Source organism: Mytilus edulis, chromosome 7 (genome assembly GCF_963676685.1).
Source record: "Mytilus edulis chromosome 7, xbMytEdul2.2, whole genome shotgun sequence".
Classification (NCBI taxonomy): Eukaryota; Metazoa; Mollusca; class Bivalvia; order Mytilida; family Mytilidae; genus Mytilus; species Mytilus edulis.
Window position 1 is genome coordinate 37671049 of NC_092350.1, and position 52447 is coordinate 37723495.

At 32.4% G+C, this 52447-nt stretch overlaps 1 protein-coding gene and 2 long non-coding RNA genes across 4 annotated transcripts in view; 1 reads left to right on the forward strand and 2 right to left on the reverse strand.

Annotated features, from left to right (window-relative positions):
* Window positions 1-7576, reverse strand: part of LOC139482651 (uncharacterized) — a 10720-nt gene extending 3144 nt beyond the window's left edge. The window contains exon 1 of the long non-coding RNA XR_011654902.1: window positions 7395-7576. This is a non-coding gene — a long non-coding RNA (uncharacterized lncRNA). The remainder of the gene's footprint in view (window positions 1-7394) is intronic.
* Window positions 7577-9012: 1436 nt separating this feature from the next.
* On the forward strand, window positions 9013-22135 carry LOC139482652 (uncharacterized). Of its 2 annotated transcripts, XM_071266638.1 has the most exons (11): window positions 9013-9245; window positions 11730-11808; window positions 12114-12377; window positions 12868-13023; window positions 13654-13852; window positions 14370-15660; window positions 16101-16319; window positions 16823-16918; window positions 17426-19469; window positions 19828-19877; window positions 20500-22135. In XM_071266638.1, exons 1-9 carry the CDS (start codon window positions 9228-9230, stop codon window positions 19034-19036), a joined length of 3933 nt encoding a protein of 1310 aa, XP_071122739.1. In that variant the 5' UTR covers window positions 9013-9227; the 3' UTR covers window positions 19037-19469; window positions 19828-19877; window positions 20500-22135. The 2 variants fall into 2 exon arrangements, with proteins under 2 accessions (XP_071122739.1, XP_071122738.1); XM_071266637.1 differs by having other exon boundaries at window positions 17426-19877.
* An 8314-nt stretch (window positions 22136-30449) lies between these two features.
* Window positions 30450-41382, reverse strand: LOC139482653 (uncharacterized). The gene is made up of 5 exons (XR_011654903.1): window positions 41274-41382; window positions 35780-35911; window positions 35054-35163; window positions 32910-33028; window positions 30450-31651 (listed from the first exon to the last, which is right to left on the reverse strand). It is a non-coding gene; the product is annotated as an uncharacterized lncRNA (long non-coding RNA).
* Window positions 41383-52447: the final 11065 nt, after the last annotated feature.

A 52447-nucleotide genomic window follows, 5' to 3' on the forward strand; every position in this document is an offset into this window, starting at 1 on the left:
TCCACAAAAAGACCTAAATGACACAAACATTAACAACTATAGGTAACCGTACGGTTATGCGTGTACTTTGTCACAGAAAAAACTGAAATAAATTTCTTTCAAATCGAAGCAAAAAATACAAATGTACTCTTTAACATTTGAAATTTGAAATGTTAAAGACAAAATTGCTCTTTATCTTAAGTTATTGACGAATATTTGAAATTTAAACCTCTATAAGATGTGATGTACGGCATTTCATTTTATCATTGGTAATGATCCATATCTGACAGAGAAGAAATATTCATAATTCTCAGAAAGTTTTCGTAAATATTGTTAGATACCACTAATCGTTCCAACAATCAAGACATCAGAGACAAACAGGAAAAAAAAATATGAAAATGAAAAGATATGACTTAAGTGTTAGCATGTTCAGGGAGACGGCACCCAATTTACAAAAAATGATTGATGTTTTAAGAAACTGTAGAGAACTCCACAGGTTTTCAACAAGGGTAGAATTCAAAACCTTGAATATGAAAGCCTCGAAATCCATGATACTTTTTCTGTGCGGTAGTTATATCTACAAAATCCAATCATGTACACGACATATAATACATGTATATTCATACATGTATATGTATATATTGGGAATTTATTTTTGTTTCCAAACAGAATTATAAGGTTATGTATAAGTGCCTACGTTCACTGCACAATTGTAAATTGTCTTCCTAACGACCAGCAAAAATAAATGGCACAAGTTCACGTAGTCATAAAAAAAAAGTCGTAAAATTTACGTTATCGAACAAAAAATCAGAAATACGGAATAGTATAAATTCAAATTCAAATATTTTATTGGACAAAGCACATATGATACAATGCGTATTCCAAGATATAAACACATTAAACATGACAATTTATGCAAATACAACATAAAGAAAACATTTGAAGTACCAATTATATATATATATATAATATCACAGTATTACATAGTATTATACTTATGGTAGACCAACTGACATTAGATTATTATTACGAGCTTCAAAAGCTTGACTTAAATAAGTGAATGGTTAGGAAATCCCGTTTCCCCTGCGTGTTTTAAAAGTCAAAGACAAATGTTTTCCCTGATACAAATGTTTTAAGAACTAGCTTTGTGTAACCTATAGACAAATTCGACTGTATATAAGGAAGTGAATAGGTTTTCTCTGATTTGAAACTATCTTATAGAACTTGTTTTAGTAATTGAGAACCTATGTTGTTTATGGGTAATACGTGAAATGTTGCATGACCCATCAAAATGATAGCAAACGCAGTTTTCCGGATGATTTTTATTTGTACACTGTTAAAAACTGACAATCATGTGAAACGGACGAAGACATATTCTAACAGAAGTACAAATACCAGTCCTCCCTTTTGTGTATACATATGAGAAAACATTTCAAAGTTATTAATTGAATTCAAATCCATCACACATACGGTACACATTGTATTCCGAAACAAGAATGTGTCCAAAGTACACGGATGCCCCACTTGCACTATCATTGCACTGGCATTAAAATTAGAAAGATCATACTATAGGGAACATATTTACTAAGTTTCAAGTTGATTGGACTTCAGCTTCATCAAAAACTACCTTGAACAAAAACTTTAACCTGAAACTCCCACTTTCATTTTCTATGTTCAGTGGACCATGAAAGTGGAGTCAAAAGTCTAATTTGGCTTTGAAATTAGAAAGATCATATCATAAGCAACAAGTGTACTAAGTTTCAAGTTGATTGGACTTCAGTTTCATAAAAAACTACCTTGACCAAAAACTTTAACCTGAACGGACGGACGGACGCACAGACGGACGGACGGACGAACGAACGGAGCCACAGACCAGAAAACATAATGCCCCTCTACTATCGTAGGTGGGGCATAAAAATAAAGGACTTCATTCCTATCAAACACCTTTTTAATTGTTTAAACCAGTATATTTCTTTTAGTTTTGGGTAAAATTGTAAAGGAAATAATACTACCAAGACATCCTTCCATAAACCTTCTTTTTCTGTTCTGACTTTGAAGAAATGACTTCTTTTCACCCAATCGAAATGGTGCATGGACATATTTTGTTTCATATTATTAGAATTATTTTCAATATTATCGGTATTAAACTTGATTATCGACACATGAAAGTCTGTCAGCATTGTCAATCTTTTTAACGTTAAAGTTCCAATAGTTCGGTCACTACTCAATTAAGTTTGTCGATAGCGTAGCTAATTTTGACGGTAAAGAAACACCAATTCGATCACTTCTCTGTTACGGGCTGTATCAAGAGTCAGAAAATGAAATAAAAACTTTAACCAAATAAACTAGAGTCTCTAAAGAGCCTGTGTCGCTTACCTTAATTTACTGATCCTTTGGAAATCATGTAAAATAAGGTTAAAATCATAATTTATAGTATAAGATATCATTTATATTTAGATACTATAATAATATCTAAGATAATAGCAAAGAACTCAGGGACAGCAACCCCTTCTGAAAATTTCAGGGCAGATATATCTAAATCTGATGAACTTTTTTGCCACCGTCAGATTTGCTCTAAATGCTTCAGTTTCAAAGATATAAACCAATAAAGGGCTGCGCTTTAGCGCATGATACGCCCGTTGCTCTTTTAACTTGTCTTTTATGCTTTAAATGAATTTATATGATCAACTAGAAATATATATACAAATCAAAAGGATGTTACATTAATATATTGACCAAAGTTTCATAAAATCCCACTTTTTTAAGTATAAAAATTCATTACTTAAGAAAATGTAAAATCTAAAATTTATAAAAATGGAAAGGGAGCTTATGTCAATAGATATAAACAATTTATCAAAGTTGCATAAAATTTTGTGAAAGTGTTAGTTATTGTCCCAAAATTGGAAAATCCCCCCTTTTTTAAGCATAAAAATTCATAACACGGAAATGTAAAATCTGAAATTTATAAAAATTGAAAGGGAGCTTACATCAATAGATATAAACAATTCACCAAAGTTTCATGGACATTGGTGAAAGCCTTTTTGAGTTATTGTCTGAAGTGTTGAAAATCCCCCTTTTTTTTATGAATAAAGCCCGATAAATCCAAAACTTAAAATCTGAAATTTATAAAAATTGAAAGGGAGCTTACATCAATAGATATAAACAATTCACCATAGTTTCATGGACATTGGTGAAAGCCTTTTTGAGTTATTGTCCGAAGTGTTGAAAATCCCCCTTTTTTTTATGAATAAAGCCCCATAAATCCAAAACTTAAAATCTGAAATTTATAAAAATTGAAAGGGAGCTTACATCAATAGATATAAACAATTCACCAAAGTTTCATGGACATTGGTGAAAGCCTTTTTGAGTTATTGTCCGAAGTGTTGAAAATCCCCCTTTTATTATGAATAAAGCCCCATAAATCCAAAAGGTAAAATCTGAAATTTATAAAAATTGAAAGGGAGCTTACATCAATAGATATAAACAATTCACCAAAGTTTCATGGACATTGGTGAAAGCCTTTTTGAGTTATTGTCCGAAGTGTTGAAAATCCCCCTTTTTTTTTATGAATAAAGCCCCATAAATCCAAAACTTAAAATCTGAAATTTATAAAAATTGAAAGGGAGCTTACATCAATAGATATAAACAATTCACCAAAGTTTCATGGACATTGGTGAAAGCCTTTTTGAGTTATTGTCCGAAGTGTTGAAAATCCCCCTTTTTTTATGAATAAAGCCCCATAAATCCAAAAGGTAAAATCTGAAATTTATAAAAATTGAAAGGGAGCTTACATCAATAGATATAAACAATTCACCAAAGTTTCATGGACATTGGTGAAAGCCTTTTTGAGTTATTGTCTGAAGTGTTGAAAATCCCCCTTTTTTTTATGAATAAAGCCCCATAAATCCAAAACTTAAAATCTGAAATTTATAAAAATTGAAAGGGAGCTTACATCAATAGATATAAACAATTCACCAAAGTTTCATGGACATTGGTGAAAGCCTTTTTGAGTTATTGTCTGAAGTGTTGAAAATCCCCCCTTTTTTATGAATAAAGCCCCATAAATCCAAAACTTAAAATCTGAAATTAAAAAAAAACGAAAGGGAGCTTACGTCAATAGATATAAACAATTCACTTAAGTTTCATGGAAATTGGTGAAAGTGTTTTTGAGTTATTGTCCGAAGTGTGGACGACGGACGGACGGACGGACAACGGTATACCATAATACGTCCCGTCTAAAAGACGACGGGCGTATAAAAACTGATTTTACCCTATGTACTTTTTTTAGCCATGTCTGCCATCTTCGTTTGCGGGCAGGGTCATCGGACACATTTTTTAAACTATATACTCTTATGATGATTGTGGATAAGTTTAGTTACACTTTGTTTAAGTAATTTCAGAGAAGATTTTTGTAAAAGTTAACGACGACGACGACGACGCCAGACGACGCCGAACGCAAAGTGATGAGAAAAGCTCACTTGGCCCTTCGGGCCAGGTGAGCTAAAAAGTGACGCTACATTTTTTAGTATGAAATTAAGTTCAAATGCTCAAATTGCAATTGAAGTTATGGAAGTACATACATGTATATTTTGGAAGATAAGTTTTTAGAACATTTAGGAACGTTGTACTTCAAAAACCGATAAGCCAGTGAAGTAAAATGGTCAGAAGTATTTGTCACCTATAATTAGTTGTTATATATATCATGAAATCTACGGATATTTTTCATAACAAATATTTAGGAACTATTTCATGTAAGATTTTAATCAAAATTAGTACCAATAGAAGCAGACCTCTCATAGGTTTATTTGTTTATTTGGTAATTTATCTATTTTGAAGCGTTTATTCTCAATTTCTGATGATATAACACAAAGTTTATATCTTATCCAAAAATTTGATTTACACCAAAAATGAAAAACAAAACTAACCGAAGAAAAGTATGACCAAATAAATAAAAACTTGCCGACGTATTTGTGGGTTGAGAAATACAGAACTAATAAAAATAAGTGTCTATGAGCATTGGAGGGTGTGGATATAGGATAAAGACAGGATGTGGATATAGAATAAAGGCGATAGGAACGTTCATCTTGCATTGAGCCCGAACACCAACAATTGTTGAACTATCCTACAGTCATATTGATTGATAAAATGTGAGTCACATCAAAGTTCACGGTATCGCTTTCAGAGTTAATTTCGTTTCTTTATTCTCTTTTAAAGATACTTTTTTTAGTATTTTGAAAAGGCTAAATGGAAGACTAGTATGAAGTTTTAAGCTGAATCTTTTACGAATTATATAATATCAAAGAATGTTTCTGTTCTTTTCAATACAATTTTATTGGTTTAATACTACAGTATAACAGATTTAGCGTTTTGTGAGTTTATAGAAATTAATCTTGTGAGTAATTTTACATGTGATTAAAACACTTTACCAAGATAAACAACTAGTCATGCTAGTGTATGTATATTTTCTTAAGCCCCATTTATGGGCATTGGTTTTTCTTTTGAATGGTTTTACACTTGTAATTGTAAGGGACTTTTATAGCTGGCTGTTCCGTGTGAGCCAAGGTTCCGTGTTGAAGGCCGTACCTTGACCTATAATGGTCTTTTATAAATTTTAACTTGGATAGAGAGTTGTCTTATTGGCACTGTGACTCATACCACATCTTCCTATATCGATCAAACCAGGTTTTGTTGCGAGCATAGCATAAAGCATGTTAAAGCATAGAATATTTTCTTTTTTATTTGGAATTTATCATACTGGCTTCATTTTTCCGTTCTGAAAATCATAACAGAAATTAATAACGTTAAACGTTGGTTAAAAGTTTTGCGACAGGAGACCTTTCAGAATTCATAAACTTAGTATTTTTTTTGTTTAATGATATAATCAAGATTGTTGCATGCCGTTCAAATGTTATAGATTAGGAGCCACCTTTGCTTTGTACATTAATTCAGTCTGCACCAAAAACTTTTTCAACTACTGGTCCGAAGACCAATATTCTGACATTTTTCTTATTGGGCCAAACAAAATTTTGCAAAAACTTACTAGTCCGAATGAAATTTTACTAGTCTGGGGCATCGGACTAGTGGCTAACAGTGCAGACTGTTAATTATGTCAAAAAGTGATTATATGCAAAGAATAAGAGAAAAAAATAATTGTTGAATGCAGTAATAATAAATAACGAATTTACAAACTTTTTAGAAATGATGTTCAAATTGGCCATCAAGATCAAAATTGATAAAACAAAATCATATATCGATACTGTACTTTTTTCATGTTTCAAACTGATATAAAAAAAAAATACTACCGAGAAGAAAGGCCAATGCTTTGTATTGTACTAACGGGATAAAAATAACGAATAATATGTTTTTAACAATAAAAAAATTGGTGTGGACTTTAACGGTGCTTTTTTGTGGACTTTAGCGGAACTTGTTATTGTGGACTTCAACGGCGTTTTCTTGTGGACTTTAGCGGAGGTAATTTTGTGGACTTTGGCGGAAAGTTTGTGGACTTTAGCGGCGTTGTGGACTTAACCGGAAATTTGTTGTGGACTTTAGCGGTGTTGTGGACTTTAGAGGAATTGTGGACTTTAACGGTGCCACAACGGTGGTTTAAACTTTTTTTTAAATATTCTGTTTCAATCAAAAGAAAGGGAAAATATCTTTGCCCCAAGGGGATACTAATTGAAATGAATATTATTTTTCTGTTTTAATTAAACTGTTCTTAAAAAAAAATATGTGCCGCTTTTGCATTTCGGTTCTATACGTAGCAAGTCGAGCAAACCACTCATATAAATTATGCTGTATGATTGAGCTGCACGAAATGAAAAAAGTACGACTTTATTTATACAATGCATGAAAAATAACGTCAAACTAACGTTACTAAAACTAACACCAACACTGTATGCGACATCATTACATTTTCAAAGCTTTAGAGCATTAGAATAGGTAAACGTTAAGAGAAAAATTCTAATTGACCAATCCAATTCAAGTATTTATAGATATGCAAATGATAAAAGAATTATTCAATAATAGTCAAATTATACTATAAAATATTAAATTCAGTTCAACTTACCTGTAGTATTATTAATTTTTTTATCTTTACTTTTGGATTGTTTGTCATAATTTATAAAATGGGACATTTTTCATATAAGTACATTTCTTTGTGATTCATATTGTACAGTGCAAGATAAAATGTTTTTCATCTTCTATGATATTATTATGACATAATTTGCACAAACTTTCTTCTCAAAGTATGACATTTAAACAGCATTGGTATAAATATTGGTTTTATCTTATTTGAAACAATGAAACAATTTAATTAACAATACTGGACCAAAATAAAATAATTCCAATGAAGATTTTTATATCTGTATTTCTTTTTTAAGTTGCAGAATAAAAAGTGTGACTTAAATACATACTGTCATTTTGTGCTGCTCGATCAGTAATGATTTCTTGACGGTCATAAATTGACCTTTTGGTCCCTCCCATTACAACACGGCAGATGACTGTTGAGTTTTGCTGTACATAAATATATAAAAAGGAATAATGAATGATGGTTTATTAACATTTGTAGACTGTCAACAAAAATATCTACATCTTTAACACGAAGACCATAATTAAGAAGCAGCTGACCATAGTCCATACTTAACTATAATATAATTAATATTGTAACAGCTCTATATGATTTCCTATATATCTCGAGTGCCTTGGAGTTGAATGAGGACTTGGATAAATTGTTACTGTGAGCACGCACTTTTTTTTTCATTTTTGTCTATTAACATGATTAATTAGAAAACTACAGGATGATTATTATGATGATGGGTGGTAAATTGCTCAAATATTCTAGCAATTCTAACTCTTGTATAGAGTAACTTAGACTGCAACTTTTGTTGTGTTTATTTCCCAAATTTAGTCACATATTCAAATCTACTATAAAATATTAAATTCAGTTCAACTTACCTGTAGTATTATCATTTCAAAAACTTTCTATCAAATGAAATGTCGCACGGATGCTAGGTTTAAATATCAAAGTCTGTAGCACGAGGAAAACGATCCGCGCGAAATATCAAGGACAAGGTCAGTTAGGTTAAATGAATAAACTAAAAATAGAATATTAATATCATGGATTTTGAAAAAAATTCATACTGACCAAAATAATCTGGTTGACATTAAGATTTGAAATTTATATATTAAAAATGCCGGAATCAATAATTAAAAATTAATACTTCTTTCAAATTATTTTGCGGCAAAGCCGTCACGAAAAAATAAGGAAACTATCATTAAAAGTTCAAAAGGGAGCGTGGAAGGTTATCATGTTTTCCCTATTAACAGTAGTATTCTTTATTCCCAAAATGATGAAAACAAATTAACTGGTCGAGCAAAGGACAAAAAAAATGCCCTCACCTTTTTTTTTATAAATGTTAAATGATTGTTCCCAAGCATTTAAAGTAATAAATGAAAACGAAATTGAAGAAAATTAAAAGAAAATTAAAACAATCCGAAAATCCCATGGGGTTTATTAAAAGGGGGTCAAACCCAGGCTAAAATAGGAGGATCAAACCATATGACACGATTTAAAAGCATCAGAGGCGAATTAAGAGGGCCCGAGTGTTAATCTTTTCCCGGCCTTTTGTGGGAAAATTGGTTTACTTGGAGGGAATCAATGAAGCATGACTGGTCAGGGTTACAATGAGTGGCCGTTCATGTCATTTGTGGGATATTCTATCGCGTTAGAAAAAAATTACGCGTTATTTTGTAAAACTATCGCGTTATTGTCTAAAACTAACGCGTTATTACAAAAAACTATCGCGATATGTGATTTTTGCTATTTATTTGAAACATTATCAAACTAACGCGTTAATTTTCATAAATAACGCGATATTTATCATTGACGCTATATTAAAGAAATAACGCGTTATTTTGTTAAAATATCGCGTTACTTTGTTAAACAAACGCGTTACTTTGTAAAACTATCGCGTTCTACTTTTTATCGCGTTAATGTCTAAAACTGTCGCGTTAGTTCTACAAATGCAATCTAACAGTGCATTCATCTACCAAAACGTGCGCACCAATCAGAAAATATATTATAAAAAATTTCGGGTGCCTGCGGTGCGATTGGTCCATGGTTTCATGTGACTACAGGATGCTAGATGCTGACCCACAACATCCGCCATCTTGCTGAATTCATTTAGACCCAAACCACAATTTTTGTTCGCCTCAATTTTCATTGTTTTCAGTCGAAACAAAAAGACATGAGTTCCGATGCAAGAGTAAGTGGTTCAAATTGAAGATTCCATCCTGTTTTTAAATATCTATAGCACGTGCATCTCATTTTCAGTTTGGTCGCCGAACTGTAAAAATTATATCGGATAATTTGTGTCAAAATATTCTGCAGAACTAAACAGAAATAATATGTGGAGTTTAAATATCATTGATTGATTAATAGAGCTTTGAAAGATCTATTTTTTCATTCATCAATTATTTATACACCGATGTCGGTGACTTATATTTCAAAGGTCATTGGTGGGAAAAAAGGGGGGGATTTGTCTTTTCGAATCAATTTGCTATAAAATTTCCGATTTCCATTGAATAAATAGCAGGTTAGATTTTTCTTTCTTACCAAATCTGCCTGTACTCTATTAGGGAATGACCGTGTGGGGTTATGTTGTTGTTTTTTATATATTGTGAGTCCCAATCTGATGAAAAAGAATTCTAATCAGGCAGATGAGTACAAAAAATAATCTAATTGATTGCGTTGAACAACTCACAATGCACATTGACAACATGAGGAGCTGCACCATTTGTAATTTGTCAATAAATGAACTTGGTTTTGACACATTTTGCTGCATATCTGTTCAGTGTTTTAATGAAATATTTTGTTCACTTTTTAGTCGTTCATATGATTAAGTTATTGTGTACATGTATCTTTACTTGTAACGATTCAGTGCCCTGGTATGAAAGAATGTTGACTAATATCATGAATATTTAGATGTTTTATATATTAATATTGAATTTATATATATGCGAAAGCAAATTTACAGATCTAACATTGTTGGGTTGATGTTTAGACGAGTTGTATATACATAATGTACACAGCCATGTAGCACCATCGTTGCTGGTGATCCGATGGATAAATCTGTTGTACAGTTGTCACTGACTCAGACGTACTTATAAATATAATTATTTTCTGTGACTGTATCTTGCATTAATGTGTAGGATCCTTTACTATAGATAATTGAGCTGATCTGTAACAATAACATCTCCATGCCTTGTATATAATGTACTGTAGTATGACGCTAGATTAAAACTGATGTGGAACGGTGACACACGGCCACTGAAAGCTTTATTATTTGTGAAGCCACTGTGGTCTAGTGGACGGCTATAAGCTACAGTGCAGGCGATTTGGTGTCATGATATCTCAGTAGCATGGGTTCAAATCCCGGCGAGGGAAGAACGAAAAATTTGTGAAAGCAAATTAAAAGATCTAACATTGTTGGGTTGATGTAAAACTAATTATCAGTTATTGCGTAACACTGACCGACCTCTCAGCGGTGATGAGCAACTTGACAATTTTAACCAACATTTATAATGAAAATGTGAAAATAAACACGCTGCGGGATCAAGTATTAAGGGACAGCGGACAATTAAGACGCTGCGGGATCTTCGAAAATATTATGAAGGCGCTGCGTATCGGCCTGGGGAGAACACTGAAGTTTAGACGAGTTGTATATTTATATTTTAATATCATATGTTTAGTAGTAAATACAGTAGTTTTCATATTTGATAAATAGCCTGCTGTTTAATCCATATTGTGCAACTTTGATGCGCACCCTTTATCCCATACCCTTTATCACACATTCACACCCTACTTTTTTATTTATTTATTTTTTTATTTTTTAAGAAATATTTTTCATCAAAATAGGTACGGTCATTTGGGCGTGACGCAATTTATTGAATGACGTCATTATTATGTACATGTGACGTCAAGAACGTCAAGTTTTCATATTTTTTGGCACACTAAATGGCTTTATGCAACTATAAAAAATGCAAAACACACAAAAAAATACAGTGATAAACAAAATATTTTTAAAACAACAGCACGCAAATTGTAAGGTTACCCAGTTGCTTCGGATAAGTAATTGAGTAGTTCTTTGAAGGCCTTTGAAACAAGACAAAAGTAGAACTGAAGGTAACCCGGTGCTATGGATCAGAAAACAGTTCATATAATATAATACTCTCCTGTTGAAATATATGATAAAGCGTATAAAACATGGTAAAATCCGTATCGCATGCCGTATCACCCTCAACCAATATCAACCCTCGGGCCTAAAGCCCTTGGGCTGATATTGGTGTATACATGTATATATACAGAATAATTAATACATGGCAAAATCCGTATCATTTGTCGTATCATATATATATGTACCATGTGTATACCGGTTATATACAAGTATAAATTTAAATAACCTTTAAACCTATGATTGCGCTTTATAAAAACCACAATTTTTATATGTGTGCATGTAAAACAAATTTCTTGGTAAAGTGGTCTAAATACAAACAACATTTTCAAAAGACCAAAAACAGTGAGAAAGTATTTATTTTAACAAAATGCATTTGACTAACAGGTCGAACAACGGTTGTCCGTAAGTTCTGCTAATATATATAAAATATGCATATTATAAAATGAAAAACATTGTTTGTAAATTGTTTTAAATGGAACAATTATATAGAATTTTTTTTTTTATATATTTAAGACTGTTTTTGGAGCAACATCATCCAGACCAGAACTTCAGTGTCCAGCCGCAGCAACTGTACAACAGTTTGATGATAGGGGTAAGACTAATTATGCTTTGGTACATGTACATGTACCATACTGTGAATGAATGAACAAAGAAGTTAATATTTTATTCTTGAGCACTTGAAGTATTACGTAAACAAAATTAACTTTTGATAATAAAATCACTGCATCTTTTATGCACCATAGTAGTCATTCCAAAAGTTAATTATTTGCCATCATTCCAATGGGTAGTTGCAGTTCATGCACACATGTTATTTTATTGTTTATTGGAATAACCTGTCTTTTTATTTTACCAGCTATACATGTAAAATGCCATATACAACACTCTTATTTTTTTCAGAATGGAAATCCAATCTATTCAAAAATTTAAGTCAGTGTACTGATGTCATTCACCAAGAGGAACATTGTTCATCTGCCCTGAAGGAAGCTGGCTTTGCTTCACCAGAAACTCCATTTTTATTACAACTAGAGAAGTCACTTCTTGATATAGCTTTGCCAGCCTTATCTGATGGGACATTTTACTGTTCATTGTTCAAAATTGAGAACAACTGCTACTGTAGATTTTTTGAAAGTGGTGTTTTGGAAGGTTATTTTTTAGCTGAAGGTAAGTTTTCTAATGAATAAGCTTCACTGTTTTATAACTAATCAATAGTTGTTGGTTACTGAAACTATAGTGGTCTTATATTATTCAAGTTCTGTTTGCATGTTTCTAAATTGTAAGGTACATTCTTACTAATATCAGTAATCATATATACAGTATATCCAATTATTTGAATCAATATTTTCCCCCAATAACAGAGTAGTTCCTTAATGTTGTACAATATATATGTCAAGTAGTAATTAGAATGCAATACATGTCTAAGCAGTTTTTGTGTTGTAAATTTTTTTCAAAGTTATCACATAAGTAATATACAGAGTAAACAGTCATGCAATCATCTGTAATAGTTATTAATTAAAATTGTGTAAAAGGATCTGTATAAAGCATTAACATTGTTTTTTTTAAGCAGTTCATTACAATCTCCATTCTTTTCACATAAAACAAAGAGATCATTTTAGATTTGAAATTAGTTTTTATTGTTATTGATATATTACAGGTATAAGATATGTAAAATCTTACATGGAAGATAATTTTGACAATATTTCAATGGGGAAGTTTATTTGGTGCCAAGTCTCAACTCCAGAAGATATAACACAGTACCATCAAAGATATGCCAAAAGATTGGACAGAAAAAGAAGTCATAAGGCTATGAGTAAGTTTAAAAGCACTTGGAAAAAATATCCAGTGAGATTGTTTGTTGTTTTCTAAGCATCCCTTTTTGGCGTTTTATTGAAATATTTCTTTGTTTTTAATTTTATTGACATTGACATTTTATTTTAACTATCATTAAATATGCAACAAAAATATCCTTAGATTAAAAATTAAACTATCAAAAAACCTTCTATTTGTATCTGATAGGTTAGATGTATTAATGCAAGTCAATTTTCTCATTGAATTTGATCAAATTCTATCCCTTAGGGTTTCCTCATTTTCCCCTATAAAAAAATATTTTTGTTTATTTCAATATACATTTATACAAAAAAAACAAGATCCATGATCCTGAAGTTTTCTATTAAGTTTGAAAGAACATTGGCATAGAAGTCTTTGACAGAAGTTTCATGAAAAACATCATTGAATATTTAGAATTCCAGAAACCTTAGGAATACTCTTTTGTGGTATACAATGTGAATACATCTTATTTACATTCAATTCATCAAATATTGAATATTAAAAAAGAGTTGCCAGTTCTCATTTCATGTTAATTGCAATGTCTTTCATATCCTATACATGTGACCTACAAGATAAGATAATAGATTATTGATTTCCTCATTATATATTTCAGGTCAACCCTCTGCAGATATTGGGCGAAGATTCAATTATTTGATGACAAAAAATAAAGGAAGTGTTGTGAATGCACACAGAAATCTTTTGGCGAAGGCACAAACAATTAGTCCAACTTCAGAAAACCTCCAGTTTCTTGGCACTGTTTTGCATGTTATCAAAAAGAATTCTCACAAAGAAACAAATCAGTTATTAGCAAGGTTAGAAAAAAAATATTGTATAAGACCAATACACGTTTTTAGAAAGTAAAAATACATATATATATATATCTTACTAAAACTGAGTGTGAGTTCTACTGAAAAGTTTTCAGCTCACAATTATTTTTTTTCAGTAAGATTAATGTATTAAAAGTTTGTAGTAAAAGATATTAAGCAAAATGGTCTGCTTGATTATTTGTAGAGTTAAATGTCAATGAGAAAGTAAAACAACAATTTACCCAATGTATTATCATACTCATTTTATGATTACCACTAGAGACATTTGGATTCATATAAAGATAAGTGCTGTATTTGGCAAGCATCTTTTGTTCTAATTTGAACTAGTATTCTTTCAAACGTGACGATTTGTTCTTGTATTTTCAGTCATATAAATATGCATGATACATTTGATTAAACAAAACATATGAGATTGTATATCACAGTATGTGCAGTGCTGTAAGACATTAAAGAATGTTAATAATGACAGAAAGAATATTAAAATAATGGATTATCTTTTTAGGTACCATGAGGCTACAGGTGCATTTAGATCGACCTCACATACTTGGGAAAACTCCTTTCAGCAGTATAGAGTGAATGGTGTACCCCAACATCCACCTGAATTTTCCTCTCTTTTAGATGCTCCAAGAAGTTCCCATTTCACTTGGCATGAGAAGTGCATGATAATATCTGCTATCCCCAACAACCATTACTGGGATGAAGTAGATCAGGCCCATGTGGGATATGCTAGGATGCTGTCTGTTAGAGATGAAGTAGGGAAGAAAAAACCAGCATCTTTAAGAAATTTAATACTACTTCACTGCAGAGACAAAGATTTTGGTACCATCTATCAGCTAGTTAAAAGGTACAAGAACCCAGCAACAGAAACATCCGCAATCCAGAGTTCAGTAAACCAAACATCAAATCATACTGAAGTTAGTCAACCTGAAGAACAAAGATCTGTTAGAACAAGACGCAAAGCTCTCACAGAGGAAGACATTCTAAGAAATTTGACCATCTTAAATCCAGATTTTATTGAAGAAAACAGATCCACAGAAAATTCATTGTACCAACAGTATAAAACTGCACAAATAGAAACAGGAACCCTTCAATGGAGACTTCACAAACCCCACATTGACATATTATGCATGAATGATATCAACATGAATACTGGAACTATATATGATTTTTCTTATGTTCATATGACTAGAACTTTGGAAGGAAATGAACTACATTATAGTTGTACTTGTAAACTTTATGCCACCCTTCTTCAACTTGCAACTTTAAATGACAATCTTGATGCTGAGATTTATGATGTTAATATTCGATGCTGCCATATTCGTCTTTTTAAGGAAGTGATTGAACCAATTTTTATTAATGTTTTTACTCCAGAATCCATTCCACAACCAACTAAAAGTCAAGAAATTGTTATCAGATCTTTAGAACTTCTGGACAGACCTGTTTGTATTTTGCCATCAACATTGAAAACCAAGAAATTTACTGTAAGAGACGAAAATGATACTGAATCTTGTAATTTTGTTCACCTATCCAAAAACCGTTTAATATGTCAATCTGGGGAATGCCAAACAATATACGGATGCTCTCAAAGAAAAGTAATATATCTAGAAGAGACTACCAACATATGTCCTCATCTTGATGCCATGAAGAAGAACAGAGATTTATGGTTAGTTAATCTGGATAACATGGAGGATGACAATGATGATGAAGACGATGATCAGTTTAACAACCAACCCAACTTGGATGATGATGATGCAGAACTCAATGAACCTGTGCAAACTGATACAATTTCACAGGTATATTTAAAGAAAGCCTATTAGATACATAGGTATATGGAGATGTGGTATGAGTTCCAATGAGACAACTCTCCATCGAAATAACAATTTATAAAAGTAAACAATTCTAGGTCTAGGTATGACCTTCAATACGGAGCCTTGGCTTACAACAGTTTCATCTTTGTTAAAAACTAATCAATTACAAGGTCTTATTTTTCTTATACATATAACAAAATTTAATGTGAATTGAAGTCCAAAATTTTTAAAGATACATTTTACCCTCCACAATAAGATAAACATTTAAAGTCGGTTTTAGGTCATCCCAATTCTGTAGCTTATAACTGAAAAATATCAGTGTTTCAGCATCATTTATACAAATAATATATGTTTAAAATTTTGGTATCATTGTAAAAAATGTTTAGGAGTATTCATAATTTTAAATGTATGATGGTATTTTTTAGGATGGTGTTTTCAAAGAAAATACAGGGTTATGGGATTTTCCAAGTTTAAGTCAACACCCACCAAAACAGGACAATGATCCTAGCTTTAGAGAGGCCATACAGTTGAGACATGCTATATTTGATGGAGCTAAAGATTTTCACAGAGATATAACAGGATGTTTTGCTGGGCAAACACTGGTTTTGTGTCCTCCATTACCAATAGGTAATTGTCCATGTGGGGTATGTATACAAGTCAATTTCCTATCTTGTAAACTCGAAATATTTGAAAACAACTACTGTAAACCAACTTATTTTCGTGAATACTTTATTTCGCGTTTATACCCAGCTAGTCAACTTCGCGGCAATTTAATTTCGTATTTTCTTATTTACTTAATGTAGTTTGAATAGGGAAAGATTCAAGTTATTCCTTTTCGCAACGATTTAATTTTCCGTTATTTTTCTACTAGCGATAGTAGTGAAAATAAATCGCTCCCGAAATTTAGTTGGTTTACAGTTTACTTGTCTTTGATGTGACTGTATTAAAATGAGACATATCTCTTGATCTGTTTTGTGTTTATTTCATAAATAGATACAATGAAATGTTATGGTTTACTGTAAGCTTTATATCTTTTTTTTATTTGGAAATATACTATGTTTTATATCAGAATATTGTATTTTTATATCAGAATATTGTATTTTTATATCAGAATATTGTATTTCACTAAAACATACATTTATTACAGACTGGTTATTACAGTGAGATGTTCCCAGAAGGAAAATTGTCAGAAGTAAGGTATAGACCAACAGTGTACCTGACAAATGGACCTGCAAGATATGTTGTAAGTGGAACTTTTTGAACTATTGTAGAAACTCAGTTTAGTGTTGAAATGTTTCAGAACTACTATGTATATGTTCACAGTATAAAAATAAGGAGATGTGATATGATTGACAAAGTTAAGATAAAGTGTAAGGTTTATTTCAAGTCATAATTTTACATATCTATGTTTCAATTGCTGTATTAATAAAAGTACACATTACTCAATTTGTCTGACGTTATACATGTTATAGGTTGAAAAAAAGTTAACTTTGAGATGCTCTTAAATCTTACTTGTTTAAATATTCTCCTTATTGGCTTTCTGCTCTGAACAATGGCAGTGTAATCAAATCCATCAGTAGACTGTCAAATGTCTTTACAGACAAACAATTTATAAGTAAACAAAATGTATTTTTTACACTCATAGAACTTGCAGAATATGTGCAAAATTAGGTAAATGTGTATTGTCCAAGAATTAAGATCAAAATGATTAAATTAAAACATAACTATGAATACTTTTTACTTGTTAAAGGTCAGAGATCGTGAATGCCTTGCTGGATGTCCAGGATGTTTGGTGAAGTATAGTGGTGCAATAAACAGCCTCCATTTTTTGTCAAAAGAAACTGCTGCTGGAGATGAAATTGGATGGGATTTTATTGATCATGCTCTTAACACACATGTCACATTTAGTGCTTTTTGTAAAATTATGTCTAACAAATATTCCAGAATTTATTCTTCTGCTAAATTTATGTCTGTTCAAACTTTTATTTCTTGGTGGTTTTCATGGAGTAGCAAATTTAAAATTGACTTCCGAAAGCAGTGTTACATATGTAAAAGTAATCCGAAATTCCTGGCTTGTGATGGTACAAAAATTGGTATTAGTTTTCGTCAATCAAATGTTAAACCGATTGAAACACCTGAACCAACTGCTGAATTGATTGATCCTTGTCACAGGAGAAATGATAGAGCATTTCTGCGTTTCCGTGCTGATTTACCAAATGAAAATGAAAACATACGAAAATGTAGAGATCATCTAGCATACCTTGCACGAAAACGATTAGGATTAACAGGAGCAAATGACATCATGAATTTTCAGACAGAAACTGATCGTACAGAGATTTTGATAAACACTGTAGATGAAAAGTGCAAAGATATTATCCGACGGTTTTATTGCAATGAGTACCCTGATGTTCTGATGAAAAAATTATCCATTATATTTAAAGGTTTATCATCAAATCATTCTCTTTCTGCTTTTATTCCTTTCAGATACACTGAATTATTCATTTCCATTCTTGATGAAATTAAGAATGGTGACTGCAGCAGACTGAACTTGGTTTCTGAATTTTCACCAGAAATCAGAGATGTTCTGAATGCTGCTCAATCTAACAGAAATAATCTAACAGATGTTATTAGTTTTTTTCAGTATCTGGTATCAAGAGTTGATGAAATTAAACAGCTAAATAAGCCAGCAGCTCCAGCAAATCCACAGCATGGTTCTTATAATCCAACAAAAAATGGGGTGGCATACTATTTTACACCATCTGGAGAGAAACAACGAGACTTGCCAAAGTATACAATGAATGAAAAAGCCCATTCGAAAAATTATGACGATCTTCCTGCAAGAACCAATGAACAGTGCAATAAGATTTATCCTGAGGTTTCCCGGAAAGGCACAACATATTTGTTTTTATGGTTTGACCCGAAACATTATGGTCATTGCTATGGATTTCACATTATTCCTGGTTCCGAGGGAAGAAAAGATCCCTTCACATCTGCCTACTGTTATCTGGAAGAGGCACCAGAAGAAGTTTTTTATGATTTTTCTTGTCAGTTAGAAGAGTATTGTTTGAATAGAGAACCTGGATTCTGGGAAAATACGCGATTCTGGCATGATCTGTTTCATGGATATTCTCACAAGTGTCCTTATTGTTACAAATCACAGAGACTTGCTCCTTTACAAGGACTTAATACTGAAATATGTGAACAGTTCAATTCTTTTATACAGAAAATTAAATATTCTGCTAGATCCATGACACTAGAGAAATTCTGTTTTTATTTACAGTTTATGATTTACCACTGGTGTGAAAGGAAACGGGAAGCTTTTGAAAAAAGATGTGGTATTGCAGCTGCATATCTTGCCTAGAAAAATATTTGGTTGCGTCTTCTTTATTATTACCATTCATTGACAGAAAAAGTTTGTATAGTTATTTTTCGAATAAAAGGAAAAGACTTCTGCAATTGCAGTGTAATAGCGCTGTACAAGTCTGTAAATTATCTTTAAGAAAGATTTATTTCAATTTTTTTTTTGGTTCATTTAACTTTTTAACTAAAACATAAATTAGTTATTGTTTTTTGTGTACTCATATTCTTTATTTCTTCAGTCATTTGTTTTAACCCTGTTTTTTTCATCAATATTGTCACTTAGATAATCAAAATAACTGTACAAACTAATTTGCTTTGAACTCTGATTAGCTGGTAATAAAGGTGCTTTGTCTATAGTGTTATTTCAAGAGACTTATAATGGATACTTTCATTGTATAATTTGGCAAGTCCAGAACAGTTCAAAGATGCTAGCGGTAAGTATTCTCTACATTTATATTTTTCAAAGCCAAAGTCTTTATGTTAAGTCAATGAGGTTATTTATATAATACCAGTCTCAGGCATAACAAAAGGATTGGTATTTGCTTCACACATTTGTTAGGGCTAGTAAGGAAAACAATGCAATGTCTAGTTCGTTCTCAAGGATGATTTTTAATGATCAGGTTGTCATTAAAAAAGAGGTGACAATAAAACAGAGTCAAGACAACTTATCTTCAAGCTTATTGAAGCCAAATTATATTTTTGAGATTCATTATTGCTTTCAATCGTAGAGGTAGCTTCAGAGAAAATATTTTTATTTTATATGTTTTTCTGCTCCTTTGTTCTATATTCCAGGGACACCTAATATGGAAAGAAAAGTAACCACAGTGCCTTCTGTGTTTAAGGTAAATACTCTTATATGCAAGCTAGTATCCAAAAAGAATATGTTTCTACTGTATTCTTTTTTTAACAATTGTACAATGTCTATGATTTCAGAGCCCTTATATCAAAATTAATTGATATGAATCAGTTATGATTTGGGGCTTGATGTTTTCAGATTTTGAAATTTAAGCATTTTATGTAATTTTATAACATTCTCAACTTTTAGAGTTTACTCAAGATTCTGTTTTAGACCCGATTGGCTTTGATATGTTAGTGTTATTTTTTATATGTTGATTTCGGTTAAAAATATTTTCATAGCACATTAATAGTATATTCAGTTAATTGGCAAGTCACTAAAGAACACCGAATAGAATTCATGGCAATTGATTTTCAAAAAAGAATCTTCAACATTTTCTTCTGTTTCTGTTATTAACAAATTTTTGTGATTGTTCAATACACAACTGCTCAATATTTGTTTTTTGTTCTGTCATTGATCATATATAAAAAAGATGTTTTATGATTGCCAATGAGACAACTCTCCACAAGAGACCAAAGGACACAAAAAATAACAACTATAGATCACCAAAGTCTATACTGCATAGGCATATAATTAGAAAAAAAATTGATGTCCTTATTTCTTTTCAGAAAGTGCAGACCGAAAGAAGACAGGGAAGGACAATGGTGTAAAACCAGATGGAATTCATTTACAATTCTTGTAATCTTTTTTGGCTCTTTTGTAATTGATTAGCTACATGCAGTTTATAGTATTTTCTAAAATTATTCCAATGTAAGAGTTTATTTGGGTAGGAAAAAATCTTGATAACCTTATGATATGTATCAAATTAAGCAATTCTTTCCTACCCTCACACATCTCTAATAGCCCATTTTTATCATTTTTGGCAAAATTATATTTTACATATTTTAATAGTTGTAAAGTCTATTGTTTAAAATTGTTCATTGTTAATGTATTTTATATTATTTTTTTAAATAGTCCATTCTAAACTCAAACTACTTAATTGGTAGTTAGAATTATATTAATGTTGACTTATAACTATTGTTAGTTTTTATAATTTGATTTAAATATTTGATTTTTTTTTCATTTCCATTTTGAATATTTGATGGTAACTAGTTATCTGTATGCTTTAATAATTTTGTTGTATCATGTATTCAATTATGAAAAGTTTGTTCTGTTTTGTGTAAAGTTTGATTTAAATGTCTGATACAAAAACATTTCCCCTTTTCTGTGACATATGTTAGGTATCTTGAGAAGCAATCATGTATGTTCAGAACCAAAACTTTGGTTAATATTAACCTAGCTTTAATATTGTTTTATACTATTCCACACTTTTGAAAATATACAATTGAGATTCAAAACAATTGCAATATGGATACATGTTTCTGATATAGTTGTACATGTTGTAATTAGGTACCCTGCATTCAACAATAGGAAAGGCAGACATACAACAAAGTTTTTAATCATTGAAACAAAGAATTATGTGAAAACTAACAGTCATCAGTCTCAAGTATTTGCATTCTTTTTAATATTTTATTATTCCTATTTGTGCAAACTAAAACTATTCCTTTAGATTATGTCTGTCACATTGGCTACATAGAAGATTTTATTACCCCCAATAGACTTTATTACTTTGGTCTGTCTGGTATGCAAAATGACTTTTACTTTGATTCAACACAAACTTGCACCAACTAATGTAACACTTATCTTTATCCATCTTCTTAGATATTTAAATTTTATGTAATTTCATTATGTAGTGCATATTCTAGATTTTTTTTGTGTGTGTAAATCTTTTTACTTTATTGTGTAAATATTTATAGATTACAAAGTGGGAACTTTTTACTTTTTACAGTCTGTTTTCATTGATTCCTTATTTTCCTTTTTGGACAGTGATGTTTCTTTGATCCATTCTTAAGATGTGTATTTTCCTGAATCTTTTCCAAATATATCTAGTTATCTGTTATGAAAGGGAAAATGAAATTCGCAGATGTATTAATTTTCTTGCAAAGATATCATCGTTAGATGAGTCAAAGGTATCACAGTCTGGAAACCCTTTGTATCATATAGTTTTACCTGAGGGAGGTATATAATAATAATATCGTAAGATTGTTGTTCCCTTGAAGATGTATGACGTATGATTATACTTTATTTTCTAGATCAAATTGGTATTTGCCAAATAATGTTATCCGATTATATGCTTTGTATAAATAACTTTTCAATTTATTGTTCTTAATAAAGCCATTATTGATTATTAAAAAATAAGTTGTTTGTCTTTTTATCATCTTAAAAAAATTAAACAGCTTATAGAGCCACTGTATGAGGAATAATGATTATAGGACAAGTATAACTTGAAGAATCAGCAATAAATAGAAGCTGCATTGGTACTAATATGTACATGATGGTATATTCTCCTTTAAGACTTTACAAAGTAATTACTGTGTCTTGCTAATATCTAGTTTGAATTAACAGAACAAATGGAAATGTTTATTAGAAAAGGTAAACATGTCCACTGGGTCTATTTTGTGGTTACATACGTTTTTATGCCCTTTTAAAGTCAAATGAAGGTGCATACTGTATGTGTAACATACTTCAAATTCAGGTAATTTAAAAAACAAACAAAAAACAAACATACTATTATGGTATTTGAAGCAAAAGTATGTTGGGAAATAGTAGACATGGTAAAGTTATACTTACCCAACCACACTTCTTTGATAAAGGCTTCACTGCAGTTGGATGAATCAAAATACAATTTGAAGAAGGAGAAAGATGAATATCAAATTGATGGAAACAGAATAGTTATAATTAACTACATAAAAGCATATTAGATACAATAAGAAAGTTGTGTATATACATAAAATTGAGAATGGAAATAGGGAATGTGTCAAAGAGGCAACAACCTGACAATAGAAAAAACAACAACAGAAGGCCACCAACAAGTCTTCAATGTAGTGATAAATTCCCGCACCCGGAAGCGTCCTTCACCCAGCCCCTAAACTAAAATATACCAGTTCAGTGATAATGAACGCCATACTAATTTCCAAATTGTACACAAGAAACTAAAATTAAAATAATACAAGACTAACAAAGGCCACAGGCTCCTGACTTGGGACAGGCGCAAAAATGTGGCGGAGTTGAACATGTATGTGAGATCTCAACCCTCCCCTATACCTCTAGCCAATGTAGAAAAGTAAACGCATAACAATACGCACATTAAAATGCAGTTCAAGAGAAGTTGGAGTCTGATGTCAGAAGATGTAACCAAAGAAAATAAACAAAATGACAATAATACATAAATAACAACAGACTACTAGCAGTTAACTGACATGCCAGCTCAAGACTGAAAGATTAAGATTTCATCATATGAACATCAGGCATAATCCTTCCCATTAAGGGTTTAGTTTCATACCATCATAACATGTATGAGAAGAACATAACCCATGTCATGCCAACAACTGGTTTTTGAATTAATGTGTTTAGTTCCAATGCAAAGACTCTATATTTGCATCAATATTAACGCCAAAAATATATAGTTATAAGAAGATGTGGTATGAGTGCCAATGAGACAACTCTCCATCAAAGTCACAGTTTGTAAAAGTAAACCATTATAGGTCTACAGTCTTCAACAGAGAGCCATTTGTGACATTGCAAAGTTCTGATATCTGATAGTAACAATTTGTCAAATATAGTATTGAGAAACATCAAGGACAAAGTTACCCCACCCCAAATGACATGGATTACAGGCAATTTATCAAATATGCATTTTACTCAAGATAGTTTAAATTATGATATAATTGAGAATGGGAATGGGGATTGTGTCTAATTGGACATCACACTAAACTACAAAACATACAAATGGATAAAAAAAAATAATACAAGAACAACTATGGACAGAGGCTGCACACATGCGACAGGTTTAAACATGTTTACTGAGATATCAACCCTATAAATGTAGCCCAATGTAGAAAAAACGCACACACACAGTAAACCTCAAGTTGATAAGAAGTCGGATGTCAGAATAGGTAACAAAAGAAACTAAGCAAAATGACAATGATACATAAATTAACAAAGGGCTATTGACAGTTACTGACATGTTAGCTCCAGAGTTCTGTAAAACTGATAGAAAGATTATGTCTTCATCATGTGACAATCAACACGGTCTGTTAGGGGTTTAGTATCATACTGTCATACAATTTAAGACAAGAACACGACTCCCATGCATCGTTCCAACAACTGGTTTTTAGAATACATGTGTTTATTTCCGATGCAAAGACGCTATAAGCCTTTTTTGTGATTCCTAGCTCTGTTTAACAACTAGACAGAAATATTAACGTATATACACAAATCGAAATGTGCGGTTGGCCCTTCTCTCTAGTGGTTGCCACTGTAGAGTGTTTAGCATTGATGTTACACTGCTGGTTTGTTGGTAGCTATTCAATACAAACCGGGCCAGTTTTCTTTGCACACTTCCTAGTTTCTGTACGTTAAGGTTGGTAAACGGGCTCCAGACTGAACATGCTACTGGACTGAGCAATGTTCTGACAAGCGTTGTGTAGCATGCATCTTTTCTTTGTTGGTAACAGTGCTGAAGAATTCTTTGGATGAAGGCCCTGGTTGAACTAGCTTTTTTAGCTGTGCTCTCTATGTGTGAGAGACAGAGATAAATGATTTACTTTTAGTAATTTATATGAAATAACAGCGTGTCAATCTATATTCCCTGTATCAATGAGTTTGATTAAGAAATAGCAGTGTGTCCTACAATGTTCTATTGTATCAACGATTTTTTTTCTATACCAAAATTCAAGTAGCGCTAGTTTCGTCTGTATTCCCTCGTTTCTACTGTATCAATGATCTTTTATCTGAAAAAAAGCAGTGTGTCCCGCTTTATTCCCTGTTTCAATGATTTTTGTATAAGAAAAAGCATTGTGTACATCTATATTCCCCTGTATCAATGATTTTTCTATAAAATAGCGCTGTGTTCGTCTGTATTCCCCTGTATCAATGATTTTTATACGAAAAAGCAGTGTGTCTATCTATATTCCCTTGTATCAATGAGTTTTATACGAAATAGCGCTGTGTTCGTCTGTATTCCCCCGTTTCTACAGCTAACATAATAAATAGCAGTGCGTCAGTCTATATTCATTCCCGCGTATCAACGATCTTTAATATGAAAAAAACAGTGAGTCCGTCTATATTCCCCGGTATCAACGATCTTTTATATCAAAAAAGCAGTGTGTTTGTCTATATTCCCCTGTATCAATGAGTTTTATAAGAAATAGCGCTGTGTTCGTCTGTATTCCCCCGTTTCTACAGCTAACATAATAAATAGCAGTGCGTCAGTCTATATTCATTCCCGCGTATCAACGATCTTTAATATGGAAAAAAACAGTGAGTCCGTCTATATTCCCCTGTATCAACGATCTTTTATATCAAAAAAGCAGTGTGTTTGTCTATATTCCCCTGTATCAATGAGTTTTATAAGAAATAGCGCTGTGTTCGTCTGTATTCCCCCGTTTCTACAGCTAACATAAGAAATAGCAGTGCGTCAGTCTATATTCCCTTGTTTCTACGATCTTTTATCTGAAAAAAGCAGTGTGTCCGTCTATATTCCCCTGTATTATGAAAATGCAGTGTATCCGTCTATATTCCCATATATAAATGAGTTTTATACGAAATAGCGCTGTGTTCGTCTGTATTCCCCCGTTTCTACAGCTAACATAAGAAATAGCAGTGCGTCAGTCTATATTCCCGTGTATCAACGATCTTTTATATGAAAAAAACAGTGTGTCCGTCTATATTCCCCTGTATCAATGATTTTTATACGAAAAAGCAGTGTGTCTGTCTATATTCCCCTGTATCAACGTTTATTATATGAAAAAAGCAGTGTGTTTGTCTATATTCCCCTGTATCAATAAGTTTTATAAGAAATAGCGCTGTGTTCGTCTGTATTCCCCCGTTTCTACAGCTAACATAAGAAATAGCAGTGCGTCAGTCTATATTCCCCTGTATCAACGATCTTTTATATGAAAAAAACAGTGTGTCCGTCTATATTCCCCTGTATTAATGATTTTTATACGAAAAAGCAGTGTGGCTGTCTATATTCCCTTGTATCAATGATTTCTATAAGATATGGCGCTGTGTCCGTCTATATTTCCCTGTATCAATGCTTTTTTATACGAAAAAGCAGTGTGTCTATCTATATTCCCTTGTATCAACGATCTTTTATATGAAAAAAACAGTGTGTCCGTCTATATTCCCCTGTATCAATGATTTTTATACGAAAAAGCAGTGTGTCTATCTATATTCCCTTGTATCAATGAGTTTTATACGAAATAGCGCTGTGTTCGTCTGTATTCCCCCGTTTCTACAGCTAACATAATAAATAGCAGTGCGTCAGTCTATATTCATTCCCATGTATCAACGATCTTTAATATGAAAAAACAGTGAGTCCGTCTGTATTCCCCTGTATCAATGATTTTTATACGAAAAAGCAGTGTGTCTGTCTATATTCCCCTGTATCAACGATCTTTTATATCAAAAAAGCAGTGTGTTTGTCTATATTCCCCTGTATCAATGAGTTTTATAAGAGTTAGCGCTGTGTTCGTCTGTATTCCCCCGTTTCTACAGTTAACATAAGAAATAGCAGTGCGTCAGTCTATATTCCCCTGTATCAACGATCTTTTATATGAAAAAAAACAGTGTGTCCGTCTATATTCCCCATGTATCAATGATTTTTATACGAAAAAGCAGTGTCTGTCTGTATTCCCTAGTTGTATCAATTATTTTTATACGAAAAAGCAGTGTGGCTGTCTGTATTCCCTTGTATCAATGATTTCTATAAGATATAGCGCTGTGTCCGTCTATATTTCCCTGTATCAATGCGTTTTTATACGAAAAAGCAGTGTGTCTATCTATATTCCCTTGTATCAACGATCTTTTATATGAAAAAATCAGTGTGTCCGTCTATATTCCCCTGTATCAATGATTTTTATACGAAAAAGCAGTGTGTCTATCTATACTCCCTTGTATCAATGATTTTTATAAGAAATAGCGCTGTGTCCGTCTATATTTCCCTGTATTAATGCGTTTTATATGAAATAGCGCTAGGTCCGTCTGTATTCCCCCGTTTCTTTTTTATAAGGAATAGGAGTGTGTACGTCTACATTCCCTTGTAACAACGATTTTTTTTTTACGAAAAAGACATGTCTCATTGTGAGTGATAAAATCAATCTATGGTCTCATTGATAATAATGTAGAGATAAGACCATGGCATGTTGTGAGTGATCAAATAAAGTCATGGTCTCATAGATAAACATGTAGAGTTAAGACCAGGACATGTTGTGAGTGATCAATTCAGTATATGGTCTCATGGATAATAATATAGAGATAAGACCATGACATGTTGCGGGTTGTCAAATCAATATGGTCTCATGGAGAATTATGTAGAGATGAGACCATGACATGATGTGGGTGGTTAAATCAATCTATGGTCTCATGGATTATAATGTAGATATAAGACCATGACATGTTGTTGGTAGTTAAATCAATCCATGGTCTCATGGATTATAATGTAGATATAAGACCATGACATGTTGTTGGTGGTTAAATCAATCTATGGTCTCATTGATGATAATGTAGATATAAGACCATGACATGTTGTTGGTAGTTAAATCAATCCATGGTCTCATGGACAATATGAAGAAATAAGACCAGGACATGTTGTTGGTGGTTAAATCAATCTATGGTCTCATGGATTATAATGTAGATATAAGACCATGACATTTTGTTGGTAGTTAAATCAATCCATGGTCTCATGGACAATTATGAAGAAATAAGACCAGGACATGTTGTGGGTGGTTAAATCAATACATGGTCTCATGGACAATTATATAAAGATAAGACCATGACATGTTGTGGGTGGTCAAATCAATCCATGGTCTTATGGACAATTATGAAGAAATAAGACCATGACATGTTGTTGGTGGTTAAATCAATCTATGGTCTCATGGATTATAATGTAGATATAAGACCATGACATGTTGTTGGTAGTTAAATCAATCCATGGTCTCATGGACAATTATGAAGAAATAAGACCAGGACATGTTGTGGGTGATCAATTCAATATATGGTCTCATGGATAATAATATAGAGATAAGACCATGACATGTTGCGGGTTGTCAAATCAATATGGTCTCATGGATACTAATGTAGAGATGAGACTATGACATGATGTGGGTGGTTAAATCAATCTATGGTCTCATGGATTATAATGTAGATATAAGACCATGACATGTTGTTGGTAGTTAAATCAATCCATGGTCTCATGGATTATAATGTAGATATAAGACCATGACATGTTGTTGGTGGTTAAATCAATCTATGGTCTCATGGATTATAATGTAGATATAAGACCATGACATGTTGTTGGTAGTTAAATCAATCCATGGTCTCATGGACAATTATGAAGAAATAAGACAAGGACATGTTGTGGGTGATCAATTCAATATATGGTCTCATGGATAATAATATAGAGATAAGACCATGACATGTTGCGGGTTGTCAAATCAATATGGTCTCATGGATACTAATGTAGAGATGAGACTATGACATGATGTGGGTGGTTAAATCAATCTATGGTCTCATGGATTATAATGTAGATATAAGACCATGACATGTTGTTGGTAGTTAAATCAATCCATGGTCTCATGGATTATAATGTAGATATAAGACCATGACATGTTGTTGGTAGTTAAATCAATCCATGGTCTCATGGATTATAATGTAGATATAAGACCATGACATGTTGTTGGTGGTTAAATCAATCTATGGTCTCGTGGATTATAATGTAGATATAAGACCATGACATGTTGTTGGTGGTTAAATCAATCTATGGTCTCATGGATTATAATGTAGATATAAGACCATGACATGTTGTTGGTAGTTAAATCAATCCATGGTCTCATGGACAATTATGAAGAAATAAGACAAGGACATGTTGTGGGTGATCAATTCAATATATGGTCTCATGGATAATAATATAGAGATAAGACCATGACATGTTGCGGGTTGTCAAATCAATATGGTCTCATGGATACTAATGTAGAGATGAGACTATGACATGATGTGGGTGGTTAAATCAATCTATGGTCTCATGGATTATAATGTAGATATAAGACCATGACATGTTGTTGGTAGTTAAATCAATCCATGGTCTCATGGATTATAATGTAGATATAAGACCATGACATGTTGTTGGTAGTTAAATCAATCCATGGTCTCATGGATTATAATGTAGATATAAGACCATGACATGTTGTTGGTAGTTAAATCAATCCATGGTCTCATGGATTATAATGTAGATATAAGACCATGACATGTTGTTGGTGGTTAAATCAATCTATGGTGTCGTGGATTATAATGTAGATATAAGACCATGACATGTTGTTGGTAGTTTAATCAATCCATGGTCTCATGGATTATAATGTAGATATAAGACCATGACATGTTGTTGGTGGTTAAATCAATCTATGGTCTCATGGATTATAATGTAGATATAAGACCATGACATGTTGTGAGTGATAAAATCAATCTATGGTCTCATGGGTAATAATGTAAAGACGAGACCATGGCATGTTGTGGGTGGTCAAGTCAATCCATGGTCTCATGGATAAATAATAATGCAGAAATGAGACAAATTTCCACTAAAGACAAAATGACACAGAAATTAAAAGTTCAAGGTCACTGTACAGCAAAGCTCAAACAGCATAGTCAGCTATAAAAGGCCCTGAAATCACAAATATAAAACAATTCAAATGAGTTCCATGAAATGAGGTCGAGGTCATGTGACAACTGTATGACAGGCATGAGGACCTTTTAAGTAAGGAACATACCAAATAAAGTTATCCTATTACTAATAATAAGAGAGAAATTACCATTACAAAAAATAAACTTCTCTTTCAAGAAGTCAGTGAACCATGAAAATGAGGTCAAGGACAATGGACATGTGACAGACCAAACATTTGTAACATAAGGCATCTATTTTAAAAGTATGATGCATCCAGGTCCTCAACCTTCTAAAATATAAAGCTTTTAAGAAGTTAGCTAACACTGCCACCAGATCACTATCCCTATGTGAAGCTTTCTGCGACAAAAATCTCAGGCTAAAAAAAAATCAGTTGAAAAAAGTTTTACTCATCAGATGGATGCAAATAGAAATACATATAACAAAAACATGTAGATGTGACCGGGTACTTGTACATCCAAACAACGAAAAGACACTAAGTACAGATCTGAGAGTACTCACTGTTACTGGCAGCTAAATCAAAGCTAATAACTAATATATAAAATCATGTCTCTAAAGACTAAATGCATGTTTCAGCATGGTGCCCTCTCTATATTCTTATTTTTAGAGTAAACAATATTTATATTATGAAAAATACAAGTATAATTATAAAAAACAATCACAATTCGGTTTCGGAAACAAGCAACAATTGCTTATAAATGTTAATCGGTCTCCTCAATTCTTATATTTAGTCTTCCCTTTTTTTCACGATGGCTTCCCTAGTGTCAAATCATAGCAACATTGTTTTTATGATCTTTATTTTTAATATGCCTAAAAAAAAATAATTTCACAATGCATTAATATCTGACAACAAACAAATATTCAAAATGTGCCAACAAGACAGTTTAGGAATAAATTTTAACAGAAGAGTAAATGTCTTCTTCAGATTTTAATTTAAAAGGTATTTGCAGATATAACTTTTGCATGTATATGAATGTCAAGAAATAAAACTTTTGATTTCCAAATAAACAAATACAGGACTCTAAATATCTATGTTTGTAAAAATTCCTTGATATAATTCTCACAAAACAATGGTAAATCTGTCTTCAATTTAATAAGGTCACCACATAGTCCTTTTCATGATAATCATGAGTCAAAAACAAAGAGATAATATCATACATTGAAGAACCTTTTTCATTCATAGGTATGAAAAAATGGGTTGTGCACAAACATTACATGTTCCTTAATGCATGGACTTTAGTTTTCTGGGTGAAGTGAGTGAAGAACTGTCATATTGAAACGAAGATTCTTGAAAATAATCATAATTTCGCACTTCAGTGTTGTAAAATGATTTGTGGTAAATTATAAAAAAAGTGTTCATTATCCTTTACTAATTTGTCTATATTCAAAGTCAACATTCATCAATTTTTTAATAAAAAAATAATTGTTTAAAAAAAAAGTTGATTCATCTGTGCTTGCAAAGGAAACATCTTAATTGTTGCACACTTGTAATTAGAATTGTTTGCACTAATTAAGAGATTACAAATGATCAATGATTGACAATCACCAAGTGGGTTGATTGGGTCATAAACATGTTATTTAAAGAAAACGGTTACATTACAAATTTGCTCTAAATGTGCTTAAAAACGCAATTAAAACAAGAGGTTATTAATTTCATTAGTCCAAAGTGCTATTTTGGATTTTCCAACATCTGGAACCCTCAAAGTCAAATATTTGAAAGCCAATGATGAATAAGAACAAAAACTATTCCCATTTTTAGAATTATTTTTTATTAAATTGAAATGCAAGCACACTATGAAAAACATATGCCTAATCTTTCGTTAATTCTGTTGTAATAGATACAAAGATCAATGCTGCATAAAAGTTTCAGTGGTATATATGAAAACAATTCTATTTTTCTGTAGTCCTTTATTTGCTTGCTCATATGTGTGGCTGTTGATATCTAAGTCTTGGATATAGGTCTGAACAATATCCAGAGCTTTTCCCTGTTAAAACATGTAAAAAGAAAGAATACAAATTCAAGAAATATAAATGTATTTAATCATATATTTATAAGCATGGATTAGATTTTGAGTTTTGTAATGCTTTCTAGGGGTTAAGATAAAACTTTTTCAGTCTTATTGTATTGTATGAATGTCTATTTCAATTGTGCATCTTCATGGTCTTAATGCAATGCTAGTAATGTATAAATAATGCTTTCTGAGCAATAAAGGGATAGGAATAGAGATTGATTGATTGTTGGTTGATTAACATCAAAATATATGAATGTAGATGTACATGATGTAGTGCTAGTAATATGATTGTTTGCGAATGTAGGTATATCTATCAATTAAGTTGTCAGAAAGTCAACGTTTACAGTTCAGTCAATTGAAATTAACAGTCAATCTTTTGGTTAGTACAATTCTCAAAAGTGATTTATTATTATTCTCAACATTGTTAAGAGTACGGTCTGTTGAATTATATGTCTGATTTTTTACTGTAATAATACTATAAATATTTAACATTGTATGTTGGTCTCTGGTAGACAGCTGTGACATTGGCAAATATAATACTTCTTAAAATTCAATTACTCTTTTGGTCTTTTAGAAATTGTTGTTTGAGCTTTATTTAGACCCCTCTACAACGAAATTTGCTACAAGCCGAATATAAAAAATGTGGTTTTTATCCAAAAAAAATCATAGGTTTGAACGGTTTGAGCGTTGTTTTCAATTTAGACTTGTTTATATATATATATTTATGTAGGATTCAGAGATGCTTTGGGCTGAAGTGTCACATGTGATGGCTACTTAAAATCTGCAGATATTAATTCTATTATAAGAGGTAGTAAGTATGTAAATTTGCATTGAATATCGATATTGTGTTTGTATGTCCTTAGTTACAGTTGCAATACTAAATGAGAGATACTTCCTATCTCGACCAATCACTCCCTGTTTCCCGTAGTATTAAAGGCTTATACAAGCACTTGATTAACTTGAAATCACGACAAATTGTTTTTAACAAACCAATTGACTTCTTTATCAAATTGAAAAGCATTCAAAATATAGTTTATGTAGCCAATTAAAAAGTAACACTTCATACTTTATTTGGCTTTTTTTAACTTTTTTGGATTCGAGCGTCACTGATGAGTCTTTTTGTAGACAAAACGTGCGTCTGGCGTATATACTAAATTTAGTCCTGGTATCTATGATGAGTTTATTGCCATTTTTTTTTATTGCATGAATAATATTTACTCTTATGATTTACCTGTATGATTGTCCCAGTTTAGCCACCAACTAATCTGTTTTCAGGAAAAAGGTAAGATCAGAGTTAAGGCAGTAGTTATACCATTTAACACATGAAGTCAATAATTTCAACCATCAGATCTGAAAATAAAACAGAAATTATGATCTTCAATCCATCAATTTTATCTTTATTATGTAGTTTCATATTTAAATAATTACATTTTATTATAATACTTTATTCTGATTGGCCAACTGCACACCACATGTTATTACTTAAGCATTTGCATCACTCAATAAAACTTCATTCATGATAACATGTGGTCCCACAATAAAGTGCACATGTGAATTAAATTAAAAAAATTATAAAATTTGTGTTTTCATGATCATAGCTAAAAAATGTTATTATAAGTATTGAATGCTTCTTTTTGTAACTTCATAGGGTTGTAAAAGTGTTGACCGTGCTCACATTTTAAGAATGAAGCGCGGAACTTCGGCCAACACTTTTACACCCCAATGAAGTTACAAAAAGAAGCATTCAATTCTTAAAACAGTTAAAGATTGATGTGTTTTTGTATTTTTACATTTTATCTTATGTACATCTATTATATGTTCTAAAAAAAAATGCTCCACTAAACGCAGCTTGAACTAGAGGCTCTAAAGAGCCTGTGTCGCTCACCTTGGTCTATGTGAATATTAAACAAAGGAAGCAGATGGTTTCATAACAAAATTGTGTTTTGGTGATGTGTTTGTACATTTTACTTTACTGAACATTCTTGCTGCATACAATTATCTCTATCTATAATAAACTTGGCCCAGTAGTTTCTGTGGAAAATGTTAGTAAACATTTACAAATTTTATAAAAATTGTTAAAAATTGACTATAAAGGGCAATAACTCCTAAAGGGGTCAACTGATCATTTCGGTCATGTTGACTTATTTGTAAATCTTACTTTGCTGAACATTATTGCTGGTTACAGTTTATCTCTATCTATAATAGTATTCAAGATAATAACCAAAAACAGCAAAATATCCTTAATTTCCTTCGGGCCAGGTGAGCTAAAAATGCTTCTTGTCGGCCCATAATTTCTTAACCACTATGACAATAACCCCCAAAATATAATCACAACCTATTGCGGTGTGGAACCTTGTGCGAAAATATTGCCAAAATGAATATCTCTTTTACTCAAGTTATTGTCTTAAAACAGGACAAATAATTGTTTTTTGGCCATTATAAGAAACCTGCAAGGACAATTACAACCAAATACAATCCCATTCATCCTTAAGTGGAATAGAATTCATAGAGATTCATGAACCTATTTGGAACAGTCTGCGAACCAAAATGTCATTGACAACACCATAACATTTATTTATAGTGCTATAAAAACAGCTGAAAACTTATGTGTTATCTAAATGAAATGCACAAAAAGAAATTGTCTTTTATCGATAAAACACAGATATAACAAAGACAAAATTTTTTTTAATAATTCAAAAGCTTCTGTAAAATTCAATGAAATTTGACAAAGTAAACAAAAAAAACAGCAGACTTAACCTTACAAAATAATTGGATTAGAATTGTCAATTGATGCCATGTAAAAAAGTGACATTATCCAATCAAAATGAACGTTACAAACGTTGTTGCATTAAAATTATGATTTTGCTATATACAAGGGTCATAGGTTGACACTACTAAATTCAATCATTGTCAAATTGTTCCCTATTGTAGTATTTTAATCAGTAAAAATATATGTGTATATATGAAAATAATTAACAGCGCCTGGTGATGTTTCATAACCAGGCACTGTTTATTATGTGTATTAGCATATATACTATATTTTATGCTTTTACTTTTTCCCTGCTGATACACATAATCAATATATGGCCTCTACTAAGGAAAGCTCTATTTGGAGTTAATGTGTTAAGAGACCACTTATGTCAACACACCTTCCCTATATTGCCTAGTTTAATAGTTAAAAAACTAACTCAAAGTGAATATCAGATCTCACTATATTAATGAGCAGTTTTATAGATTAGATCAAATTAGAAGAGTAATATTTAGACTATGGCAAAATGAAATTCAACAGTTTGTAATTGTAATACAGTTTTGATTGTATTTAGAGTTGCTCTAATCTACAATATAAAAAAGTAATCATGATTATTTCAAAAGTACCTTCCATGAAGAAAATTCTGCCTGTATATCAGAAGAAAATCAGGACCAACAGCAACTGTGGTTATATTCTCAACACTTGTCTCAATTATCAAATAAGCTTCCATGTTACCCTGTAAAAAAGGATAGTATGAATAAACAAACAAAACTATTATCAAATCCAATATTTATTATCAGACAGTAATGTTTAAAAAAATGGCGGAGAAACGTATACTCAGATTTAGTTCCTTATGCCTTTCTTCTAATTCAAAAGTATAAGTTATGCATATATCTTTGTATTGGCATTAGGATTACGTAAATAATTCTTAAATAGTGAAATGGTCATCTTGATTCTGAAACACAAATTTGTATGGTTACATGTGTACAAAACTTCTTATGATATAAAAGCTCTTTTTCATTATCATTCCTACAAAAATAAGACTTTTTAAGAAGTTGATTATCTTTTTAATATGGAAAAGTTTGCTATGCGGTATGGGCTTTGCTCATTGTTGAAAGCCGTACAGTGACCTATAGTTGTTAATGGTTGTGTCATTTTGGTCTTTTGTGGATAGTTGTCTCATTGGCAATCATACCACATCTTCTTTTTTATATCTTATAAAAAATTATATATCATATAAATATAGTGATTTGCAAAGCAAAGTGATGGGTTACATGTTTTATTGAATATACTATAAAAAAAAGAAAACAATATTGATGCACTTAAACATATTATTTGTTTTAATTACTCACTAATGTAACAATAACTATGGCCATGGTGGTGTTAAAGATCCATTAGTCGATGTAGACTAAAAATGTTGATGATATACAATATAATGATTGTGCTGCATTAATGTCTTCTTCAATATTCATGTTATTTGGTTTCTGAAAAAATAAATAATAATAATATAATTTTTTTTTCTCTGGCATATTTTATTAAAATTCCAGTTAAAAAGTTCTTGTAAAATAAACCTTTTATATGATACGTTTTCTTAAATAACTCATTATATATATTAATCAGACTGTGAAATGTTGTGGGTGGTCAAATCAAATCATGGTCTCATGGATAATAATGCAGAGTTCAGACCACCACATTTTATGGGTGGCCAAATCAATTTATGGTCTTATGGACAATTATATAAAGATAAGGCCATGACATGTTGTGAGTAGTCAAAACAATCCATGGTCTTATAGATAGTAATGTAGAGTTAAGACCATGACATGTTGTGAGTGGACATATCAATCAATGGTCTTATATATAATAATGTAGAGATGAGACCATGACATGTTTTGAGTGGTCAAATCAATCCATGGTCTCATGGACAATTATGAAGAAATAAGACCATGGCATATTGTGAGTGGTCAAACCAATCCATGGTCTCATGGATTATAATGTAGATTTAAGACCATGGCATGTTGGGAGTGGTCAAATCAATCCATGGTCTTATGGACAATTATGAAGAAATAAGACCATGGCATATTGTGAGTGGTCAAACCAATCCATGGTCTCATGGATTATAATGTAGATTTAAGACCATGGCATGTTGGGAGTGGTCAAATCAATCCATGGTCTTATGGACAATAATGAAGAAATAAGACCATGGCATATTGTGAGTGGTCAAACCAATCCATGGTCTCATGGATTATAATGTAGATTTAAGACCATGGCATGTTGTGAGTGGTCAAATCAATCCATGGTCTTATGGACAATAATGAAGAAATAAGACCATGGCATATTGTGAGTGGTCTAACCAATCCATGGTCTCATGGATTATAATGTAGATTTAAGACCATGGCATGTTGTGAGTGGTTAAATCAATCCATGGTCTCATGGACAATAATGTAGATATAAGACAATGACATGTTGTGAGTGGTCAAATCAATCCATGGTCTCATGGACAATAATGAAGAAATAAGACCATGGCATATTGTGAGTGGTCAAATCAATCCATGGACTCATTGATTATAATTTCTCTTATGTGCGTGATTTCCAACAATAATGTAGATTTAAGACCATGGCATGTTGTGAGTGGTCAAATCAATCCATGGTCTTATGGACAATAATGAAGAAATAAGACCAGGACACGTTCTGGTGGTTAAATCAATCCATGGTCTCATGGACAATAATGTAGATATAAGACCATGACATGTTTTGGTTGTCAAATCAACCCATGGTCTTATGGATAATATTGTAGAGATAAGACCATGGCATGTTGTGGGTGGTCAAGTCAATCCATGGTCTCATGGACAATTGTGAAGAAATAAGACCATGACATGTTGTGAGTGGACATATCAAGTCATGGTCTCATGGATAAAAATGAAGAGTGAGTACCATGGCATGTTGTGAGTGGACAGATCAATCCATAGTCTTCTAGATAATATTGTAGAGATAAGACCATGGCATGTTTTGAGTGGTCAAATCAATCCATGGTCTTATGGACAATTATATAAAGATAAGACCATGATATGTTGTGAGTGGTCAAATCAATCCATGGTCTCATGGATTATTATGTAGAGTTAAGACCATGGCATGTTGTGGGTGGTCAAATCAATCCATAATCTCATGGAATATGATGTAGAGATAAGACCATGGCATGTTTAAGTGTTCAAATCAATCCATGGTCTCATGGATTATTATGTCGAGTTAAGACACATCATGTTTTAAGTGGTCAAATCAATCCATAGTCCTGTATTTAAAAGAAGCAATTTTTTTATAGATATTGTGTGTGTCCCGTGGTGTTCTCTTTTTATTTTTGATGGAGATATTTGGTCTCTTATTTAAACTTATTATTTCAATATTTGTTGAAAATTAATAACTAAAATAATATATTTAGGTCAAATTTATAACCATACATGCCAGATAAAAACAAAATGTTTGGGTGTTTGGTGGTGTTCCATGTTGTGCATGTTGTGCGGAGGTGCTCAGTCCAGTGGTGAAAATACTTACCGCAACTTAAGATCCATTTTGCATTGGTGTAGACCGATATCATTTAATATCAAATAACTATTTTGAGGAACTGTTCTTAAATGTACAGAGAAGGTAACGCCTTCATCATGTTCATTGACTTAATTGCACAGCGGCACTCATACCATATCTTCTTATATCTATGAAAAACAGCTTGAGATTGTAATGTGACGTTTTTGACAGATATCATTTTTTATTGATATATTGTTTATATTTTGTTGAACTATTATTTAGGTAATCTGGTAAATACTTTATGTATAATGAAGACTTCATGTTTTAACTTAAATACCATTTACATTGTCTTGTCTATATTTCTGCCAACCGTACTTTGTGTTATTTTATTAAAGCAGTAAATGTGGTATTTTATTTCATTATTACCTACATATTGTTTAATCGTTTTAATATTGTATGTTCCAGAATGATAGAAAACGTGTGTTTTCTTACCGGCAGCTTTTGATTAATTATAAGTTACTTTCACTTTCGCTTTTACCAGAAGTCACAAGTATTATTATAAATATAGTGACAATAGAAATTGTATAATTTGTAGACTGTCCTGAACATGCTGTAGTTATATATTTTGTATGTTTTTCAAAATAGGGATAAATGTTAGAGTATTTTATGTAAAGTTTAGGTAGAAGGAAGTTTTATTTAGATTATTGTAATAACTTCTTATGATCTATTTTTGCACCTACATGTATGTTGCGCACCTTTTCACAGTAATAGGGCTGTGTTGACGTCATTTGATCAGACGTTTAGTGCAAAGATATGTACCTTATAAGGAAGTTTCCTCATTGGGTCATTGATTTCACCCATATTTGGAATTTCTCTCACGCGAAGAAACAACAATAGCGTAAGATTGATAGTATTTTACGTTAGTTCCAGCTTGTCCCTACCGTCGTCTAGCAACTTTATTTATGTGTCTCATAAATTTCAAGGTACAGTTTTTCTAAAGCAGCCGTTTAAGTTCCAGAATGTTGCAATACATATATGCAATATAAATATTTATGCAGTTCATATAATTGTTCCAGTTTCCAGTTTTTAACGGAGGCAGAGATTTAATAATTTTCTTGTTTTCAGCTAAATATTATAAGTTTTGAGAATAAAGTTTGATAATGAATTTTAACTTTAAATAGAAGAAAGGTGCGTAAAGTCGGCAAAAGTGTCCGTTTGTTTTAATTAGTCAGGGTTGCTGTTAATATATCTCTATAATATCGAGGGTTAGGAAAATTGTGACTTATTTATTTGTGTAGTATTTTACTAACTTTAACTAAAGTATTTATATGGAGAGTTGCCGATAGAATCTGTGTTTTCTTGAATGTTGATTTTTGGTGTACCTGTTTTAAAGAATTATCTGTTCGTCTAAGCTATACGAAATATTGTTAATTGTTGATTGCTGCTTAAGAGATTTATATCTGTTAATTCGTGTTCCAGTTGTTATAATATTATGCCCGGTGAATAAAACTTGTTATACACTTGAAGCGATTTTGTGTTTACATTCAAAACATCAACGTAAATTCTAGCCACTAATGTGATACTTATTTGCTGCTGCATTACATATAAAAATACAATCCATTTTGCACACACACATAAAAAGGAGACTTTTCCGACCTAGAAACTATATTTGTGTGATATGCGGTATGCAGTAGTGGCTGCAGTAGTAATTCTGAGCATTCATATGTCCTGTTTAATTCTTTTGGTATGTTGTTGGTGTCTGTCTGGTCGGTTGGTTGGTTTAGTTGGTTAGAAAGGTTCTCACCGGTTTGCGAACACATTACAGTAATTTGTTCTATAGTTTCAGTAGGTGTTGCAGATTAAATTGAGAGGGGCGGTTTGAGGGGTATTAATCCCGAATCCCAGGGCTTAAAAACACGAAATACCAAGGTCCTGTATTTAAATAAATTGAAATCCTGACATCTCCAAATTCAAAAATTAAATTCCCAGATCCTGAGAGGGTCAATCCTGAAATCCCGAGCTTAGAGAACAGACGACAACAGTCCCCATAAAAGTCGACATTTGAGGTCAATTTCTTATCACTATAATTGGTCAATATTTTATTAGCGAATAGTTGAATATGTAAGACTCTTCCAATTAATGTCAATGTGACAATGGCTCTAACCCGTTCCTTCAGGGCACATCTATACATGTAGATGGAACAGCAGACCAGTTTATTTCCCACCTCATTAGACAATACACCTTATTGCTAATCCTGGCTGACCCGGACGTTGAACAACAATCACTTTTCCATTGTGGCGTCAGATATTTTGTTTTATGAAGTCAAAATTTTACAGAGTATCGGGATCGTTCGACCTGATTATATGTTCGCCCTAGGTTTGTTCGCACTGAGTTTGTTCGCCATGGTAATCCGTTCGCCCTGGGTTCGTTCGCCCTATTTTCATTTATGATATGTTTATGTTACATTAATGAAAGAAATATATATTTATATATATTAAAATGTATGTATATCTATTAACAGTTAAATACAGAATATTAATTAAATAAAATTCTTGGCTGCATTGTTACACTTCATTTTATAATTACTTTTAATTACTGTTGATTGAATTTTTATTGCTGATTAGGTATGATTTGAAATCTTTGATATCACTGATTGGTATATGAATTGCCTTTGATGGATTAATAATGAAAATAACATTTTTCTCAAATAAAATAGTCAGCTTGGATGGGTAAAAACACTGATGTACAAATTGTTAGACATGAACTTATAATCTAGTAGCAGCTAGCTGTAGACAACATAATACATCGTAAATATTCGGCGAAATTGTAGACCGACTTCAACATATTTAATTAAATACACACAACACAACACTATAATAAAAAATAAAAATCAGGGCGAACATACCCAGGGCCAACAGGTATCAGGGCGAACGGTCTCAGGGCGAAACGGAACTAGGGCGAACCGAAATCAGGGCGGACGGACCCGGATTCATTTTACAGGAACCTGTGTGATATCCAGTAATGGCGGACAAAATAACGATAAGGTGTATAGCCCACCTTTTGTTGTAAAAAAAGGGGGGGGGGGTAAAATTCTAAAATAAAAATCATGTGTTTGTAAGAGCTGAAGAGACATGATCTTGTTCAAGACAGAATACAAAATAATTATTCTGCAACAAAAAATGCAGGAAATAAAAATAACATGTAAGAGTAAACAAAACTGTTACAAGCAAAAATATACGTTCGTGGGCAAAGCTGCCTTGTGTTGCAACAGCTAAAAATTAGGTGTGTGCACCATGTTAGCTAGGTGCGATCTATACTGTTCAAACTTACTCCTGTTGTGTCGCCTCAGCCCTTTTTCGTTCCGATCTCCATCCACATTCTTTCGTTACAGCGCCATTGTTGTCGTCTTTCATTACTCCACACAGGAGAGCACAATTCGTGATGAGGCTACTCGTTCTTATATGGTAAACCACACCCACGACCAACCGCAACCACGCTTACATTTTAATATAATAGCTGATTGGCTCGCACGTTTTAGTATGTGAACACCCTCTAACGTGATATTTTATTGGAAATACACGATACGTTTTGTTATTTATTTTCAATGTCGATATCCAATCACAATTGCTGTTCCTTTCAGTGAGACTGGATAATCAATCCGAAAAGACAGAAGAGATAACACATGAATTGGCTACTAAGTTGAAAAAGTCTCTGGCGCGACTTCATGGATTGATCAACCGGACACGAGGGAGAGGGCTGCTCTAGATCCTGAACACGAAGATGAGGATTTCCTTTCAGGGTATTCCGGGAACAGACACTTGTTTTATTCGCATAAAAAAACAAGGCTTAGAAATGTCTTTGGTAAACAAATGTTGCTTTGAAAATAAGGCAAAATATTTTTTAATGGTAATGACCTAAACCTTGACATGAGTATTAATTTTGATACAATTTTGTTTAGCATGTTATATTTTTTTAAATACACCTATCATTTAAGGTAAAGTTAAACCTTGTTTCCGAATCCGTTAGTAGGTTGAAATTTTTTTTAGTTATCTCTGTTCCTGTCTTTTTTTATTTTTACTCTGTCTAGTTTTGTTTTTCTTTTATTAGTCTATCTTCATTTTTTTTCCCAAGTTGCTCATCTTGTGTTTTTGTTTTACTCAAAACAACAGTCCTGCCTAATTTTTCAAATTTCATCCATTTTCGCATGTTGTCCGGTGTTTCATCTCGAGGATGTTTTGTCTGATTTACTTCCAACTTTTCAGATTTGAGATATGGATTGAAATAAAAAAAAAAATAGGTTCGCCATAGCGGCAAATTGCTCCAATCTACAATAAGGTGACAATCGGGTTTAAAATTACTAAAACTTGCAGGCACTTTAATTGTTTTACAGTTTGAATGAATTCTTGTCTTAACCCTTTAAAAATGAAATCATAACCATAACCCAACCAATTTTATTGAAAGTTGAATCGTTACAAGGAGCTACAATATTTATTCGTTATGGGTATAGTACCGTATAACTTGACAAGCACTAAAAATAAGAAATGCATATACAAGGTTGACGAAATCTTAATATTGGATACAACTGGACGTAAACTTAATCAACATTTTTAGTTATGGCTGCTCCACCTGCATACCAAGTTCCATGATTTTAGGTGCCATAGTTCTTAGAACTGAGCATGGAAACAAACGCTCATTAGAATGATGATGCGGACATTGATGCCTCCCAATAGTTCACCTCGACTAAGAAGAGGCTTACTAAAATAAATACTTTTGAAAATACACATCACTTTTTTCCAATAATTTTTAAAACTGATGTCCAGGTCATTAACAATACAGAACATGCATACATTGTTGGGGGGGGGGGGGGGGACAGGACCCATGGACCCATGACGCAAAAAGCATTTTCTGATACTAGCATATGCCCTTGTTGGTCCATACATTTATCCCAAATTAAGAAAAGGCGGGGGGTGTCAGTGAAAAACTGATTTTTGTATCCTACATTGGACTATTGATGTCGTCCCTAGAGAGGGCATGTCGAGCTGTCATTTAAAAGTTGTTAATGGCTCTTATGATCTTATCCATTAACTGTTTACATACATATGAACCCCCAATGTTTACATACACACACACACACACACACACACGAAGGGATACACCTCTGAAACTATTGTTTTGTAGTTGGAATCAGAGGTATATAATGTCTCTGTTGAAATTAATTCAATGTTTATTAGATTTTCCGCTTCTAAAATATCAAAATCAAATCAAATCAAATACTTTTACTGCCATATAAATCAAAAACATGATCTGTGACAAACATAAAATATATACATATATATAAACAATACAATATTTGAATAGCAGTTCTAATTATTGTTTTGGGTCTCCCGTCCTCAGTTCGACTGTCTTATAAAGGAAACTGTATTTTTAGCTCACCTGGCCTAAAAGGCCATGTGAGCTTTTCTCATCACTTGGCGTCCGTCGTCGTCGTCGTCGTCGTCGACGTCGTCGTCTGTCGTCGTTAACAATTTTTCAAACATCTTCTCCTCTGAAACTACTGAATGGATTTGAATGAAACTTAGCATGGTTGTTCCTTAGATTATCCTGCACAAAGTATGTGCTTAGATTTTTGATCCGTCAAAAAACATGGCCGCCGTTACTTAAAATATAACATAGGGGGCAAATGCAGTTTTTGGCTTATATCTCAAAAATGAAAGCATTTAGAGCAAATCTGACTGGGGTAAAAATGTTCATTAGGTCAAGATCTATCAGCCCTGAAATTTTCAGATGAATCAAACAAACCATTGTTGGGTTGCTGCCACTTAATTGGTAATTTTAAGGAAATTTTGCAGTTTTTGGTCATTATCTTGAATATTATTATAGATAAAGATAAACTGTTTACAGCAAAAATGATCAGCAAAGTAAGATCTACAAATAAGTTAATATTACCAAAATTGTCAATTGACCCCTTAAGGGGTTATTGTCCTTTAATGACAATTTTCACAATTTGTTCATCACATTTGCTAACTTTAAAAAATCTTCTCCTCTGAAACTACTGAATGTATTTGGATGAAACTTAGCATGATTGTTCCTTAGATTATCCTGCACAAAGTGTGTGCTTCGATTTTTGATCCGTCAAAAAACATGGCCGCTGTTACTTAAAATAGAACATAGGGGTCAAATGCAGTTTTTGGCTTATATCTCAAAAACGAAAGCATTTAGAGCAAATCTGACATGGGGTAAAATTGTTCATTAGGTCAAGATCTATCAGCCCTGAAATTTTCAGATGAATCAAACAAACCATTGTTGGGTTGCTGCCACTTAATTGGTAATTTTAAGGAAATTTTGCAGTTTTTGGTCATTATCTTGAATATTATTATAGATAAAGATAAACTGTTTACAGCAAAAATGATCAGCAAAGTAAGATCTACAAATAAGTTAATATGACCAAAATTGTCAATTGACCCCTTAAGGGGTTATTGTCCTTTAATGACAATTTTTCACAATTTGTTCATCACATTTGCTAACTTTAAAAAATCTTCTCCTCTAAAACTACTGAATGGATTTGGATGAAACTTAGCATGATTGTTCCTTAGATTATCCTGCACAAAGTGTGTGCTTCGATTTTTGATCCGTCAAAAAACATGGCCGCTGTTACTTAAAATAGAACATAGGGGTCAAATGCAGTTTTTGGCTTATATCTCAAAAACGAAAGCATTTAGAGCAAATCTGACATGGGGTAAAATTGTTCATTAGGTCAAGATCTATCAGCCCTGAAATTTTCAGATGAATCAAACAAACCATTGTTGGGTTGCTGCCACTTAATTGGTAATTTTAAGGAAATTTTGCAGTTTTTGGTCATTATCTTGAATATTATTATAGATAAAGATAAACTGTTTACAGCAAAATGATCAGCAAAGTAAGATCTACAAATAAGTTAATATGACCAAAATTGTCAATTGACCCCTTAAGGGGTTATTGTCCTTTAATGACAATTTTTTCACAATTTGTTCATCATATTTGCTAACTTTAAAAAATCTTCTCCTCTAAAACTACTAAACCAAATTCAACCAAACTTAGGCTAAATGAGTTTCAGAGTATCTAGTATAAATTTTATATTTCATTTCCTTGTATGTCAGAAACATAGCTCCTATGGCTAAAATAGAACATAGGAGAAAATGATTTTTTTTTTGCTTTTGAAGAAAATAGGACGATTCAAAGAACATTAATAAATTTTAAATAAATTTAAAAGCCAAAATAATCATTGATGAGAGATTTAACCAAAAAAATTAAGGTGAGCGATTCAGGCTCTTGAGAGCCTCTTGTTAATTTTACTGTGAGATTTGGGGTTTATTAATATTTTAAGTTTGAGCATGTCATCTTTAGCAGCAGTATCTTTCCATTCTGAATTGATTTTCATGGAGTCGAAATGGGTTTTTTCCTATAAAAAGTTATGTTTAGGGTATTTGAGAAAGAAGTGTTTTTCGTCCTCTATCTCATTACAGAATATGCAGTATCTCTAATCTCGAAAGATCTTGAGATGTCGACCCTTTTCTTTTAAAAAAGTGTGTTCGTTTATTCTGAATTGTTTTAATAGATTTCTGTAGTCAGAATGGTAATGTTTTGGGTAAAAAAAATCAAGATAATCTTAATATGTTTGTATAGGGATATTTTATTACTTTCATTTAAGTTTGTTATCTTTTTTTCCAATAGATTATTGAAAAAGACATTGCGATTTAATTTGCTTGTTTATGTTATTAAATGCTGTACCTGTATTTTGTACAGTTGTTATTTAATTTCTGGATTAATATCTGTTAAAATATCTGATTTTTCCAAATCTGAGGTAATTATCTACTGTCTACTTATTCTTTGCAAAAATCTATCTCGGTCTCCGTGGATTCTATTTATTTTGCTTCTAATGCCAAAAGACGGAAATAACACACACTCCCATTGGATCGTACTTATTCGTGTATAACTGCGATAGTTTTCATAAAATAAAGAAATAACGCGATAGTTTAAGAAAGTAACGCGATAGTTTTACAAAATAACACGTTAATAATTGAATAAATAATATCACGTTAATTATGAAAACTAACGCGTTATAGCCTTGATAATTTTCCAAATTAATAACAAAAATGAAATATCGCGATAGTTTTGTATAATAATGCGTTAGTTTAGAAAACTAACGCGTTAAAATGGGGAAATAACGCGTTATTGTTGTAAAGTAACGCGATAGTTTAGTAAAATAACGCGTTATTAAAAATAACAAGATAGAATATCCCGCAAATGACACGAACGGCCACTCATAGTTTACCTCTTAGGGAGTCAAAACCATCATCCCTTTTATGAACATTTCTGGATCCGCCACAAATCTAACCCTAATCCCCCGACCCCATTTTCCAGTACTGTCTCTGCTAACTATTATTAGTTGATAAGCCTCAAAGATACTTTGCATAATTTCGACTGTTTTTACAAACTTAATGTGTTTATCTTTAACTGTGTCATATTTGTTTTTATTCCTATCACAGTAAAGTTGGATTTGTCAATATCTGAGAAAATCATAATTCATTTAGTAACCAAATTCTCAGCAGGTCGCAGCTTTATACGACCGCAGATGTTGAACCCTGAACAGTTGGGGCAAGTATGGACACCGTGTGGTACAATGCCAGAGAGATCCATACTAGTAGACACAAGTTATTGTCCTGCAACTGAAAAATGCTTTTTTGGCCCTATTTTTACCCTTAATTCCTAGACTGTTTGCAAAGCAATTGAAATACTTATACACAACTTATTGTCCTGAAACTAGATACATGCATGATTTGGCCCCTTTGGGCCCTTAATTCCTAAACCTTTGGGACCCGAGAACCCCCAAAATCAATCCCAACCATCCTTTTGTGGTTATAAACATTGTGTTAAAATTTTAAAAGTTATTATCCGGAAACCATCTGTCTTCGGACGACGACAATGACGACGACGTGATACCAAAATACAACAATTTTTTTTGTTATTTTTGCGGTCGTATAAAAAATCGTTTTGAGGGCACTAGCTACGAGATGATATTCAATCATTAATGAAAGTGATATGGGGAAATGATTTAATAATACTTCGCTTTCAGCATCCCGTATGATTCAATTTTGTAAACATAGGCTGAGAAACATTGATGATGAATTATTCACTTGCAAGTGAATAATTCTTACTCAATGAATCCGTATTCATGATAACTTTAATTTAACCCCTTACCTAGAGATGGGTAACCGTTATGAATCAGGTAATATGAATAATATGTGTATCATTTGCACATACATGAGGACTAAAGGGAACTTTATTTCAGCGTGCATACATTTAGTAATAGTAGCTAGCTTGTCGTGTTGTTAGGGAGGCCAGTGCCTTAAGAAAGATTTAGAACAAGTTCCAATCTGGATACTTTCTTTCTTATGATCACAAACAAGCTTCCGTCTAAGTTTGGTAGAAACGACAAGGATAGTTTTAAAAAGTTATTACAATTTCTAAAACTTTAACCACAGAGTGAATATTTGTTGACGCCACCGTCAAAGACGACGCCGACCACGGAATGTAGAATCGCTATATCTCGATTTTTCGACAAAAGTCGAAAGCTCGACAATAAACAAACGTTTCAAAGTCAATAGACCATGACTGAGGGTCGTGTGCCAAATCATGAATCTCCATGGAATGAGATATGCCTATGCTTATTATACAACTGCATACCAAATACCATTGACTTATCATAAGTAGTTCCTTTTCAACAAACCTAAACAAAAACTAAATAAATACATTTTTGTACATGTAAACTCAGCAAAACGTCAAAGTCAATAAACCATTACTGATGGGGCAGGGTCAAAGAATCTCCATAGTGATTAGATGTGCCAATGCTCATACAATTGCACACGCACACCAAGTTACATTGCCTACAACTATAGTTGTCTCCAATAAACTGACATAATCATGCACAAACCAATGCATGAACAAAAATTCGTAATGGTTCCGCGGAACCCAGTGTCTCGCCTTCTTCTTTTCTGTTAATGGCAGGCTCAACAAAAATGAGGGAAAAAAATTATAAAAGTAATCATTGTAGACGCCGCCGATGCCGAAAACAGCATACATGTCTTGCTTTTTGACTCCGTCAAGCGAGACAAAAACGATGTGACAAACATCTATCCAACTAAGTTCAAACGAAGTTGTTGAAAGCGATTGCATGAAGGCACTGGCTACGGTTACATGGAAATGTAACAATGATAAAATAATTATTGTTACATTGGAGACTAATTGCCAGAATGCAGGGTTGGATTAATTACGAGGGTAACAATAATAATTGAGTCTACGGTACCATTGCGTTGTTGTTACATTAATGCACCCAATGGACGGCAAAAAAAAATCATATTATAACCTCTCATGCTTCCAACAATAATATTGGACGAAAATATAAACATCGCAGAGTAAAAAATATTTGTCACCTCAATCATGAAAGACATTGAAAGTTTCTTTAACTTCAAAAAGAGATAGTGCAGAATGGAGTTGTACAGTATACAATACAGACCGTCAGACGTGAATATTGCTGCATCACTCGTCTAGAGTTTAAAGTGGTAGTTCGCCAAAATGTGTCGGACTAAAACATGCTCCCCGGTGAAAAAACCTATACTCAGTGGATTTGTAGCCTGAACTGTCATTGTTAATAAAAAGAAGAAAAAAAAACAGATGCTCCGCAGGGCGCAGCTTTATAAGACTGCAGAGGCTGAACCCTGAGCAGTGTGGGCAAGTATGGACACAGTATTTAAGCTTGATACAGCTCTGCATTTGGATTGTGATTAAATAGTTGACACAGCATAGGTTTCTGACACAGAATGAATGTGGTCTAAGAACTTAAACTTAAAAACTTAATTTTCTTTAAATTGGACATTTACCTATTATGGTCCAATATCCAAAATCTAAATACATGGTTGAATTCAGCATATCATAGAATCCCAAGAATTCAATTTTTTATGAAATCTAATAATGTTCAATTTAAGACCCTCTAGACCTCAATGTGGATCAATTTGATAACCAGGCCCAAATATTAAAAATCTAAATACATGGTTAGATTCAGAATATTGAAGAAAACCATATATTCAATTTTTGTTGAAATCAAACAAAGTTTAATTTTGGACCCCGATTTGGACCAACTTGAAAACTGGGCCTATCATCAAAAATCTTAGTAGATATAGGAAGATGTGGTGTGAGTGCCAATGAGACAACTCTCCATACAAATAACAATTTAAAAAGTAAACCATTATAGGTTAAAGTACGGCCTTCAACACGGAGCCTTGGATCACACCGAACAACAAGCTATAAAGGGCCCCAAAATTACTAGTGTAAAACCATTCAAACGGGAAAACCAACGGTCTAATCTATATAAAAAAACGAGAAACGAGAAACACGTATATATTACATGTTTAGATTCAGCATATCAAAAAACCCCAAGAATTCAATTTTAGTTAAAATCAAACTAAGCTAAATTTTGGACCCTTTGGACCTTAATGTAGACCAATTTGAAAACAGGACCAAAAATTCAGAATCTAAATACACGGTTAGATTTCCCATATCAAAGAACCCCAATATTTCATTTTGGATGAAATCAAACAAATTTAATTTTGGACCCTTTTGGTCCCTAATTCCTAAACTGTTGGGAACAAAACTTCCAAAATCAATCCCAACGTTCCTTTTGTGGTCATAAACCTTGTGTCTAAATTTCATAGATTTCTATTCACTTCTACTAAAGTTATGGTGCAAAAACCAAGAAAAATGCTTATTTGGGCCCCTTTTTGGCCACTCACTCCTAAACTGTTAGGACCAAAACTCCCAAAATCAATCCCAACCTTCCTTTTGTGTTCATAAACCTTGTGTTAAAATTTCATAGATTTCTATTTACTTATACTAAAGTTATTGTGCAAAACCAAGACAAATTTTTATTTGGGCCCTTTTTGGCCCCTAATTCCTAATCTGTTGGGACCAAAACTCCCAAAATCAATCCCAGCCTTCATTTTATGGTCATAAACCTTGTGATTAAATTTCATAGATTTCTATTTACTTAAACTAATGTTATAGTGTGAAAACCAAATGTCTTCTGACGACGACGTCGCCAACGACATACCAATATACGACTAAAAAAATTTCAATTTTCGCGTTCGTATGAAAATGTTCTTTTCTATGCAAAAGTGACCTTGACCTATGATCTCAAAATCAATAGAATTGCCCCCTTTCTCTATATCTTCCTTCCTTTTAAGTTTCAAATTCAAGTAAGCAAGGGAACACATTTAGAAGTTACCACATGGAAACAATTAAGCAAGTGACCTTTACCTTTAATATTTACCAAACACAACATAGCATGAACAATTTAGCAAGTGACCTTTACCTTTGACATTTACCCAACACAACATAGCATAATGTTCCTTCCTTGTATCTTCTGTCTGTTTAAATTTTATTTCAATCAAGCAAGGGATAATCAAGTTATCATCTGCAAATGCTTTGTTTCAGATACAAGGACAGAGGAACTGACAAAACAATTCCTAAATTTTCAAAAGCATAAAACAAATGAAGGCTCAATATGGATAGATCCCTGAAATTGCCTGAATTAGTTTCTGCATCTTTTTGGTAATTGTATTGTCGGATTGCTACCTGGGAATCTTCAACTGGATCTTACAGATAGATTCTCATGCCATGAACTCGAGTTTCTGCATATTGTGTAATTTTTAATAACCACATGTTTTCTTGACAAGTATTTGATAATTTACATACACATCTAGCTGCAAAATTGAATATCAGAGTTTATATTATCAATAAAATGCTTGATACGGACATGGATAAATTTAAACCATATTCACCTCTTGCTATGTTGTGCATATTTTCAAACACAGGAAGATAAGACAAAGATGATGACATGTAGGTACCTAGACAGTGATTATGACTCCTCCAAACAAAATATAGATACAGCACTGGTGTATACCCCAGGAAAGTTCAGATCAAATTGTGTTGATATATGGTTAAAAAAGTATCACAGGATATTAAACCAGATGCTCCGCAGGGCACAGCTTTATACAACCGCAGAGATCAAACCTTGAACAGTTGGGGCAAGTATGGACACAACAATCAAGCTGGATACAGCTCTGAATTTGGATTATGATTTAGTTGACACAGCATAGGTTTATCATTATTGTGACACAGAATGAATGTAGTCTAATGAACTTAATTTTTTTTGCCTTTGAGTACTCAGTATTCACTATGCTGTTGAATATTAATCCCCTGAAAAAAATTATTTGGAGAAATTTTCTTTTTAATTTTCTGAAATCTAAAATGAGAAAAACTGTTCCCCCCTCTTTTCCCTCTAAATATTAAAATATAAAATGACATACAGTCATGGTTAAAATCAAATCAATCAATAGTAACTTTTAAAAAAAAATTACAGCTAATCATCTCAGGACAATCACCATTTCTTAATACATAATTTTCAAGTAGTGTAAGGGAGGTAATCAAACATGTATATAACAGTATTTTTTAAATGGAATTGGGATTACCTCCCTTACACTGCTTTTAAATTGTCTAAACTGCCTTTAACCAGAAAACCCCTTGTCCCTTATTTGACCCCCAATTTATTCTTGGAGCAAGAACCCCAAAACTCAATTCCAGCCTTTCCTTTGTAGTAAGAAACCTTGTAGTATAATTTCAGAGAGATCCATAAACTAAAACACAAGTTATTGTCTGTAAACTAGAAAAATGTTTCTCTTTGGCCCCTTATTCCTACATGTTTGGGGAAAATAACCCCAAACTGAATCCTAGCCTTCCCTTTGTTATATAGAACCTTGTGGTGCAATGTCAGAGAAAATCATACAATCTGTTTGCCCCATAACCCTTAAAATAAATCTCAACCTTCTACTTATGGTATTAAAAATTGTGGTACAATTTCAGAGCAATTTAAATACTTATACACAACTTATTGAATGTCCTGAAACTAGACAATCTCTTGTTTTGGGCCCCTTTGAGCCCCAAATTCCTAAACCTTTGGGACCATAATCTCCAAAATCAATCCCAACCTTTCCTTTGAGGTTATAAACATTGTGTTAAAATTCTATTGATTTCTATTCACATATACTACAGTTATTATCCAGAAACCATCTGTTGGGAGGACGCTGATGACGATGACATGATACCAATATATGACCAAAATTTTTGTAATTTTTGTGGTGGTATAAAAATTGAGAATGTGTCCCCATGGACACAGATGATCCCCCCTTTTTACTTGATAATGGTAGTGTGACACCACAAAAATTCAACTTGATTTGTGTAATTTGGTTATAAGCATTGTGTATAAGTTTCATAACATTTGGTTGAGGCAAACTTTAATGGAAAACTAAATATTTTACAATTTTTCTGTTTATTAAGAGGCATAACTCATAATAAGTTTCAAATGGTTAAAGTGAAACTACCAAAATTCAGACTTATTCAGTATTTTGGGGTAA

Coding starts and splice junctions, on each gene's coding strand:
- LOC139482652 (XM_071266637.1), top strand. Junction 11,809..12,113: donor ACAACAGTTTGATGATAGGG/GTAAGACTAATT, acceptor TATTTTTTTCAG/AATGGAAATCCAATCTATTC. Junction 13,024..13,653: donor AAGAAGTCATAAGGCTATGA/GTAAGTTTAAAA, acceptor TATATATTTCAG/GTCAACCCTCTGCAGATATT.